Source organism: Rattus rattus, chromosome 5 (assembly GCF_011064425.1).
Source record: "Rattus rattus isolate New Zealand chromosome 5, Rrattus_CSIRO_v1, whole genome shotgun sequence".
Lineage (NCBI taxonomy): Eukaryota > Metazoa > Chordata > Mammalia > Rodentia > Muridae > Rattus > Rattus rattus.
Window position 1 is genome coordinate 78,909,755 of NC_046158.1, and position 72,089 is coordinate 78,981,843.

At 36.9% G+C, this 72,089-nt stretch overlaps 1 pseudogene and 2 gene segments (V, D, J or C); all 3 read right to left on the reverse strand.

Moving 5' to 3' along the window:
• Positions 1–17,456: 17,456 nt before the first annotated feature.
• On the reverse strand, positions 17,457–18,278 carry LOC116900920 (annotated as a pseudogene).
• A 15,162-nt stretch (positions 18,279–33,440) lies between these two features.
• Positions 33,441–33,782, reverse strand: LOC116900921. The segment is given in 1 exon segment: positions 33,441–33,782. A coding segment is annotated over 1 exon segment (342 nt).
• Positions 33,783–49,953: 16,171 nt separating this feature from the next.
• Positions 49,954–50,428, reverse strand: LOC116900922. The segment is given in 2 exon segments: positions 49,954–50,261; positions 50,374–50,428. Coding segments are annotated over 2 exon segments (363 nt in total).
• Between the last annotated feature and the right edge of the window lie 21,661 nt (positions 50,429–72,089).

The window sequence follows — 72,089 nt, forward strand, 5'->3', positions numbered from 1 at the left end:
TTTTTAAGGTTTATATTCCTCTCTGAAGGTAAAATGTTACTAACACCTAAAATATTTGTAGTCTCTTGTTCATTGATATTTAGTATTATAGAATAATATGCTGTGAGGCTTTAGAAGATGTTCAGATTATGAAGAAATACATTGACTATACTGTGAGAAACAAGAATGGGAAAAACATAGCCATGGTCTTACAATCTGAGTTGCTGTACATTCCAGTTGGAATGTATCTATATGAAGAACTGAATTGTACTGTACTAACTGACCAATTATATATATGGATGATGCACATCTCATAATTATCAATATTTAATGAAATATTCAGGAAACAGAGCTATAGTGTATACAAAGAAGGGCCAAGTACCCTGTTCTCTTGACAGTCTTGGTACATCAAACAATATTAAATCAGTATCACTTGCGTAGATTTTCCTTTATCTGATGCATTTGCCTCTTGGAAAACTTTAAGAATAGTCTCTTCTGTTCTTGCCATGATCAGCATACATGATGGAAATAAAATAGGAAGATGCTGTTCCCATCTGTCATTGGTTTTTTTCTGGATTTCAGGTAAGGTGACTGAACAAATTAAAAAGGTAGAGTATTACATTTCAATGTCCAGTTTTCATTTTGTATGATCTTGAGTCAAAAAGGAATTTTATTATTTATACCTGAAATTTCCACAAGAATATTTCCCCTTTTATCCTGCAAATGCTTCAGATGTTGCTTTAGACTCAAGGATTGATATTGTGATGACCCTGTCTCCAGCAGTCCTTTCTGTGTCTCCAATGGAAAGAGTGACCCTTAACTACAGAGCCATCCAGGGCATTGGCACAAACTTGTACTGGTACCAAATTCAAACAAGCAAACAAATAGGAACCGAACATCCATACGCTTCCTAAACTATCTCTAGGGCTCCTCTAGGTTAGTGTCAGTGGATCAGTACAAACTTACATTCAATTGGAAAAAGTTCTTTGATCCTGCACAGTTATGTTTCTTCTGCTTTAGATATTTTTCAACAAGTGGCATTTGTATGTCCATCACTTTGAATTAATCAACAGTGATTTTTAAGTAAAAGTAGAAAAGAAGTTCAAATCCATAACATGGTTTTGTTGCCTTTGATATTTATTCTTGTATTTACGTTCAAGGTTGTTTCATTGTGTTTATTTTAGTTAGCATGGCATTACATTTGAAGCACAGACACTTCTTATTTCATTGCACAGTTAGAATTATACAAAATTGTAAAATACTCCATCTTGTATATGAACATGTTTTCAATTTTCACTTCCTCATGCATCAATTTATCTCTGAATTTAGTAGTTAATATATTTTAATAAGTAAATAGCATTATATTTATTAAAAACTTCAGGGGTTGGGGATTTAGCTCAGTGGTAGAGCGCTTGCCTAGGAAGCGCAAGGCCCTGGGTTCGGTCCCCAGCTCCGAAAACAAAACAAAACAAAATAAAACAAAACAAAACAAAACAAAACAAAACAAAAAAAACTTCAATGAAGACTGTTAAAATATTTAGTTTGATAATGTATATTCCTTATAATATAATATGTAATATGATATTTTTAATATTGAATATTAATTTCCACAGATTTACCCATGACTTTGAATTTTTATATTTAGCTTTTAAATTTTATATTTTAAGAAATAAGTAAGCCGATAAACAATTTGCACATTAACACTTAAATTTTTAGCTGCTGAAAAAAATTTAGTATCCAGTAACAGTCATAGGATTTCTTTAGTAGGTAGACACAACTATGTTTAATTCTTTTTCTCCATTTAAAGACAAAGCAACAGGTTTTCTTGGGGTATTTTCACACATATTTATCTTTGTTTATATCAGTCTTAAACATTCAACCACAACTTTCTGGCCTGTGTCTTTAATTTTACCCTATGTCCCCCAATATCCATTGTTCCTTATTGCTCTGCTGGGTATTCTTCTCCATCTACCATCAGTAGAACAGAACCATAACTTTTGCAGGACTTCACTTAATAAATTTGTCAAAGAAAACTAGGATGTCTGCTCAGGATTTTGTCTTCCTTTTAACATGGAGTGAGTAAGGGTGATTTTATGGGCACTTAAGTGACCTAAAGCAAATATATGCACTCATTATCATTGAATTCTAAATTTAAAATAAAGAAAGATGATTACTCTCATTTTACTAAACATATTTCAAATAATAATATATCAAAACTTACATTTTAGGTAACAATACATTCAGTAATAAATGTGAAATTCTATGCATTTCCCTAAGCAGAACTTGAAAGCTGTGTTCTCTCATCAAGAAGAGATTTCTTGGTTTTAGATATGCAATTTTAATTAGCACATTGGCTTCAAAAGAGTAAATTACTCCTTGGTAAGAGGAAGTAACACCTCAACTTGAAATACCATGGTTAGAGTTAAGGGAAAGTGAAAAGAATCCAATACCACAAAGCAGCCAGAGAACATTATGTTGGTACAGATATGTGTAACTAAAATCAGAGCTAGCACGGCAGCTCACATGCTTCATAACAGAAGGCAGAACAAATCCTAACTTTAGGTACATATAGTTCAATGTATTTAAAACCCCACGACATTCTAATACAGGTCCACATGGTAGAAATGAGGCTATTTCTGAATAGACAAGTTACATAAAGACAACAGCTTAGGAACCAAAGATTCTGTCTTTCTTTATAAACCATGTTGCTTGTGACAGATTTGTTCTTCAGGTTCACCCTAAGACTTCGAAGTACTGGGTGATAGGTGATGGTTTTTTGTTTGTTTGCTTGTTTGTTTGTTTTTTAATGGTCTGTTAAACAGTTTAGTAGGAGGTTGCCAGGAAAAGTAGATTCCATTTTTCTTTCATTATTTAATTTTGCTATTTCAACTCATCATAAGTTACTATTTTAAGTGGTTTTGCTTTAGCTCTAATTTTAACTGTAACGTTAGATTTTTTTTTAGTTTGTACCCAATTGGCCATATGTGTAGATAGTGACATAGCTGTACATGTTAATGTTCATTGTCAAATTTTTTTACATAGACGTAAATTTCCCTACATTTTAGAGATGTTTTGAAAATCCAAAGATGCAGCATTTCTAAGTGTTTATTACATGCCTATGCCTTAAAGAAATTTTGTGCAGATGTGTGCCACAGAACTCCAGCACAGGTGGCAGAACCAATCTGGGTCTTTTTATCCTTGGATTTTTAGAAGGTCCAGAGAAAATAGTATAGTATTGGTTCAGAGTCGCAGTATCCAGGTTAGCATCCAGTTAGCATCCTGGATTTGACTCACATTCCCTTTTGCCTGTCGTATCTTGCAGTTTGTCACAAATGGATGTTCCTTCTCCATTTTATGTCTTGTTCAGGCAACAATGGAGTGCTTTTATCATAAAAGCAAAGTTCAATTACAAAATCTCTATTGTATTTCTGTTTATATTTCATGAGCCAGTGCTTTCTCTGTGGCCTCCCCAACTGTAAGGGAACTTGAGAGGGTAAATATTTTGATTGTGTATTTGGGCTTCCTAAGCGGGACCAGAACCAGTAATCCATATACTGAAACACAATGCTTGGCAGCTGATATTGCTATGGAAAAGAACTCAAAGCTTTATACTAAAATGAATTGAATCTTTTCCAAGCTGCTATTATTCTGATTGAAGTCACTATTATACTTTCTTACTTCAAAGAGCACTTCCTCATTGGCCCCTCTGCTACAATCTGTACTGTGAAGTTTTTAAAAATGTAAATTGACTTAAGTGTAAAAGCAAAAACTATCATATTTCCACAAATGTACATGGGGAAGGGGTAAGGGAATGTTTCAGTTGATAAAGTGTGTAGGCATAATATTTTGTACACTATACATAGTGTACACTTGGGTTTACACTTGGGTTGTTCAAATTATGATTTCTCTGCTCTCACATTAACACAGTATTGTAATTATAATTGTAATTACACTATGAATCTCCCCTCTCAACTTTGTGTAAACAATTTTTACCATTAATTCTCTGTCTTTTCATTAAATGCTGATTACCCAATGAGTAGGCCGAACAGTGAATAATTTTGGATATTTGCAAGCAAGAGAAAGGAAGAAAGAGAGTCAGAGGAGGAGAGAGGATGGAGGAATCAGTCTGGAAGAAAGTGTCAAAAGAATGAACATAATAATAATGTCAATTATCATGAGATGGGACTGGGAGTCAGATTCTCATAGAAGTTCAAAGTACACCACTTGAATGTTCAGCAATTAAGGTGCAGTTGTAAGTAAATTTTGGTTTCTCTGTGAAGTAATTAGGTATTAGTATAAGGTAAATAAATGCAGCTTATGGATTAATTTCTGTTTACATTTATATTAAGAATAATTCATATGCAAAAGTACTTGCCACATGAATGTGAGGAACTAAGTTAGGCTCTAAAGCACCCATGAGAAAGTTAGGATTGGTGGTATTCTCTGTGAATCATACTAGACATGTTTTTTTCCTGAATTCATAGACTACTTTACCTGAGTAGTCAGGAAATGTTGAACCACAAGTGGCTGGAAAAAATAGAGCATCGGTGGGTGCTGACACAGGTTTTGGCATCAAGCTCCATGAATTTTGTTCCTGCTATTTCCTATATATGTGATCTCAACCAACTCAATCTGTTTCTTTCTAATACCAAAACAACACCCCTTTAACTAAAAATTATGATACATTGATAGAGAATAAATTTAATATCATGAACAAGAAGGGAGAAAGAAAAGGAGAAAGACATGGAAGAAGAGGAGGAAAATGAGAAGGGGAAAGGGAAGTGGAGTGGAAGGGGAAGAGGAAGAGAAGGAAAGTTAGCTATTTATACCCAAAAGGAACTTTCTATGATTCCAGCAATATTACATTTTACCAATGGTAAGACATTGAAAACTTGGTTGTAGTTTCTTGTAGTATAAAAATGTGTGTAAAGAAAGTATTCTGGAAAAGATCAACATATTCCACAGCCAGTAGAAATAACATGTTCTTAGGCCTAAAGTAAGAACATACTGTGTTGCTGTAGTAGGAATGAGGAGGAATGAGCTTTCACAGAGTAAGCTATTTCAGTTCCTGGGCTCAGATCTACCCAACCGCAGATTTCCACTTAACCAGAGCACAGACCCCTGCCTTCAGTACATTTTAAAGAGTTGTTCATATCCTCCAGAGGGGTCATTTCTAACACAGCATGAAGGACTTTGATCAGTTCTGGCTCCAAAGCAAGGAAGTTTTGCCTAGGGAAATTTCTTAAAACTATGATTAATGTTTCTTGATTTGAAGGTAATATTGACATTATATTATTAATTTCATAGTTCTTGATTTTTATTTTCCAAATTCCAGATGTGTTATACAATTTACTCAGTCTCCATCTTCCATGTCTGCATTTCGGGAGACAGAGTCACCCTCACTTGTAGAAAAAGTCAGGATATTAGCACTAAGATGGCTTGTGGTATACACTCACTGATAAGTGAATATTAGCCCAAAAGTTTGGAATACTCAAGGTACAATTTACAGATCACATGAAGCTCAGGAAGAAGGAAGACCAAAGTGTGGATGCTCTAATCCTTCTTAGAAGGGAGAACAAAATGCTCATAGGAGGAAATATGGAGACAAAATGTGGAGCAGAGACTGAAGGAAAAGTTATCCAGAGACTGTCCTCACACTGCGGATCCATCCCATATACAGTCACCAAACCTGGACACTTTTGCTGATGACAAGAAGTGCATGCTGACCGGACCCTGATATAACTATCCCCTGAGAGGCTCGGCCAAAACCTGACAAATACAGAGTTGGATACCCACAGCCAACCATTGCATTGAGAATGGGGTCCCCAATGTAAAATTAAGAGAAATGTCTGAAGAAGCTGAAGGGGTTTGCGACCCCCATAAGAAGAACAATAATATAAACCAACCAGACCTCCTCAGAGCTCTCAGGAACTAAAGCATCAACCAAAGTATACAATGGAGCATCCCATGCCTCCAGCTTTAAATATAGCAGAAAATGGACTTGTTGGGCATCACTGGGAGAAGAGGCTCTTTGTCCTGTGAAGGTTCTATGCCCCAATATAGGAGAATGGCAGGGCACGGTGGTTTGAGGAAGTGGGAGCATGGGTAGGGGAGCACTGTCATAGAAGCAAAGGAAGGGGAATAGGATAGGAAGTTTCCGCAGGGGAAAACATAAATGAATATCATATTTGAAATGTAAATAAAGACAATATCTAATAAAAGAAAAGAAAAAATGTATTGATACCAACAGAGAACAGAGAAAGTTTCAAAGCTCTTGATATATTTTGCATCCACTGTGCAACTGGGATTGTTCTCTATGTTCAGTGGCATTGAATCACTTTATGCTAAAAATATAACACAAATTTCCATTAATAGATGACAAATTGCCAAAAGACAATTCATCTCTTTCTGAGGCCTCTGGTTAAAATGTGAAATAGTAGTCTATAATTTACAAAACTCAATAATAATCATCTACATTATAACAAGACATCTATGCTAGATTCACATGTTCTTCTTAATAGATTGTATAATTACTCCAAGTGCTATTCATATTTAACATTTAGGAATTTCATCAATCTAGATATTCCAAGAAAAGCAGTTCTCATGTGAGTACTTTAAAATATTTCTTAAAACATTGGACACACAACAATGAGAGTTGTCAAGTTCATGTTGTAGACAATTTATTTTCTTCATTGACCTCTTGACAAACTTTCTTGAGAAAAATGGCCTAAAATGGGAAGTAGAGTTGGTTAGTTCTTGGGCAAGTGGGCAAGAATTTCTGTGCTAAAGCTAAGGGACTCAGAGCCCTGAAAGTGTCTAGTGATAATTTGAAATTATAGATAATAATGGGGGGTCTGTTATTACCTTTTCATACATGTTCTCTGTGTACATAGTTCAAAGCATTGTACATGAATGCATGAAATTCTTAAAAAATAATTTGTTCCTTTTGTCCTTTGTCTTCTCACAGGACAGATCATGAACTTTTCTGCCACTCCAAAGACCCCATGGTCTGAGCAGCTCCCAGGAGATTTACTGCACCCAGTATAACAGGTAAGAGATCCTTCCAAATAACAACAGCTGCTAGGAATGCCAAAGAATCCAGGATACTCTTGGGCCCATCTCCTCTCTTAAAACTCCATCTCCCTTCCATCCAGGGTAGATCATCAGTCTTTTCTGTCCCTTGAAGAATCCACAGTCTGAGGCAATCCAGGATATCCACTGCAGCCAGGGCAATAGATCCTCTGCCAGCCTGCCTTGCTGAAGACCCTACATTGTAAAGACCTCCCAGAAGTTCTACTATAGACAGGTCATCAGAACTCAGTGGATACCTGCAGCAACCTAGGGACACAGGAGGCAGGCTCCAGAAAGAGACATCCAAGACAGTTAACAGAAGAGATAGACAGATGGAGAGAGGGAAGTGCAAGAAGATAAGCAACAGAAAACAATGTACTTTGGCATCATCTGAATGAAATTCTCCACCTACAGCAAGACCTGAATACAATAACACACTTGAAAGCAAGGATACTGACATAAAATCCTAACTCATGAAGACAATAGAGTCCATTAAGAAGAATCTAAAAAAAAATCACTGAAAGAATCTCAGGTAAACAACGGCAAAGAGGTAGAATCCCTTAAAATGGAAGCAAAAAAATACCTTAAATAAATCAATCAGGGGAAGGAATTGAACAAAATGATCCAAAGTCTAATAATGAAAGTTGAAACAATAAAGACAACACAAATGGAGGCAATTCTGGTTATGGAAAACCTGAGAAGTAGGTCAGGAACTAGAAATGCAATAGAATACACCACCAGAATACAACAGATAGAAAAGAGAAGCTCAGGTGTAGAAGATACTTTCGAATATATTTATACAACAGTCAAAGAAAATTTAAACAGTAAAAACAAAAAACAAACAAATGAAAAGCTTATAACCCAAAATATTCAGGAAATCCAGGACACAATAAAAAGACTATACATAGAAATGATAGTAATAAAAGAGAAAAAAAGATTCTCAAATCAAAGAACCAGAAAATGTATTCAACAAAATTATGGGAAGAAACTTCCCTAACTTAAGGAAAGAGGTGGACATAAATGAATAAGAAGCATATAGATGATTAATAGAATAGATCAGAAAAGTTAATCCTCTCAACTCATAATAATCAATACATTAAATACACAGAACAAAGAAAAATATTAAAATTGTAAGGGCAAAAGGCCAAGTAACATATGAAGGCAGACGTATCAAAATTACACCAGTCTTCTCAACAGAGACCATAAAGCCAGAAGAGCCTGGACAGATTACATGCAGTCCTTAAGTGAGCATAAATGCCAGGTCATACCACTATATCATGCAAAAATCTCAATCATCATATATGGAGAAGCTAAAATATTCCATGACCAAACCAAATTTAGGCAATCTTTATATCAATGGAGCTATACAGTGAATTCGAAAAGGAAAACTCCAACATCAGGAGGGGACTTACACCAAAGATAAAACAAGAAATTAATCATCTCATCACAAAACCAAAAGGAGAGAATCACATACACATAATGCCACCTACAACAACATAACAGGATTAGCAATTGTTAGTTTTTATAATCTCTCAATATCAACAGACTCAACTCCTCAATAAAAAGACATAAGCTAACAAACTGTATATGCAAGCAGTATTGTGTCCAACATTTTATGAAGATAGTTCCCACCTAAATGTAAAAGGCTGGAAAATATCTTCCAAATGGTTCCAGATGGTTCAAAGACACAACCTGGAGTTGTTTTCATAATATACAATAAAATAGACTTTCATGTAAAAGTTATCAAGTGAGATGAGAAAGGACACTTCATATTCAAAAAAAAAAAAAGGAAAAATCTATCAAGACAAAATTTCAATTCTAAACATCTATGACCCAAATGAAGGATGAAGGGAAACCACACACTAAGGTGGTGTTCATTTAGTGTTAAGACAGGACAACCCTTCAAATCTTTACCAAAGGAGGCAAGAGATATGGTAGATATAAAATTCACATTCAATTTGCTTCATAGCCAATTTTATATTGTCTCAAATACAGAGATGATATGGTCTAGTGTCTTAATAGTTAATTTGCATAAAGTCATATCCTGGATTGATATATTCAGGATAAAAAATAAGAATCATAAGAGACTTCTGAATAGCCAACGAAATGTCACACTTTGCTGATCTTTTTACTGTCTGTAATGATCCTTTGAGATCAAGCTGGATATTTTGGGTATCAGGTTATGCAAGCCAGCAGTTGTATTTGCTCTGAATTGGAGAACAACAGGTGATTAGGAAAGGAACCATGTGTCACACTGATCCTGAAGGGAATAGAAGAATTGGATGTCTAGTGCATCAGAAACTCGAATCTCCTTTCTAGTCCCTAGTGCTGCATTGATTGGCAGTTAAATGTCAAATGATATAGAAGTGTTATTGACTCCCACTGCTGGAGACTTTTTATGCTTCAGTATTTTTTAATTGCATAATTTATTTGGTTATACTTGAAATGTTATCCCCTTTCCCGATTTCCCGTCCACAATACCCGTATCCCATCCTGCTTCTCCCTGCTTTTATATGGGTGTTCCACCACTCACCCACGTGCCCACCCATCCACTCCCACCACACCACCCTGGTATTTCCCTACAGCATCAAACTTTCCCAGGTCCAAGGGCCTCTCCTTAGTTGGATGTCAGTTAAGGACATCCTCTGTTACATATGCTACATATGCAGCTGGAGCCATGCAAACCCCTACTAAAAAGGACTGAAACATCGACAATTTGTTCTTCCTTCTTCTTAAGCTTCATATGGTCTGTCAGTTGTATCATGAGCATTACAAGTTTTTTGCCTATTATCCACTTATCAGTGAGAATATAGCTGACCTGTACTCCATTGTGTAAATGCACCACGTTTTCTGCTTCCATTACTCTGTTGAAGACCATCTGTGTTCATTCCAGCTTTCTTCTAGTATAAATGAGGCTGCTATGAACATAATGCAGCATGTGTCCTTGTTATATGTTGGAGCAGATTTGGGTATATCCCCAGGAGTGGAATAGCTGTGTCCACAGGTACTATTACGTCCAGTTTTCTGAGGAAACTCCAGACTGATTCCAGAGTGGTTGGGATACAGGGCTGATTTGGTTGTCATTTAACTATAGACTTAAAGTGTTTCCCATGCTATCATACTCACACGGTATAGGTAGATCTGTACAATGGAACACAACTCAGCTATCAAAAACAATGACTTCATGAAATTCATAGACAAATGGATTAAACTAGAAACTATCATCCTGAGTGAGGTAGCCAAATTACAGGAAAAAAAAAAAAAACTCACACACGATATGCCCTCACAGATAAGTGGATATTAGCCCAAAAGCTCGAATTACCCAAAATACAATTGACAGATCACATGAAGCTCTAGAAGAAGGATGACCAAAGTGGAGATGCTTCACTCATTTTCCAATGGAGGAACAAAAATATTCATAGGAGGGGTCATGGAGATAAAGTTTGGAGCAGAGACTGAAGAAATGGCTATCCAGAGCCTGTCCCACATGCATATATATCCCATATGCAGCCACCAAAGCTAGATAATATTGATGAAACTAAGAAGTGCATGCTGACAGGAACCTGATATAGCTCTCTCTTGAGATGCACAGCCAAAGCATGACAAATACAAATGTGAATGCTAGCAGCAAACCATCGAACTGAGAATGGTGTTCCAGTTGGCATAAGTAGAGAAAGGATTGAAGGAGCTGAAGGGTCTTGCCTCCACTATAAACAATACCAATCAACCAGAGATTCCAGGAACTAAACTACTACCCAAAGAGTAAGCATGGACAGACCCATGCCTCCAACTGTGTATGTAGTAAAGGATGGTCTTGTTGGGCACCAATGGAAGGAGTAGCCCTTGGTCCTGTCAAGGCTATACCCCCCAGTGTAAGGGAAAGTGAAGGGGGGTAGAAAGGGGGGAAGAGAACATCTTTATGTATGAAAGGGAGGGGGTATACGATAGGGGGAGTTTGTCCACGAAACTGGGAAAGGGAATAACATTTGAAATATAAATTAAAAAAAATCCAGTAAAAAATGTTTCCTAACATGTAAAAAAAATTCTTGGGATAGAGGATTTTATAGCAGAAGTGTAATTTTTAAATAGGTGTTAAAAATATTCCTCAAATTATTCAACATAATACAAACACAGGGAACATTGCTAAAATCATTTTGTGAAGTTACAATCACCTGGATATACAAACCATGCAAAGACTAAACAAAAAAATTGCTGATCCCAGAGTACTTAATAAAATACTCACAAACTGAATCCAATAACACATCAATACAATCATCTGCCATGAACAAGTAGGTGTTATACAGAAATGCAAGGATTTTTTTAACATGGGAAAATCTGGCAATGTATACTACAATATAAACAAACTGAAAGAAAAACATTATAGTGTCATTAGATGCTAAAAGACTTTCAGAAAATCTAAAACACTTTCCTGATGAAAGTACAGTAAAGATCAGGAACAAGTGATATACTTCAACATAATAAAGACAATGTACAGCAAACCTATAACCAATTTCAAATTAAATGGAAAGAAACTCAAATTTTACTCAAACCAGAAACACAAGGCTGTTCATTTTTCCTAATACCTATTAAGCATAGTATATGAAATCTTAGCCAGCGCAATTGAACAACTAATGACATCAAAGTTATATAAGGTAGAAAGGAGGAACAGAAAACTCTAGTCACAGATGATATGATAGTATACAATAAGACCTTCATCAGGATAGGGGGATTGCAGGGTCATAGAAAGGAGAAGAGATAAGTAGAAACTCTTGGATCTGGAAAAGTATAATTCATGTAATATAAGTATGGATACACAGCATTAAGAAATTTTAACATCTGGGTTGACAGTGCTCCATTGAAGAGACATCACTTAACAAAACCCCTAATAGCTGATATGAGAAGCCCACTTTGATTTTTAGCCAGAGTGTCATAGAAACTCCCAGAATGTCCAACCTATACCTGTTGCCCTCATTGCTTTCAAGAGTTGGAATTTCAGAAAGAGGACTAAGACACACCTAAGTTGAAGCAGTGAAATAAACTGCTTCCAGAAATGCAGGGGGGTTTTTTGGTATTAGTATGTTCCATGTGAGCTTCAAAAGGAAAGAGAGAATATACTCACCCAGATACGACACCTATGAATTACAGCAAACAAAGATACAATAACTCTATAGGTGCTGCAGTGTCACGCGTTCTTTTGCATTACCCAATAAGTTTATAAGTGGACATATGTCCTTCTCAATAAGAAGAGTTCCATACCTAATACTAGAGACCCATCTATTCAATCAGTCCTTATGAAATTATGGTTACTGGAGGAGAATCTACAAGCACTAAATAAGCATAATCATTAACACAAATACAAAATAATTTTCCATATGACCAAAGTAAATGTAATCTTCACCTTTCTCCAGGAAAACTTTTCTTTGCTACTGGGAGATACCACTAATTAAACCATAACCAATCAAAATATAGAGATTTGAAACACAGTGCCAAGAGATACCTCTAGAAAACTTGCGAAAACCAAGTGTATATGGAGAAACAAAAAAGCAAGATTAGTAAAACAATTAGCAGTAAAAGATCGATTTTGAAAACCACCATCCTTGATCTCAAGCAATACTACAGTGCAATAGAGATAAAAACTGCATGGTATTGGTACAGAGACAGACAGGTTGATAGACAGAATTAAAATGAAGACTCAGAATTCAAACCACAAACTTACAGACACTTGACCTTTAACAAAGAAGTAAAAAATATACAATGAGACAGCCATACCTGGCTCCATTCTGCTTGCACTTCTTGGCATCTGGCTGTATATGGGCTATATGGGTTAGATCCCCAGGTGGGGCTCCTGAGAGGCTCTGCAAAACTGGACATATACAGAAGAGGATGCTTGCAGCCAACCAATGAATTGTGAACAGGGTTCACAATGGAGGAGTTGGAGGAAGGAGGCTGAAGGGGTTTGCAAACCCAAAAGAAGAACATTTTTAACCAACCAGAGCTTTCTGGGACTATACTATCCTCCAAAGTGTTCACATGGACATCCCATGGCTCCAGCTGCATATATAGCAGAGGATGGCCTTATTGGCCACAAAGGGGAGAACAAGCCAAGGCTGGAAGCTCCAGTATAGGGGAATATCAGAGCACAGAGGAAGGAAGGGGGAGGGGGAATGGCATAGGAGATTTTTAGGAAGGAAATCAGAACAGGGGATAACATTTGAAGTGTAAATAAAAAATCCAATACTAAATCCAATAAAAAAGTTAAAATTAAATTATGAATTTCAAAATATATATGCAATGGACAAGAGAAAGTATCTTCAATAAATTATGCTGGTATACCTGGCAGTTAGTATGTAGAGAAATGAAAAAAATGCATATATATATATATATATATATATATATATATATATATATATACATATATATAACTTTGCAGAAAGCTTAAGTCCAATGGATCAAAGACCTCAATATAAAAGAAGATACACTGAATCTCATAGAAGACAAAGCAAGAAAGAGCTTCCAACTCATTGGTAAAGGGAGAAATTTTCTAAACAGACCTCCAGTGGGTCAGGCTCAAAGTCAAGAATTGATGATTGAGACCTCATGAAACTGAAAAGCTTCTGTAAACAAAGGAAATAGTCAATAGGATAAGTCTGCAACCTACAGATTGAGAAAAAAAAATCTTCACTTACCACACATCTGATAGAGGGTTAATATTCAAAATAATAAAAAAAAAAAGAACTCAAGAAGCCAAACTCCAGAAAACCAAACAACCCAATCACAGCATGCTCTATAGAACTAAACAGAGAATTCACAACAGAAGAATTAAGAATGGCTAAGAAGCACTTAAAGAAATTTCAAAGCCCTTAGCAATCAGGAAAATGCAAATCAAAACAATTCTGAGGTACTACCTTACTTCAATCAGAATGGTGAAGTTCAAAACCTCAGTGACAGCACAAATTGTCAAGAATGTGGGATTGCAAACTGGTACAACCACTTTCGAAATCAATCCTGATATTCCTCAGAAAATTGGAAATAGATCTACATGAAGACCCAGCTATACCACTCATGGGCATAGACTCAAAAGATGCAATACCATGCCACAGGAGCATGTGTTTCACTATGTTCATAGCAGCCTTATTGGTGATACCAAGAAGCTGGAAACAAGTCAGATGTCCCACATGGAAGAATAGATACAAAAAACTGATTCACTTACACAATGGAATTGTGTTCAGCTAGTAAGAACAAGGATATTATGAAATTTGAAGGCAAATGAATAGAATTAAAAATTATTCTGAGTGAGATAACACAGACCCAAAATACATGAATGGTGTGTACTCATTAATGAGTAGATATTAGCCCAAAATAAAGAATGCCCATGATATAATTCACAGAACTCAAGAAGTTTAATAAGCAGAAGGGTCCAAGTTAGGCTGACTCAATCCCACTTAGGAGGGAGAAGAAAGCAATCACAGGAGGAAGAGGGAAGGATGGACCTGAATGGGAGGGGAGTAGGCATGGGCAAAGAGGAACATTACAAGGTATTGAAGGGGGATGGGGGGGAGCAATGTCCTGAGGACCAACAGAAAGAATGGAAACAGGCAACCTTTGGAGGTAGGAGGTGGGAGGACCCTCTAGAATGCACCAGAGACCTTGGTGGTAAGAGACTATCAGAACTCAGAAAGAGGGACCTTAAATGAAATGGCCACCAGTGGTGAGAGGGAGCTTGTAGAGTCCACCTCTAGTAGAAAGTCAGGGCAACAATTGGAAGAATGGGTTGCCATCCCCCAGTCAAAAAATCTGAGCCAGAATTGTCCCTGTTTTAAAGAAGTGCAGAGACAAAAATGAAAAAGAGACTGATTGACAGGAGATCAGGCCCAAATTAGGAACCCATTCAAGGAGAAGATCCAAGGCCTGACATTATTACTGATGGTATGCTCTGCTTACAGACAGGACCTGGGCATGGCTACCCTCAGAGAGCCCGAAGAAGCAGATGAAAGTATCAGAAGCAGATACTTATACCCAAGTAATGGTCAGAGGGCAGTAACCCCTGTACTTGATTTAGGAAAAGGCTTGAAGAAACTGAGGGGAAGGATGACCCCATAAGGTGATCACCATTTTCATGTAACCTGGACCTCCAAGATCTCTCAGACAATGAACGACCAACTAGGCACCATATACCAGTTGATATGACACCCAGAACTCATATGTAGCAGAGAACTACCTCGTCTGGTCTCACTGAGAAAAGAGGCATCTAACCTTAATGAGACTTGAGGCCCCGGGGATTGGGGAGGTCTGGTGTGGCAGGTGTGGAGAGACATCTTCTTGGATATAGGGGAGGAGAAATTCCAATAAAAGTGCTCCCAGAAAACTGTCTTTTCTGTCAATCCAAATGCAGTCAAATTGAGGAGATTAATTATCATGCCAGATATATACATAAAGGCAAAATCAATGTAGCACACTTTTTGACAGATAATGTTTTCCTACAAGCCACAGGTTACTAAACAAAGAACCTAGCATCATGAATAAGAATCCTAATTTTAAGAAAGTACTTGAAGCCACAATATCAATACAAATATTGTCAGTTTTCTTGAATGGCCTGCAGAACTAGATCATAAACCAGTATTCCTAAAGAAATCATACATTTAGGTTGCAAAATATAGAGAAATGATTGTGGAATTCAACTGAGAGTATTTTGGCTGGCTTCCCGTCATAACTCTGCATGTTCTTCAGAAAAAATCTCATGGATCAAATGTGCTATTAAGTTGTGCTTAACTATGGACTGGACTCTCAATCTACTATGATGTCCATCTGCTTTATAAGGATGCTTACTGGTACAATATACCCAATTAAATGGCTTACCTTGATATTTCTGCTCATATCTGAGAACAATTCTCTGGCATAGAACTAGTGTCTGGTATTACAAAGATAGCCAAGGGTACATATGTTAGGAAGTCCTACATCCTATGAGGTAACTTATAACTGATGATTTCCTCATTTATCATAATGTCAAATTGGCCTTTGCATAGTTGTTTTTATATTTATAGATTAGTGGTAATATCAATCTAATTAGAGAAACTTTTTATAGTGGATAGTATTTAATATAGAGACTCAGATGAGTCAAAGTGCTAAGAATAACTGCAACATACTCATACTTATCCTTAATGGCATATTGAGGGTAAAATCTCCCCACATGCCTAAGGAATATCTCACTACATGATGAAGAATAAAGAACCAGTGGACAGCAACGAATTTGGGAAATAGTGAATTCTGGACATGATCATTGAACTTGCCAATCATCCCTGTTGCTAACTGTACAAGACAGGTATACAAGTAGATATGTCACTATTTCTTTATACTTTAGGGAGAGGCTGCTGTCTCCCTAATCCTCACTGACATGGGATTAGCAGGTAATGGTTGCTGGGAAATAAAGTGACATTCTCTAAACTCCTTTACACATTGGTAAGCTGCCATGTTTCAGGAAACACTGTGTGATTCACTATCACGGAAGAAAAGGAAAATTAACTCACTGAGTTAAAAAGAAAAGATAACAAAAAGCAAAAGAATATGGAAAAGGATTTGCAGATGGAGGGGAATTGTTGGAAACAAAATATACAATTACCATACATTTTTCAGAAATAAAGGAAAAGCAGCATTCTCTGGAAACAAAGGAATGGTAATGTAATCTGAAATGATGTTTACATTACGTTTTTGAAAACTCTCAAAAGTGAAGGTGAAAATAAAAGAAATTTTATCATAATTTAAAAAACACAAAAACCCCAAAAATTATGGACATAGGAAAGAAAACACTTAAAACAAGCAGATTATACTAGCATAAATACATCCTTACCCATTGCATATATACTTGGAAGAAAATCTTGAATCAATACAGGTAATAAAGCTGGAGGAAGAAGAAAGCACGGATTTATCGGAAAAGAAATAGTTCACGAGTATAGACATTTCCTGGAAACTAGGGAGTTTGTGAATAGAATTAATTAAAATAGAAAAAATGAGAGTAAGATATGGAAAAATTATACTAATAAAATGGAATTGAAGACAAAATGCATAAAATGTGGCAAGTGAATTAAGCATAGAGTAAAGTAAATAGTTTAACCAAGAGAGACATCTCAGTCTCCTGTCTGTTTTACTAGATAATGTTAAATGAGAAACCACATAAAAGTGATGTTGGATTAGAATGGGATTTCATTCAGTTTTACCATCTTCATTGCTTCTTGCTCAGATGGCAGTCATCTACCCTTCTCCTGAGGAAGATCCAATATCGTAATTGCAACTGAGGAGGTCAGAACTTCATCACTCATAACATGTTATGAAGGCAGTCATGCTCAAGGACCACAGCTGCAAACAATGACCTGGAGTTGTTTTGCATGTCTTTAACAAAGATGAGTATCATCTTAGCAGCTGGGCCACTCTAAGCAAGTAGATTTTTGTTGGGTATAAATCACTGTGGGAGGTAAATGTGTATGTTGGAAGCAGTAATAAACTCCCAAATCCTCAGGCTCTACTCTGCTGATCTTGAGGGTGAAATCCATCCCTGACCCACTGCCACTGAACCTGTCTGGGACCCCAGAAAATCGGTTGGAAGCCAGGTAGATGAGGAGCTGTGGAGACTGGCCTGGCTTCTGCAGGTACCATGATAAATATGTGTTTCCATTACTATGTAACAAGGCTCTGACTAGACCTGCAAGAGATAGAGGCTTGATTTCCAAGGCTTACAGGCAGGGAGACTGGAGTTTGTGTCATCACAACATCACCTGTGGAAGCTGAAATAATGAAAGAGAAGTATGAGACTTATGAACATATTCTAGAACACTCTGTAATTTCTTTCTCCTTTTTTGATATTTAGTTCAATAGAGGTTTATTTTACCATATATTAATTTACGCACTATAATTTTCTCTTTAACAAAATAAGTTAATTGAAACTTCTAATAAGTTTTTAGACATAATTTATATCACTTCAATCCATCTATTTCACAGTTTGTTTCTATAACTTGCGTTCACTCACATCTGGATCCTCCCTCTCACAGTCGTGCAACAAATAGGCCACACCTTTGTGTATAAGACCTGTCTGTCTTTTCATACATGTGCAGAACACAAGTTATCATTAGTGCCACCCAGGGCTCAAACTCCCTACCAATTCTCCTTACTTAATTTTCTCTGTCCTTACCAGGAATCCCCAACAACAACAGCACCAAGAGGTGAACAGGAAACTTCATCTTCAGGACACAGTCTGAGGAGACTGATCAGGCAGAACATAACTACTGAGCTTTTATCTGATGTGATCAAGCGTGGGTCCTCCCTAGGGGGCAATATGCAAAGGAGCAAGTAAGTGTTGCAGTATAAATAAAGGGAAGAATTACACAGAATTCTCATGACTGCAAAAATCAAATGAAATACCATCCACATCTGGGGTGATGATAGGAAAAAATAATGTTTGATGGGAAAGAACATGCTAAAAATGGTCAATCTGAACATCATAGATACTTAATAAGTACTATATTACAAAAATGCACAAGGGGGTGGAGGAAAATGAAGGGATCCCTTTTTGATTATTCCGCATGTGCTGAGTAACTATGCTTTTGTCATCTTCATCAATGTCGTGGAAAAATGTTTAATTTTCAGAATAAAAAATATAGACGTTAGAAACTGCAATTGCTATGTTTTGTTGAATCTAACAGATTGATGTCCACAGTGTTTGTACAAATTCATACTACTACCATAAATAGAGGAGTGTTCCCCTTGTGGCAAAACCTCTCCCGCATGAACTATCTCATCAGTTTTAATCTGAACTATGCTTTGGAGTATAAGCAGGAAACCTGAGCAGATTAGGTCCATGAACATGTGAGATCTTTTCATCTTCTGACATCATTTTTAAGTTCTTCCTTCAGAGACTTGAAGTTCTTGCTATACAGGTCTTTCACTTGCTTGGTTGGAGTTGCACAAAGATATTTTATATTTATTTTGGCTGCTTCAAAGGGTGTTATTTCCCTGATTTCTTTCTTTCCTTCTTTCTTTCTTTCTTTCCTTCTTTCTTTCTTTCTTTCTTTCTTTCTTTCTTTTCTTTCTTTTCTTTCTTTCTTTTTTTTTTATTAACTTGAGTATTTCTTATATACATTTGGTGTTATTCCTTTTCCGGTTTCAAGAAACATCCCCCCCCCTCCCTTCCTTATGGGTGTTCCTCCCAACCCTCCCCCATTGCCGCCCTCCCCCACAGTCTAGTTCACTGGGGGTTCAGTCTCTTGGGACCCAAGGCTTCCCCTTCCACTGGTGCTCTTACTAGGATATTCATTGCTACCTATGAGGTCAGAGTCCAGGGTCAGTCCATGTATAGTCTTTAGGTAGTGGCTTAGTCCCTGGAAGCTCTGGTTGCTTGGCATTGTTGTACATATGGGGTCTCGAGCCCCTTCAAGATCTTCCAGTTCTTTCTCTGATTCCTTCAACGGGGGTCCTATTCTCAGTTCAGTGGTTTGCTGCTGACATTCGCCTCTGCATTTGCTGTATTCTGGCTGTGTCTCTCAGGAGCGATCTACATCCGGCTCCTGTCGGTCTGCACTTCTTTGCTTCATCCATCCTGTCCAATTGGGTGGCTGTATATGCATGGGTCACATGCAGGGCAGACTCCGAATGGGTGCTCCCTCAGTCCCTGTTTTAATCTTTGTCTCTCTCTTCCCTGCCAAGGGTATTCTTGTTCCCCCTTTAAAGAAGGAGTGAAGCATCCACACCCTGATCATCCGTCCTGAGTTTCACTTGCCCTAGCATCTAGGGTAATTCAAGCATTGGGGCTAATAGCCACTTATCAATGAGTGCATACCATGTATGTCTTTCTGTGATTGGGTTAGCTCACTCAGGATGATATTTTCCAGTTCCAACCATTTGCCTCTGAATTTCATAAAGTCGTTGTTTTTGATAACTGAGTAATATTCCATTGTGTAGATGTACCACATTTTCTGTGTCCATTCCTCTTTTGAAGGGCATCAGGGTTCTTTCCAGCTTCTGGCTATTATAAATAAGGCTGGGATGAACATAGTGGAGCACATGTCTTTTTTATATGTTGGGGCATCTTTTGGGTATATGCCCAAGAGAGTTATAGCTGGATCCTCAGGCAGTTCAATGTCCAATTTTCTGAGGAACCTCCAGACTGATTTCCAGAATGGTTGTACCAGTCTGTAATCCCACCAACAATGGAGGAGTGTTCCTCTTTCTCCGCATCCTGCCAGCATTTGCTGTCATCTGAGTTTTGATCTTAGCCATTCTCACTGGTGTGAGGTGAAATCTCAGGGTTGTTTTGATTTGCATTTCCTTATGACTAAAGATGTTGAATATTTCTTTAGGTACTTCTCAGCCATTCGGCATTCCTCAGCTGTGAATTCTTTGTTTAGCTCTGAACCCCATTTTTTAATAGGGTTATTTGCTTCCCTGCAGTCTAACTTCTTGAGTTCTTTATTTCCCTGATTTGTAGTCCAGCTCATTTATCGTTTGTATAAAGATGGCTTGTTAATGTTGTGTCCAAACAGCTGAAGCTGTCTATCTGGTGGGAGCGGTCTCTGATAGAGTGTTGTCGTAACCTATATATACTTTCATGTCATCTATAAGTCACAATAATTTGGATCTTTCTTTTCCACTTTTTATCCCCTATATCTACTATAGTTATTTAATTCCTTTAGCTACAGCTTCAAGTACTATGTTGAAGAAAGTGAAAATGGAAGCCTTGTCTTGTGTCTAATTTTAATGGGATTATTATAAACTTTTCTCCATTTAATTGAACATTGGTTATCAAGTTGCTTCATATTGCACTTATTGTGTTTCAGCATATGCTTTGTTTCCCTGATCTTTCCAAGATTATAGCATGAAAGAGTGTTTTTTTGTGTCAAAGTATTTTTTGAACATTCAATTAGATGATTATGTATTTTCTTTTTTGCAGTTTGTTTATATGGTAATTTACATTGATGAATTTTCATATACTAAATCATTCCTGATTCCCTAGCATGAAGCCTACTTAACCATGGTGTATATTTTTAATGTGTCCTTGGATTCCATTTTTAAGTAATTTACTAAGTATTTTTTTCACCAATGTTCAAAACAGACATTTGTCTGAAATTCTCTTTCATTGTTGAGCTTTTGTACTTTAGGCATGAGAGCGACTGTAGCCTCGCATAATGAGATTGGAAATGCTCTGTATGTTTCTATTTTGTAGAGTAATTTGAGCAGGGTTGGTATTAGCTCTTCTCTGAAAGTCTGATAGAATTCCATGCTAAGAGTATCTGTCCCTGGGCTTTAATTTTTCGTTTCTTCCTCTTTTTTTTTTTTTCCTTTTTGGGTTCAGAGTCGTTAAGTGGCTATTTATATTTCTTTAGTGGTTAAAAGACTATTTAGAATGTTTAGCTTAGCTTGATGTAACTTTGATAATGGGAATCTATACAGAAAATTGTCAGTTTCATTTAGGTTTTCCTATTTTGCGAATACATGTTTTTGAAGTAAGATTTAATGATCCTTGGATTTCCTTAGTGTCTGTTTTTAAGTTCCTCTTTTTATTTCCTAGTTTATTAATTTGGATATTGTCTCTCTCCATCTTTTAGCTAATTTAGCTAACCTTTCTCCCTCACATTAATTTTCTTAAAGATCCAAATCTTTTTTTTGAATTCGTTAATTCCTTGTATTATCTTTCTTCCTAATCTATCAATGCTAGACTTCAGTTGAATTATTTTGTATTATCTTCTCCACTTGGCTTTGATTGCTTCTTTTTCTGAAACCTGTTCAGCTGTGCTCTTAAGTCGTCACCAAGAGAACTCTCTAAGTTCTTTATGAAGGCATCTAATTCTGTGAATATCCCCCTAATAGCTGCTCTTCTTGTGTCCAGTAAGTTTTTGTATGTTTTGACATTGTTTTCTTTGAAGTATAGACAGTATATTTTAATTTCTCTTTATATCTTCATTAACCCAGTGATTGCCGTGTAGGGAATTGTTCAGTTTCCGTGAGATTGTAAACTTTCTCTTCTTTCTCTTGTTGAAATCCAGCATTACTCCATGATGATTTGGTAAAATAAAAGTGTTTATTTCAGTCTTCTTCTGTCTTTTGAGTCTTGCTTTCTGACCAAGTATTTGATTAACTTTGAAGACATTTCATGTGGTGTTAAGAAGATGGTATATTTATTTGTGTTTCACAAGAATGCTCTGTATATATTTGTTAGGTCCATTTGATTCAGAACATTTGCTGCTTTCAGTATTTCTCTATTTTCAGTTTTTATGGTCGTTCATTGGTGAGCCTAGGGTGAGAAGTCTGTCACATTTAATGTATAAGATTCTTTAAGCTTTAATAATGTTTGTTTTACTAATGCTGGTGCCCTTGCATTGACACCTAGATGTTCAGAATTGTGATTTCATCTTGGTGGATTTTCTTTTGATGAGTATGAAGTGTACTTACTATCCACCTCTTTGGATTATTTTTGGTTGAGAGTATATTTTATAAGATGTTAGAATGGCTATTCCAGCTTGCTTCTTGGGTCCCTTAGAAAACCCGTTTCCTACACATCATTCTGTGTTAATGCCTTTCTTTTTAGCTAAGGTATATTTCTTATATGCAGCAGAATGATGGATCCTATTTATGTACCCATTCTGTCAGCTTATGTCTTTTTATTGATGAAGTGAGTCCATCAGCATTTTGAGATATTAATAACTAATGATCACTGATTAATTATTTTTAACTCCTGTGGTTTTGATATTTATAGAGATAATATGTATGTGTGTTTACTCTTAAGGAGGGTGTTTCTCTTAATTTGGATTTGCTGGTATGAATGTACTAATTTCTTGTAGTTTTGTGGCTGTTGGTTGGGGGATTAAATATGGTTTCTTTGTTCTGAACATTTAGTGCTTTGATTATGTTGTTGTAGGTACTTTTTCTGGTGAAATATATTAAATGTTCTTTAAGGATATTTTACATTTATAGGCATTGCTTTCTTAAAGAAAATTAAAGAAATTTTTTTCTACGAATTTTGTAGATATTTTCTGATCCTTGAAGCTGAGACTCCTGACAAGCTCTATTCCTGTTATTTTCCAACTATGTCATTTTATAGTATATTAGATTTCCTGAATGTTCTGTGTTAGAAACTTTTTAAATTTAGCATTTTTTGACCATGTATTTCATCGATTGTATTTTCAATGTCTGGAATTCTGTCTTGCTTCTCTTACATTCTCTACATGATGCTTGTGTTTGTAGTTCCTATTGTCTTTCCTAGTTTTTTTCAATTCCTTTCTTACTTATTTGTAGTTTCCTCTACTTCTTTATAGTTATTCATTTCCTCTTTTAGTCTTCTACTTCTTTAGTTGTATTTCTTGTATTTCTTTTTTTTTTTTTTTTTTTTTTTTTTTTTTTTGAGCTGGGGAAACTCAGGGCCTTTGCGCTCGCTAGGCAAGCTACTGCTGAGCTAAATCCTCAACCCCGTATTTCTTGTATTTCTTTAAGGGATTTATTTGTTTGTCTTTAGAGGCCTCTATTATCTTCATAAGAGAAGATTTACTACCATTTTGTGGAGCTTCAGGGGTGTTAGTATATCATGGGCTTGCTGTAGTAGGATATCTCTGTTCCATTAGTCCCATGTTACCCTGTTTTTTGATGATTGTGTTTGTAAGCTGGCCTTTAAGCATCTAATTGTTTCTTCTGTTGGCAGGTCTTGCAATCCCTGATGGCAGCAGTATTTTGAGACTGCAGGCAGAGCCTATAGTCCCTGATGGCAGGAGCCCACCAGGATTGCAGGTAGAGCTTGTTATGTCAGGTGATAGCAGTCCTCCAGGGTTGCATGGAGAGTTGTGTCTCGGAAATTCACTATAGCGCAGACAAGGTAGAACTCACTCTCACTGCTTCTGGGTTGCCTAGGTGTGCCAAGACAAGCAGATATTTGTGTTAAGCTTCTCATTTGCTGATTACTGGTGGCTGCAGTCTCTGGGATTACAGTTATAGGTGCAGACCCGAAGATTTATCTTAAAGGAAGGAAGGAACTATTTATATTTGCTGGGATTGCCATAGGACCCATTGGGAAGTGGATTGTGTTGTTATCAGGAATTGCCTTTACCTCCAACAGGGACACCATTTGGTCACAGTTGATGTGGCAAGGGCCATACATTCATAGTAAACCTTTTGCCTCAATTCCCAACACCACCTGGGAGTAATTCAGTCATATTCCAAAAGAAATGCAGACATCTTTAACCATCTTTCTCTTTCTTTTCTTTCTTTAATCCCTTCCCCTTGTCTCATTCTCCCATTAAATCTCTCCACTGGAACTGTGTTAGCTTTGTGTGCACAGGCCAAGGCTTAAACAAAACTGTTGCCCCATGTGAGGATTTTGATCTCCCTGTGCCCATGGGATGATATTTAAACAACAACATTGGTGGCTCGCACAGGTTTTCTGATTTCCCATAACTACAGCTTCCCCCACAACCCCCCAACACCCTCACTGTTTGATCTACTGCTGTATCCACCACCTCAGGGCACACTGCTCAAAATTGAATATCCAGCATTTTCTAAAACTCCACTGCCACCTCCTGGCTGCTGTGAGACTCAAGACTTCAACCTGAGTGACTGCTTCACCTGGCTGGAAAGCTGAGTTCTGCATGATCTGCTGTTGCCCTCTGTGACACTGTTTGCTAGTTTTACTGCCTAGACAGGCCTTGCTACAGGGTTCTGCACTCCTGCTACCAGATTTAGGGCACAGTTTCCACACAAACACCAACCTATTGTTAGGCCACACAAACACTGACATATTGTTAGGCTTTTTCCAGTTGGCAGAGGGGACCCAGCTTTCCCAGACAAAACCTGACCAGTTTTTTTCTTGGGTTCTGGGAGGGAAACTCCTTAGCTAACATATGCAAAATAGGGTCTCAATTATTGGGCAGAACTTCCCTTGAAAATGGTCCATCATGCCTCCCCTCTCATTCTGGGTTCTCACAGACTACAGAAAATCCCAGGCCTGGGTGGGAATGCTTTCTGGCCTTCTCAGCCTCCAGGAATCTGAGTGACAACCCAAATACCTGGCCTTTTCAAAATTCTTCTGTTGCCATTATTTTTTCCTGGGATGCTGCTGGAAATTAATTGGTAACTTCCCCCAGTGGAAAATTCACTCCCACATATACTGATAGGTTGTCTTTTGGAAATTTTCAAAACTTTAAAATTAACACCTCACTTGAGGACATCAGAATTGATATATCTATTTGATAATGTCTGGAGCCAGTATTCCAAACAGGATAGTGTTTCAAAATGGACACAAAATGGCACTCACAATTCCTCAATTTTATGGAATCTTCACAATCACTGCCAGCATTCTGCTAAATGGAAAGAGATTTTTTTATGTCCAAGCATTCATTTATTTTCACTCCAACCCCTCTCTGTGTTCCTTTTTGTAACCCAGCGGGACCCCTCTTAGCTGTAAAACAGTCAATTTACATAACTCTGATGCAACCAATCAATATAGCCCTCAATCTTGTCAGACGTCTTCTAATTATGAATATGTTTAAGTTTATGACAGACAGAATTTCCCAAAGCCCTTAACAGTTTGCCCCACAAGATCTCAGAAGACATGTACACTTTTTCATCAGTCTGCCTGGATTGTGCTATGATAACCATGGAGAAACACAGTGGACAAAACTGGATACCCTCAGAGTGCAATGATTTGTGTAAATCAATGTAAGTCATTTCTCATGTCACATGTATCCATTCCACAGGTTAAAAAAGCTTTGCATCTTCTTGAATTGAAAGACAGACTGACTCTGCCCAAGTTGCCATAAAGACTACAGAGGCCACAGGGATGGTTGGCTCATGAAGTCTGTCATTTTTTAAATAATACACAAATTCTAGATTATAGTTCTTCTTCCCCATATTTCTAATTACATTGACAGCTAAGATAACTTTAACTTGACAACTAAGAAACTGATGTCTGAACTCAATTTCTAGAAACTAGTTCAGATATAAGCTTTCAAAGATTTAACTGTCACTTCCTTATCTAAACTCAGTTTTCATTGACTAAATACTTTATATTTCCTCTTCTTGCTATACCACTGTCTTACTTGAGTTCTTATAAATTTTCCTACCTAATGAAACTTCCTACTATATTATCCAACTGTAATCACAAATTCTTGTTCTTTCTGCTCCAAAAAAAGCTTATCTTAAAGAATAGTCAGGTTGTTAACTCATGTTATTATCTCTTAGTAAACTTACAAGCTGCAGGAAACCCACTGTGATCTACTTCTCATGGACCAAATAGACTCCACCCAGATAAGTATATCTGCCTACAGTTCCCACTTACTAACTATTCCCAAGGGTAGGATTCCTCTGGGTTTCAAATGAACATCTAAGAAAAAAAATTCCTTTTTCTCAAACATGATTAATCTTAATCTTTCTCTGCCTATAATATATATAAGGAGTATACCAGCTCCTTAACGTCATCCACCTGGTCCCTTCAAAGATTGCTGGCTATGCATAACCCCAGAAACTAACTCACACCTGCCACTTATGGCTTCTCCAGTGATGCAACCCAGTAACCTTACTTTACCCTTTGTCAGCTGCCCTGACTCTGATGTCGCCATGACTCCATACCTTTCCTCTATTTCTTTTTTTGGTATGGCAAACTGTTTAAAAACCTCTGGGATACATTCTTTAGGAACACTTGGCTCCCTAGACTGCAACAAAACCACAACCCTTGATACCCCATCACTGCCATAACGCCCTGTAATCCAAAACATGTCAATCCTCTGTGGCACCCAGGTATATCATCATTTGCCTGCCAGGTGGTCAGGAGTTTGTATGTTGGTACTCCTTCTCTCTGAACTAGGGGTAATCCTGAGAACATTATTGAATAAGTAGAGAGAGTGGACAGCCTTGCTTAGTCCCGGATTTTAGTGGGATCATTCAACTTTCTCTGTATTTAGTTTAATGTTAGCTTGGTTTGCTAAATATTGCTTTTATTATTTTAATATATGGGCCTTGAATTCTTGATCTTTCCAGGACTTTTACCATGAAGGGGTGTTAAAATTTGTCAAGTGCTTCTTTAGGTTCTAATGAAAGGTTCATGTTATTTTTTTTCTTTCAGTTTGTTTGTATAGTATTTTACTTTGATGGATTTCTGTACATTGAACCATCCCTATATCCCCAGGACAAATCCTACTCAATCATGGTGGATGATCGCTTAGGTGTTTGATTGTATTTGGTTTGCAAGAATTTTATTGAGTATTTTTGTGTTGATATTGATAAGGGAAATTGGTCTGAAGTTCTCCTACTTTGTTGAGGCTTGTAGGCTTTAGGTATATGAGTAATTGTGGCTTCATAGAAGGAATTTGGTACTGCTCCATCTATTTCTATCTTGTAGAATAGTTTGGACAGTATTGGCATGATGTCTTCTATGAAGGTCTAATAGAATTCTGCAACTATACCCATCTGTTCCTAGGCTCTTTTTGGTTGGAAGGCTTTTAACAATTGCTTCAATTTCTTTAGGAGTTATAGGTTTGTTAAGATGGTTTGTCTGATCCTATTTTAAATTTGGCACCTGGTATTTGTCTAGAAAATTGTCCATTTCCTCCCGAGTTTCCAGGTTTGTTGTGTATAGGATTTTGTAGTAAAATCTGATGATTTTTTTTGAATTTCTTCAGACTCTGCCTTTATGTCTATCTTTTCATTTCTGATTTTGTTAGTTTGGATACATTCTCTGTGCCATCTGGTTACACTGGTTAAGGGTTTATCTATCTTGTTGATTTTCTCAAAGAACCAGCTCCTGGTTTTGTTAATTCTTTGTGTGGTCCTGTTTGTTTCTATTTGGTTGATTTCAGGCTTGAGTTTTATTATTTCCTGCCATTTACTCCTCTTCGGTGTATTTACTTCATTTTGTCCTAGAGCTATCAGGTGTTCTGTCAAGCTGCTAATATGTGTTCTTTCTTGCTTCTTTTTGCAGGAACTTAGAGCTATGATCTTTCCTCTTATCACTGCTTTCATTTTGTCCAATAAGTTTGGGTATGTTGTGACTTCATTTTCATTAAATTCTAAACAGTCTTAATTTCTTTCTTTATTTCTTCCTTGTCCATGTTATCATTGCATAGAGCATTGTCCAACTACCATGTATACCTGGGCTTTCCGTCATTTTTGTTGTTATTGAGAACCAGACTAAGTCTTTGTTGATCTGATAGGATGCATGTGATTATGTTAATCTTGTTATATCTGTGGAAGTCTGTTTTGTGACTGACTATGTGATAAATTTTGGAGAAGGTACTATGAGGTGCAGAGAAGAAGGTATATTCTTTTGTTTTAGGATGAAATGTTCTTTAAATATCTGTTAAGTCCATTTGGTTCACAACTTCTGTTAGTTTTTCTATGCCTCTGTTAAATTTCTGTTGCCATTATCTTTCCATTGCTGAGAGTGGGGTGTTGAAATCTCTTTCTATTATTTTCTGAGGCACAATGTGCTGTTTGAGATTCAGTATGAATGAAGGTGCTGTTGTATATGGAGCATAGATGTTTATGATTGAGAGTTCATGTTGGTGGATTTTTCCTTTGATGAGTATGAAGGGTCCTTCCTTATCTTTTTTGATAACTTTTGGTTGAACGTCGATTTTATTCCATAATAGAATAGCTACGCCAGCTTGTTTCTTTGGACCATTTGCTTGAAAAGTTGGTTTACAGGCTTTTACTTTCAGGTAGTGTTTGTCTTTGTCTGTGAAGTGTGTTTACTGTATGCAGAAAAGTGCTGGGTCCTCTTCACATATTGAGTCTGTTTGTCTATGATTTTTTTCTTTTTTTTTTTTTTTTTTGAGCTGGGGATAAACCTAGGACCTTACGCTTGCTAGGCAAGCACTCTACCTCTGAGTTAAATCCTCAACCCCTAGTCTACGAATTATTATTAAGGAATTTAGCCCATTGATGTTAAGAGATATTGAGAATCAGTGATTGTTGTTTCCTGTTATTTTTGTTGTTAGAGGTGCAAAGATGTTTGTGTGTCTTGCTCTTTTAGTGGTGTTGCAAGGAGATTATTTTCCTACTTTACCTAGGGTGTAGTTTCCCTCTCTCTGTGGGCTTTGCCATCTCTTATTCTTTGTAGGACTCTATTTGTAGAAATATATTGTGTAAATTTGGTTTTGTCTTGGAATATCTTGGTTTCTTCCTCTATGTTAATTGAGAGTATTGCTGGATATAGTAGCCTGGACTGGCATTTGTGTTCTCTTATGGTCTGTATTACATCTGCCCAGGATCTTCTGGTTTTCGTAGTCTCGGGTGAGAATTCTGGTGTAAATCTTTATATCCTACTTGACATTTTTCTCTTTTTGCTTTTAAAATTCTTTTTTTGTTTTGTGCATTTGATGTTCTGACTATTATGTAAAGGGAGCAATTTCTTCTCTTGTCTACTGAATTTGGAGTTCTTTAAGCTTCTTTTATGTTTATTGGCATCTTTTCTTAGGTTAGCAAAGTTTTCTTCTATAATCTTTTGAAGATATTTACTGGCTCTTTAAATTAGGAGTCTTCACTCTCTTCTATATATATTATCCTTAGGTTTGATTTTTCTCATTGTGTTCTCAATTTCCTAGATTTTTTGTGCTAGGAACTTTTTGAATTTTACAGTAACTTGGATGGCTGTATCTACATTGTCTACAGCATCTTCTGCCCCTAAAATTCTCTCTTCTATCTCTTCTATTCTGTTGGTAATGCTTGCGTATATGAGTCCTGATCTCTTCCCCAGGTTTTCTGAATCCAAGGATGTCTCCTTTTGTGCGTTCTTTATTGTTTCTATTTCCATTTTTAAATCCTTGTTGGTTTTGTCCATTTCCTTCACCTTTTGGTTGAATTTTCCTGTAATTCTTTAAAGGATACTTTAAGATATTTTTGCTTTTCCTATCTAAGGACTTCTAATTGTTTACTTGTGTTGTCCTGTATTTCTTTAAGGGAGTTATATATGTCCTTCTTAAAGTTTTCAATCATCATTGTCAAATGTGATTTTAAATCCAAATCTTTCTTTCCTGATGTGTTTGGAATCGAGTATTTGCTTTGGTGAGAGATCTTGGCTATAATCAAGCTATATATTCTTGGTTTCCGTTGTCTATGTACTTGTGCTTTGCTCCCATCATCAGGTTGTTTTTGCTGTTGGCTTGTCTTGCTGACTCTGAAAGTGTCTTGGTTCTCCTGTAGGTCAGTGTGTCTGCAGTCCTGTACATGTGTTTTCTTTCAGCTGGATCTGGGAAAAAGAGCTCTCGATCCATGCTTATCACCTGGTCAAGTGGATAAAGGACCTCCCATCAAACCAGATACCTCAAACTAATAGAAGAAAAAACTAGGGAAGCATCTACGAACACCTGGAAAAAATTTCTGAACAAAACACCAACTAAGGCAAATGGGATCTTAAAAAACTCAACTCAAAAAGGACAGGTTGACAAAGCGGCAACCAACAGATTGGGAAAAAACCATTACAACAGGGTCCTGAGGAAACAAATAACCCCCTATTAAAAAAATGGGGTTCAGAGCTAAACAAAGAATTCACAGCTGAGGAATGCGAATTGAGAAACACCTAAAGAAATGTTCAACATCTAGATGAGATTTCCACCTCACCAGTGAGAATGGCTAAGATCAAAAACTCAGGTGACCAGATGCTGGCAGGATGTGGGGACTCCTCCATTGTTGGTGGGATTGCAGACTGGTAAAACCATTCTGGAAATCAGTCTGGAGGTTCCTCAGAAAATTGGACATTGAACTGCCTGAGGATCCAGCTATACCTCTCTTGGGCATATACCCAAAAGATGCCCTAACATATAAAAAACCGTGCTCCACTATGTTTCGCAGCCTTATTTAAATAGCCAAGCTGGCCAGATGCCCTTCAACAGAGGAATGGATACAGAAAAACATCTACACACAATGGAATATTTGCTATCGAGGTTTATGAAATTTAAGGCAAATGGTTGGAACTGGCTTCAATCAAGAAAGACAGCCATGGTATGCACTCATTGATAAGTGGCTATTCCAAACCTAGAACAAGCGAAACTCAAGGCAGGATGATCAAAATTGTCTTCACTCCTTCTTTAAAGGGAACAAAGAATACCCCCATATTGAGATTTCAGAGCCTGCCCCACATGTGGCCCATACATATACAGCCACCCCAATTAGACAAGATGGGCGAAGTGCAGACCCGGATGTAGATACAGGTTCAGTTCTGTTCCAGCAACAAACCACTGAACTCAGGACCCCAGAAATCAGAGAAAGAACAACTTGAAGGAACAAAAGACCCCATATGTACTGCAATGCCAACTAAAGACTATCCTACCCTGGACTCTGACCTCATAGGTGCAATGAATTCTAGTAAGAGGTATTACTGAACCCCCCAGTGAACTAGACTCAATGGGGAGGGTTGGGGGAACACCCATAAGGAAGGGTAGGGGGGAGGGGATGTTGGACAGAATAACAGAAATGTATATGCAAGCTCTGTGGTATAATCACTCTAGCTAGAAGTGCAGGACAGAAGTGCCTTGGGGGCAACAGATGGGATGTCCTTTGGTCTCAGGACTTCCTCTGGCTTCTGGGAGTTCAGGTCTCTTTTCCATTTGGAAGGCTGGCTGTGATACAGGTTTCAGTTCTGTTCACAGGAACTGGTTTGGGATTCCTGTATGAGTTCACTTTACTCTTGGGCTTGAATGTGGTCACAGTGTGCAACAGTGGACAAACTGGACAAAGTGGCAGGTGTCCTTTGGTCCCAGACTATCCACACTTCTGGGAGTTCAGGTCTCTTTTCCATGGAATTCGGTACAGGGAACTTTGGGATTGGTTGAGTTCATCTCTGGGCACAGCCAGAAACTGAAAGTGTGCCTTCCCAGAGGACTTCTGCCTTTGTGTTTCCTGAGGTCACCAGGCAGGTTGCTTGGCTTTACCTCTGCTCTCATGTTTGTAGGCACACCTGATGACTGGCTCATCTCTTGGTGCAGGCAGAAATCTCAAGGGTTCCACCCCTGACTGCTCCTAGCTACCCGTACCCTGGGGGCACAGATGGCACTAGGCGATTTCCTCTTGGGTTAGAAATGGGGGCAGAAAGTATTTTTTCTGCTCTGGGTTCTAGGTACTTCTGTATCTTTGATTGCTTGTTGGGATAGTTGCTATAGCTCTCAACATTCTAATAATTTTCTCTTAATAAATAAATGCTCCACGTTGAGTTTTTTCTTTTGATCTGTATTGCAATGTTAAACTTAAGCCTGATTGACCCCCAAATGAGAGAACATGCACATACACAAGTGATACTGTGTATCATTTCCCCTAAATTGTACCTAATTGGATAATAAAGAAGCCTACAGTCTATAGCTGGGAAAAAGAGGGACATTTGGGATTTGGCTTTTTAGACTTGGGTATGATCTGAGAGATTATGGGAAAGAAGAGAGAAATGGTAAGAGGACAAGTCTACTGGTATAGGAATCATGAAATGACCATGAGTGCTCGGCAATTGGAATTAAGAGTTGCCCAGAGGTACCCTTGAAGGTTATTGCGTAGGATATGATGGAGGAGTAAATTTTAATGACTTAGAAGGTAGATATTGCTCCAGTTATAGTGATATGTATGTTAATTATAACTGTTAAAGTTGTGCTCTTTTTTCCTGGGGACTGAATAACTAAAGGCAGGAAAGAAATCCAATCTAAGATTAAATACTTACTACAACACCCCCAGGATTTCAATCATGTGCATTCTGAAGTATTATGTCTTTATTTATTGTCAAAAATCTGCCTTCAGAAAGGGAAATGCAATATCGTTCTCTTGTTTTATACACTATTCACTCATCTTTTTAGAACTAACCACTTTGCCAGTGTTTACACAATGGCTCCTTTTAATAAAATATCATATGAGTGTATTTTAATAATGTTTGATTCTTATAGCAAAGCATTGGACACAGGAGCCAGAATAATCATGAAATGCTGCAGAAAGCTGAGACTATCAACATCCACTGCTGGAATTTTAAGACAACAGAGCATCATGATTAGAAAGTTTTCTTTTTCTATGACACAAGTGTCTTATATGGGACAAACAATGGATCCTTTCCTTTATCATCTTCTAAAAATCTTTGTCTGCATTTGAATAATGTTTAGTGGAATGTGTACAGTCAGATCCACTGTCCTGTATGAGTTCCAACTGGTGATAAAACTCAGAGCCCTCAACAGAAACAACTGTAGGGTATAAAAGAAATTGGCACTCTATGTTACTGAAGAGGAAGAGGACGAAAGTATGGGTACAGAGAGGACTGCTCAGTCTCTTCTACCAAAACAACAGTTTCCACATGAACTTTGATAAAAGTCCTTGGCATCTGAGAAACAGTTTCAGTGGCTGATTTATGAGCTATAGGGTAGCCAAAGGTCTCAGTTCTGCTTTCATGGAGTTTATGTTATGACTTATATCACTGTGTGAGGATAAGTAGCATACTGTAGACAGTAATACATTGCAAAATCTTCAGACTCAAGACTGCTGATGGAGAGAGAATAATCTGTCCCAGACCCACTGCCACTGAACCTTGATGGGACACCAGATTCTAAAGTGGATGTGGAGTAGATCAGGCGTTTAACAGTTCCATCTGGTTTCTGCTGATACCAGTTTAAACTATTGCTAATACTCTGACTTGCCCTGCAACTGATGGTGACTCTCTCTCCCAGAGATGCAGGCAATGTGGATGGAGACTGGATCAACTGGATGTCACACCGGGCACCTAGGAGTGGAGACAAAATCAATATCCCCATGGTTAATCTTGTCAAGAAAGGACTTCACCTAACTTCCAGTCAAAACTAATCATAGAGTACCAGTGAATTTCCCAATTTAGACCATTTTTACCTGGAAACCAGAGCAACAGAAGCCCAAGGTGTCGTCATTTTCATGCTGAGTTCTGACTGCAATGACAAAGGTACTGAGTTGACTGATATATGAAGAAGTGTCTATGTCTCTTCATTAAGAGCATGCAAATTATTTAGTACCACTTAGAGTTGGGCACAGCTGCAAGGCTCATTCATCTCAGCACTTTGCATAAGCACAGGGTCCCCAGATGTCTGAGATCAAGCTACACATATGGCTCCATTGAATGCATTTCATTGTTAATTTTTAAAGTTATAGATGGCATTTTGAAGGTTATTTGAAAACTTCTATTATAATGATATCTAAGTTAAGTAATACATTCCCAAAAGGTTTTGGGCATGCCATAGAACAATATCTGACTTTTTGGGAATATACATCAAAGAAGAGATTAAGGGTTAACTGACTCATAATTCTTATTGGTTAAAAAAACACTATGTCTTCTTATAAATTTTTTTTTGTGAATTTATGTACTTATTTCTTTAAATGAAAAGTATAATTTTCAGGGATATTTTTAGTGAGTTACAAAGTAAAAGTAAACAATATTAGCAAAGCTTTCTAAATTATAAATGAGTAAATACAGAGTAGGTGAAAATAACTTTATTCCAGTAATTATCTTTAGTGATTTGACCTGTAACACTAAACATTCTAACTTCATATAGAGATGGAGGTAGATTCATTCCCATGGGCTAAATAGGTTCTTCCTTTGTGCAGTTTGGAATCCTTCAGTTTGTCATTTTTCTGCCATTACCTATTGTTTACCACAATTCGTGGCATGAAGGGTTGGTTAATGAAGATAGACTTGAATACTATAATAGAAAACACTGCTACTTAGTCTTCTGGATATCACATCTGACATCAGGGTTTGGAAAAATACAATTTTCAACAAAATTAAGAACAGGGAACAAGGATAGTCCAAGTTCCCCACGCAACAGCTGTCAAAGTATCCTGTTTATATTTGCATTGCAGTCCTTGGTTGCTTAACAGAATCCCTCGTGATCATGTCCTGTTCTGCCTCAAGAGACTGTTACACACTGTGCGACCAGCCAATTAACAAGTTATTGGAGCAGTGGACTCTGCTTTGGCCACATTCTAAACAGCAGAAAATAAAAAGGTCTAGGTACAACTGCAGAATTGCTTGTCTCAGTAACTCAGCTTGTGCTTATGTGCCGAGTCTCTCCCAGGTTATAGCAGAACAACTCATATTTGTCGGAAGAGAAGATCTTCTCCTATAAAGATCCTGCACTATGAAGAAAGAATAGCATATTTCATGAAAAGGAAAATCATGAGGCTACTACAATCTTTAACTCATACTTCTACAAATTTGATTGGAAAAAAATTGTGTTCTCAGTGCAAAGTATTTCTGAGTTCAGGGTAATTTATTTGCCTCTAATTGAAAAAAAAAACAGTTTATCTTTACCATTGTAATTAATTGCAAAGTATATTCTGATAGTTCTAGAACTCTCTTTCCAGAAGTGGAAATAAAACATCCTGTTGGAACATATATAATATGTACTCTCAAAAGGATCCATCTCAAGGGTAGACTTCAAGGTCTGACATTATGATCGATGTTATGGTATGTTTACAGACAGGAGCATGGCTGCCCTCCAAGCACCTGATGGAGATCAATGCAGATATTTTACACCTAACTAATGGACTGAAGTCAGTGACCCCTGTGGTTGAATGAGGGAAAGGCTGGAGGAATTTGAAGAGGAAGGCAACCCCATATTAAGACCAGAAATCTGAATTAACTTGGAGCCCCTAGATTTCTCAAACACCGAGTCACCAACCAGGCAGCAAACACTAGCTGGTACTAGTTCCAAGACACATATACAGCAGAGGACTGCCTAGTCTGGCCTTGGTGAGAGAAGAGTCACTTAATCATGGAGAGACTTAAGGACCCAGGAAGTGGGGAGGCCTGATCAGGTAGGGTGGGAGTGTGGAGACATCCTCTTGGAGAAGGGGAAGAGGAATGGAAGGAGGAACTCTCAGAGGAATGAAAGGAGGGGAATAATGACAGGATTTTAAAAAATGATTTAAGATAATTTAAAAAAAATGTGTCACTCACAAATTTACTCATTTGAAAGTAAGACTTTCATAGCCAGAGACTAAATGGGCTATATATTCTTCAGGTTGAGAACACCTACATTTAGACATTTTCGAGTCTTGTGATAAAATTTCCCACAGTATAAGAGCATTAATGGTCAATGAGTTCCACTAGAACACATTACTTTAACCAAAATTACTATTTCTCATTATTTGACCATGTCATGTGCTATGAATGTAGCGTTATTATTTTTGATTTAGTAAAGGGGAAAATCCTATACATGGCAAGATATTTAAGGCATATCCAGACACAAAGCCTCTGTCTTGTAGTGAGGACAAATATCTCAGAAAAATTTAGAAGCACATATTATTTGATTGCAAAATATTTCATGTCTCTATGTGTGTGTGTATGTGTGTGTATACATATATATATATATATATATATATATGTGTGTGTGTATATATATATACATATTATTTTTATCATCAAAGAAATTGAATCAGACATGTCTTTGAAATTATTAGAACCTTGAGATTATGGGAGTCTTCCATCTTTTATCAGTTGGAGGGTGGATAAATAGTAGCTGAAGCCTAGACATGATGACACTCATTTTTCACATCCATTCATTCAATCATATTTGCTACAAATATCCTCTCTTTCTCCTATGATTAAATTGAGAATAATACACACTCTTAACACTCTTAGTAATAATGTTATGCAACAATAAATAATTATTTGATATAATAATTTAATAATTGCCTGTAAAACAGAAAAAAATTTCATTTCTATTGGTTCCTCAATTGCCATGCTGCCACTTATTCTGGCATAGTACCATTTGCGGAACTTCTTTTGCGTTAGACCATGAGGATCAGTAAGAACAAAGGTCTTAAGGAGATAGCACCAGGAACAACATTGAGGTACACATATCTTAGATTGTGACAATAGCTATAGGATCTGACTGGTTAAGGATCTGACCAGTTCAACACACCTTAATAGTGAGGACATAAGTTCTTGAATCCTCTTATGAAAAGTAATCTATTACATTTTCACACATGTTAACAGAATGGCACAGGACAGAAAGGCCTTCCTGTGTATCTCAGTTGTAATCTAGCATTAGAGGCTGAACCTTAGTTTATTTAAACTTGTTTCCTAAATTCTATCCCATGTACACCTGTGCCTTAATATTTGTGCTGGATTTAAACATAATTCTTATTCATGATTCCACTATTGCTGTAGGCGGTCCTGTATCTTAAATAATGAGATTTTGAATTAACAGTTTATCCTCAGATGTTTATCTGTTTTTATTTTTCAGATGTTAAAATCATAACATTCTTAGAAAGGAGCATCCACATGATACACTTAAATACCATAAAAATTTAAGGTGGAGGAAGTCTTTATTATCTAACTACTCAATAATTAGCTTCCTCTTCTTGCTAACTAAAATTCAATACTGTTTTGCTGTAATCATGTACTTTTTATGTGTAGAATCTATAAATAAATTTGCCCAGCACATTGAGCCTTTCAAAAGATAGCTGTCAGGAATGTTAATTTTATTAGTTTATATAATTAAATAACATGATTAATTTTTATTATTTGAAGCATCTGACAATGTGTTTTACTTAAAATATAAATAGTTTAAAGCTTCTCATCTGTGGTAAAATGAATACTGTTTCCAAACACAATCATCCAAATGTAACTAAAATCCAAAGCCAACTCCCTGGTAGATTTATCTTGTTCACAGGAATATTAATTTATCAGAACCAAGAAAACCGTGATGTGTCCCTATACTATGTATGACTCTTTCAAATTCTGAAAACATTCTGAAAAATAATTTCTTTAGATTTTTGAATTGCATGTAAACCTGACAGAGGCAGCAATATTTGTGTTGCCATCTTGGGACCTGTGAGACCTGAGGATAGCAAGCCTCTGGATTACTATGATGTCAGCCTTACTTGTAAAATACATGTATTGTAACCGTGCTTTCTCAAAATTGTTGGGGTGTGTGTAAATAATTGCCCTTTCTCTTTCATCTCAAGTTTTTAGATACAGTGAGAGCAATTGATTGAATTTTTTTTAATAATTAATATACCTGCCTTTCACAGATTACTATCTATTTAATGACAAATAGGCGGTCAAGATATTTGGATCTCTCTAATGACAGGTTCTATGATCTGTATGATTTATTTACAAGAACACAGTGACAGGAAATAGAAACAGTAAAGAAATCAATATGGAGACATCCATAGAGAAAGCAAACCTAGGACAGAATATATAATTTCCCTCAAAATCAAGAAATAAATATTAGTTAATTATCTTCCATGAACATTTCTTGATTTATAATTGTCCACACATTTTTGTTTGTAATTGCACTGTCTTGATGGCTGTGTGTATCTTGGATCTCCATTCTGGAGCCATTCTAAAGCCTTTTGTAGACATTAAACTTCTTGTCAGTTTTACGCAGTGAATAGAAGTTAGTTTATAAAAAGACATTGCTTTGTAACTTTTTTCTTCACGATTAAATTCAATAAATTGTCATTGATACTGTATTATATTTTCAAGTATTTCACAATGAAGTACAACTGAATCAGTACCTTAAATATCAGACAATTTTTTTTCATTTTGAGAATATAATCTTGATATCTGGTATCAGGAGGATTATTCTCCAATAAGGTCTCTTGTTGACAGAGAGGACTTTTACTGTAGCCTTAATGATCTTTTTAATGGTATTTCTAAATCTTTATTTCCTCTCCTCATTTATACACTATTTTACAAATAATATAATACTTTTGTCAATTTGTATAAAAGCTCATACAATGTATATGTATTAAATTTATCCTCAGTTTTTGGTTGCAGATTCCCTATGTTCTCCACCACAGGTGCAGACAGGAACTTTAGATTATTGTTGTTTTGTTTCATATTCTATTTTGTTTTTGATAATTATAATGAGAAAAGATGGTGAAAGGTTTATATTTTGTGTGTCGTGTTTTATTTATACAGCAGAATTTCTGTTTTCTAGGAGGTGATATTAAACTCTCTGCAAAAGAAATATGCCTGTCTCAATTTCTCAATTACATGGAATATAAACACAATCCTGAGACTATAAGAGAATGGAAGAAATCCAATTGCATGAAGCAGCCAGAGAATGCTATGTACGGGTATAGGTAACGAAAATCAGAGCTAGGATGTTATCTCATGTTACTCCTGCTTATTAAATTGGAATATTTTTGTCTCTGTAGATCTTGAAATTTCTCTTTACTGTCTATTCTGTTGTTGATAAAGTAGATAAAGTTCCGGCAGAATATATCTAGCTTTAGGTCTCAACAGTAGAAGGGAATGTGACTAAATAATCCTGAACAGAAAAAGTGATGCTTAAAAATGACCGCTTAGGAGTCACCGGTTTTTATTCTGCTCATCACTGCTTTGCACTTGAAATTCACACTAAAGTGTGCAATAACTGTGCCAAAGTCATATTCTTTGTAATCCTAGTAATACTAAACTGTACCAAATAGAAGTAACTTAAAAATTTGGTAGAAATTTCTTAGATAATATCATGAGGACAAGGAAACATGTTGAATCTGAAAGAGATCAAAGAAAGTAAAAAGATAATATTCTTCAACCATAAGGAAGAATGCTTTCTTTTCTACTGAGGTTGGAATGAGGACACTTAGTGACCAAGTTTGTACAAAGATGAGCTACTTTTGTACTCAGGTCAGCCCTGCTCAGTTTCTTTTGATTGGCCTATGCACAGCTCACTGCCTTGAGTACTTTTAAATGAACTGCTCAAATTTTACAGAAAGGTCAGTCCTAATAACAACAAAGCATGAAAATGAGAGTCTCTCCTCATTTCCTGGGGCTGATGATGCTCTTGCTTCCAAGTAAGTAGAAACTGTCTTGTGAAATTTTTAAAAATATTATAACTACTGTAGTTTGCTTTTTAAGGCAGTCTTGTCATACTATTATTAATTGAATGGGTGCTTGCTTTTTATTTTCCAAAATCAGGTGCCACATATGCCATCCAGGTTATCCAGTCTCCTTCCTCCCTATCTGCATCTCTGGGAGACAGTCACACTCAATTGTAGAGCAAGTCACACATTAGCAATGTTGTGGCTTGGTACCAGCAGAAATCAGGGGAAGTTGCAAAGGTCCTGTTCTATTATTCATCCACTTTGCAATCAGGAGCTCCCTCCAGGTTTAGTGGCAGTGGGTCAGGGACCGATTTTTCTTTTAACATCTGTCACTTGCACTTGCAACTTACTACTGTCAACAAGGATATAGCTGGTAACACAATGATACACATAATGACAAAAACTGTTCCTAGAAACAGAAGCGAGAGTGAACATTGTCCCCTATTATTGTTTCTTCTCTAATATTATGGTAAATTTTGTCAGATTCACCAAGTCTTTGAAGTTTACCTGGAGACTTTTGTGAATTTCACAAGGTGATTATTCATCCAACTCTCAAGCTTATCACTACAATTTTGTAGGTATGAAATTACTTCTAATGATTCCTTAATAACAGATGTCTACATACCTGACACATCTAGATATAGGTAGCAATGCATAAACTAAACCAGAAGCCACAACAAATATTGAAATAAGTGATTATTTTAATACAAGAAGATAGAATATTAATGGTAGGTATTAACTTTAACTTGAATTCACAGAAGTAGATACTAACTAGTATTCTCAGTTTTTCTCTCAGAATACAGAGCTCTCTACCTGAAATATCCAGGCTGTCCAATCATGCTGTGTTCAGACCTGTTCAAAAGTCTATGGCAGCCACTCAGTGTTGACAACAGAGTACAGTATGTTTGCTATTACTTAAGTTTTGGATAGGTAGAGATTAAGTGTAGACATACAATATGTTATTGTGGTTTTTTACCACTCTCACATGCTTCATAATCAGCACCTTATGACTGCCTTTTTACACACTGGTTTTCTGGCAGAAGTGAAAGACCAGATCAGTGTTTGGAAAACATTATAATCATTGTCATAATCTTTTTAAAGACATGTGCCTTTTGTGTGGGTTAGTCTATTTATTAGTCTACTTGTTTACTTTCATTTTGTATACTTCTTTGATTTTTTATCACTTTTGCTGCTTTGTTTGCCTAAACAGACAAAAATCTCATCTCTTTATTAAAAATAACATCAATTTCAAGGTCGTGGTGATGTATTTGTATATTGTACTCAGAAGCATCATAGTGTTAGACTGCGGTAATTGGAGGAATATTTTAAAACAAAATTTCTGCATTCTACAAATTCTTTACCAAAATGAGACAGGGGCTGGATAGATTGCTCAGGAGGCTGAAGCCTTTCTTATCCTTGTCAGAAAACTGAGCTAGCTTCTCAGCTCCTACATGACAGCACACCCTAGTGTATTTTCAGTTCTAGGGGATTTAATTCCCACTTCTGGTCTGCAAAGGTACCATGATGTACATACATATATGCAAATAAAACATTCATACACAAAAATGTTTAAAAAGGTCCAAATTTGCCACTGTGAATTAGCCCTAGAAAAGCATACATCTAAGGTGTCATTATAATGTTCCAGTTTACAGTTCTGATTGTTTTTTAAGAGGAGTCTTACATTTTCCTTTTGTGACCTCCTCAACATGTATAGGCTAAGCAGACCTTGAACATTTGCTACAATAGGCCTGAACAGAAACATCTGCCTCAGTTGCAGCTGGGAGCTTCCACATACTGGAATTAACGAGCTTCCATGAAATGGAAACTTATCAGATTGGCTGCTGTGCTGTTGCTACCCTGTGTTATTGTTCTAGATGGGTTTCGTGGGTTTCCTTTCATATACACTGATCTGAATATTTAACTTTGAGCCTTGATCAGAACACAGTCTTGGCTCCATGTTCCCCTAGCCCTCCGGACTTTTCATTTCCAGCCCTCCTTTCAGTTGAACCCTGCTCTATCTTAAGCCGGTGCATTGCTGCACTCTTTCCTTTGTTATTAAATTTGCTTTGTTTAATAAGGCAACTCCATCCACATATATTCATATGAAATATGAATAGAAATATCTCAGGAAGTAAAATTTCCTATTATACTTTGATCCTTCTCACATATATAGTGAGTCATAGCCTACACACAGGAAACTCTTGTCCAGCACATTTCATTCTCCATGACTTGGTACTGGTAAAGCATCCTTTGGGAGTCTTTTTCTGTCAGAATGTGCACAGAGAGTACATTATCCTTTGGGAATCTTTTTCTACTGGGATGTACACATCTTCAGGTTTTGTGTTGCCACACAGTCCATTAATTTTCTTAATTTCAATCTCAATAGCTGAAATCCCTACTTTACCTCATGAACCCTTAATCCAGAATAGATGATCCAATGAAATTCATCGTTACTCCTTTATTCACATGAGGCTGGTAAGTATATACCATTTTCAATAACCACCAACATAATTTTTCCCTCCATCAGCTAACATGATAGTCGTTTTAATGTATTAGTAGAATTGGCTGATTTTGTTAGTAACAGAACATGACATATACCTATACAGCACTTCTCTGAACATTAATTTGTTTGACACAATCCATTTCCTTAGTACGCTGCATTTGTATTAGTCTTTTTTGACACAACATGAAAATGGGAGAGTAATTATATTTTGTACTACTATACTCAGGTATAGTTTATTATGTATTTGTGCTTGAAAATAAGACATAAATTGTATCTTCTAAGGCTAAATAATAAACGATCACTTCCAGCTTAAGGATAACCACTGTTAAGTACCAAAACCACAAACTCTGACAAGTCTAGAACACCCAGTTTAGGCAATATTCACAGTTAATTAAGTATAGTTTCATAAGAATTCCTGGCCTCGAGCAAAGGGTAGTTTGTATTTTTTGATAATTTTGTGGTGTTAAACTAGAATCTTAATAATTAAATCTTTATTAAGGAATTTCACAAATCTCAATGCTTGTCATTATTATAAAAATATACTGTATTTCATTACATGACCCTATTCAATGGTTTCTTGCTTTACATTATTAACCCATTCAAGTAACCTATCTGGATTGAAAATTCCTCACATTACTATTCTTTTAGATAGCATGAGATATTAATCACTGTTCTCTCTTGTGTATTGATCAATTACCAAGGACTCTTCATCACAGATAAGATATGGGAGATGTAATGATTTGTTTTAATCTGGAATGAGAAAACATGCATTTAATGTTCAGAACTCTGTGTTTAAACTAAGATTTTTCAGCTTTACATTCCACTTTGGTTGGGAAATGTCTTACTAACACCTCAAATCTTTGTGGTCTTTTGTTCATTGATATTAAGTATTATAGCATTCTATGCTGTGAGGCTTTAGATGATGTTCAGATTTTGAAAACATACACTGTCTATACAGTGAGAAACAATAAGGGAAAAATATAGTCATGGAACTACGACTTGAGTTGCTGTACATTCCAGTCGTCTCTAGCTATATGAAGAACCGAATTATATTGTACTCACTAGCCAATTCTATATGTGGAGGATACACATATCATAACTTCTCAATATTTAATGAAATATTCAGGAAACAGTGCTATAATGCACACAAAGAAGGGCCAAGTAGCCTTATCCATTGACAGTCTTGGTACATAAAATAATGCAAAGTCATCATCACTTGCATAGATTTTTCTTTTACTGGTGCCTCTGCCTCTTAGAATACTTTAAGAATATTATTCTCTCTGCTGGGTCATGATCAGTATACATGAGGAAAATAAAGTAGAAAGATGCTGTTCCCATCTGTCATTGGACTTCTTGTGGATATCAGGTAAGGTGACTGAACAAATTAAAAAGGTAGAGTATTGCATTTAAACATCCAGTTTTCATTCTATATATGGATATCCTGATCCATAAAGAAATTTATTTTGTTTATAGCTGAAATTTACAAAAAGAAATTCCCCCCTTTATCCTACTAATGCTTCAGATGTTGCTTTAGACTCGAGGGGTGACGTTGTGATGATCCGGTCTCCAGCAGTCCTTTCTCTGTCTACAGAGAAAAGAGTGAGCATTAACTGAAGATCCATTCAGGACATTGGCACAAGCTTGTACTGGTAGCAAATCAAACAAGCAAACAAATAGGAACCAAAGGTCCATATGCTTCCCAAACTATCTCTAGACCTCCTCTAGGTTCAGGGTCAGTGGACCAGTACCACTTTAGATTCAATGGTACAAAGCTCTTTGATCCTGCACAGTTTTGTTTCTTCTGCTTTAGATCCTTTGTAACAAATAGCATTTGTATTCCCATCACTTTGTAATTAATCACCATTGATTTTTAATTCAAAGGAGAAAAGAAGTTTAAATCCATAACATGGTTTTGTTGTCTTTGATATTTATTTTAGTATTTACCTTTTCCCTCTTGTCTCTTTGTATATGGCATTACATTTCAAGCACAGACTCTCCTTATTACCTTTCACAGTAAGAGTAACACAAAAAAGTGTAAAAGAGTCCCTCTTGTATAGGAACATGCTTTAATTTTTTATTTATTTATATATCAGCTCATTTATCTCTGCACTTATGAGTTAATTAATTTTAATAATTAGTTAGCATTATATTTATTAAACTCCTATATAATCTGTTAAAATATTTAGTTTGATAATGTATATTTATTATAATATGCAATATAATATTTTAATATAAAGTACTAATTTCCACAGACCTTCCCATGATTTATTAATTTCTAAATTTTATACTTAAAGAAATAAGCAAACTGATAAGTAATCTGCAAATTATTGTTCAACTTTTTCAGCTGCTGAAAAAAATTTAATGTCCAGTAATACTCGTAGGTTTTCTGTAGTAGGCATACACAAGTAAGTTTAACAGTTTTTCACCATTTAAATTCAAAGCAACAGGTTTTGTTGGGACATTTTCACATATTTTTGTTTTCATTTATATCTATCTTAAATGTTCAACCATATCTATCTGGCCTGTATCTATAATTTTACCCTATGTCCCCCATTATCCCTTGTTCCTTATTGCTCTGGTGGGTGTTCTTCACCATCTACCATCAGTAGAACAGAACCATAATTTCTGCAGGATTACACTTAATAAACTTGTCACAGAACACTAGGATGTCTGCTTAGGATTCTGTCTTACTTCAGCATGGTTTGAAAAGGGTGATTTTATGGGTAATTAAGTGTCCTAAAACAAATATATGCACTCATAACCATGGAATTCTAAATTTAAAATAAAGCAAACATTACTACTCTCATTTTATTAAATATATTCCAAATAATAATATATATAAAAGACTTAAATCTTAGGTAAAAATTCATTGGATAATAAATGTGAAATCTATGCACTTCCATAAGCAGATATTGATAGCTGTGATCTCTCTTCAAGACGAGATTTCTTGGTTTCAGATATGCATCTTTAATTAGCACATTGGCTTCAAAAGAGTAAATTACTCCTTGGTAAGACAAAGTTCTCAACTTAAAACCCAATGGCTAGAGTTAAGAGAAAGTGAAAAGAATCCAATACCACAAAGTAGCGAGAGAACACTATGTTGGTAGAGAGATGTGTAACTAAAATCAGAGCTAGTTTGCCAGCTCACTTGCTTCAGAAAGGAAGGCAGAACACACCCGACTTCAAGTAACTGTAGTTAAAAGCATTTAAAACCTCATTGCATTCTAATACAGGTACCCATGGTAGAAAGGAATGGGATTAATTCTGAATAGAAGTGTTACTTATAGATAATGCTTAGGGAATATAGGTTCTATTCTTTCTTATAAACCATGCTGCTCATGACTGCTTTTTTCTTCAGCTTCACACTAAAACTGCAAAGTACTGGGTGATGGGTAATGGGGTTTTCTTTTGTTTGTTTGTTTTGTTTTGTTTTGTTTTTTAGGTGGGGTTAACAATTTAGTGGGATGTTGCTAGGAAAAGAAGATTCCATTTTGCTTTCCTTATTAAATTTTGTAATTCAACTCATTATAAGTTGGGATTTTATATTATTTTGCTTTAACACTTAGATTTTTTTGTCTTGTACCCAATTAACTGCATGTGGAGAATAGTGGCATAGGTGTACATGTTAGTGTTCAGTGTCACCATTTTTTAACATGGCGGTAAATTTCCCTAGATTATAGAGATATTTTGAAAATCCAAAGATACAGCATTGCTAAGTATTTATTTCATGCCTATGTCTTAAAAAAATTATATGCAGATGTGTGCCATACAACCCTATCAGAGGTGTTGGAACTAATCTGGGTTTTATTATCCTTGAATTTTAGAAGGTCCAGAGAAAATATTATGGAGTTCAGAGTTCCAGTGTTGAGATTAGCTTCCTGGATTTGGCTCACTTTCCCCTTTGCCTATAATATTCTGCAGTTTGTCACAAATGTATGTCCTATCTCCATTTTATGTCTTGTTCAGGCAACAAAGGAGTGCTTTTATCATAAAAGCAAAAATCAATTTCAATATCTCTATTGTATTTCTGTTTATATTTCATGAGCCAGTGCTTTCTATGTGGCCTCCCCAAACTGTACGGGAACTTGGGAGGGTAAATATTTTGGTTAGTTATTTGGGTATCCTAAACAGGAACAGAAACAAGTAATCTATACACTGACACACAATACTTGGCATGTGATGTTGCTATGGAAATGAACTCAAAGTTTTATACTAAGATGAATTGAATAATTTCCATGCTACTATTGTTCAGATTGAAGTCACTATTATACTTTCTTACTACAAACAGATCTTCCTCAGGGGCCTCCCTCTCTACAATCTGTTTTCCAGCAGTAGAAAATGTAAAATGGAGATCTCCCACATTCCAGACACTGCCCAAACCTGAAGCAAACTGATCAACAATTCTCTGCACACAAATCCTGTGGGAGGGAGAACTAAACCTTCAGAGGGGCAGACATGCCTGGGAAGCCAGAAGAGTCTACACTCTTCCCTCATTTCTGACTCTAGAGGAACAAACCTAATGCCATCTGGGACACTGGTACACAGGGGCCCCAGGAAAAGTTAGCGCAGTTTCTCCTGGTTGCCGCCCTCAACTAGAGTTCAAAAGCAGCACCCCACGAGCAACTTGAGCCTCAGAACCACAGGTAAGACCAACTTTTCTGCTTCAGGTGACCTGCCTGGTGGACTCAGGACACAGGCCCACTGGAACAGCTGAAGACCAGTAGACAGGAAAGACGAAACCCCCAAAAGCAGAACATTCTGTTCCCATAACTGGCAGAAAGAAAACAGGAAAACAGATCTACAGCACTCCTGACACACAAGCCATTAGGATGGTCTAGCCACTGTCAGAAATAGCAGAACAAGGTAACACCAGAGACAACCTGATGGCTAGAGGCAAGCACAGGAAACCAAGCAAAAGAAACCAAGAATAAACAGCATCATCTGAGCCCAATTATCCCACCAAAGCCAACACTGAATATCCAAACACATCAGAAAAGTAAGATCTAGATTTAAAATCACATTTGATCATGATGCTGGAGGACTTCAAGAAAGACATAAAGAACTCCCTTAGAGAGAAGCAGGAAAACATAAACAAACAAGTAGAAGCCTATAGAGAGGAATCAAAAAAAAAATCCCTAAAAGAATTCCAGGAAAACACAATCAAACAGGTGAAGGAATTAAAAATGGAAATAGAAGCAAAGAAGAAAGCACAAAGGGAAACAACCCGGGATATAGAAAACTAAAGGAAGAGACAAGGAGCCATAGATACAAGAATCACCAAGAGAATACAAGAGATAGAAGAGAGAATCTCAGGAGCAGAAGATTCCATAGAAGTCGTGGACACAATTGTCAAAGATAATGTAAAACGGAAAAAGCTACTGGCCCAAAACATACAGGAAATCCAGGACTCAAGGAGAAGATCAAACCTAAGGATAATAGGTATAGAAGAGAGTGAAGACTCCCAGCTCAAAGGACCAGTGAATATCTTCAACAAAATAATAGAAAAAAAAACTTCCCTAACCTAAAGAAAGAGATGCCCATAAACATACAAGAAGCCTACAGAACTGCAAATAGATTGGACCAGAAAAGAAACTCCTCCCGTCACATAATAGTCAAAACACCAATATGTTTTTCAAAAATACTGAACACGAAGAAGAAGGAAGGTAGGTACAAAAAGGACTGTTTAGCCTCTCCTACCAAAACAAGTGATTTGTCCTGAGACTAGCTAAATCTCATATGACATCTGAAATACAGTTTCAGAGGATGACTCACCATGAGGAACATATAGGGCAGTCAACCTGGATACTTCTGCTTTCATGAAGCTTTACGTTATAGGTTGCATGATTGTGGGAGGATGATTACTATCTTGTTGACAATAATAAGTAGTAATATATTCAGGCTCTAGGTAGCTGATTATGAAAAAATAATCTTTTTCAGACCCACTGTCACTTAACTTTGATGGGACTCCTGAGTGTAAATTCTACGTGTAGTAGATCAGGAGCTTAACTGTTCTATCTGGTGTCTGCGGATACCAGATTAAATAATTCCTAATGCCCTGACTTGTCCTACAATTGATCTTGATTCTGTCTTCCTGGGAGGCAGACAGGGAGGATAGAGACCAGTTCATCTGGATGTCACATAGGGCACCTTGGAGTGGAGACATAATAAATACCCACATTGTTAAGCCTGAAAAGAGAGGATCCCTCCTAAATGACAGTCAACAGAAATCACTGTGCAACAGCTAAATTCCCAGGTTAGACTATTTTCCTTTTAAACCAGAGCAACAGGAAAACAAGGAACTTAGCATTGGCCCTCATTTCTATGATGGGTCTTGAATACAATGACAATGGCTTAGGATGTGACTGCTGTGTTAAGAAGTTGGGGAATGAGCTAATGCAAATCATTATTTAAAGATCAACAATTGCTCTTAACCAGGTGACATTCTTTCCAGCTCAATGAACCACTTTTAAATATATGTTTTTCATATGGATGCATGAACTCAATGTAATGCAAATAATATTCATGTAGAAACTTTAATAGTTCACAAAGACATTCAAGAAATTATGTTAATTAATAAAATAACTAAGGTTTTAGAAGTGTGGTACTATAATTTCTGATTTCATTGTTCCCTTTTCATAAAACTAAAATAATTAATTTCATATATATTGTACATACATTAAAAAATAAATGAATGGGACATCATGTAGGTACATAAATAAATAGATGAATGGGATATCATGAAAATACAAAAACTCACAAACACACAAAAAAAGAAAGAAAATACAAAAACTGATATATCAACAAATAATAGACTAAGTTTCTAAGACAGAGAGAGGGAGGAGAGGAAGAAGGGAAGCAAGATTGAGAATATAGATCAGTTTTGTTCTATATTTTTTTATTTTTCATTAATACTTCTTCTGGAAGCATTTTAAAAACAACCCTTCATTATCAGTGATTTCACTTATAAAAATCTGTATTTCATACCACAGAGTGTGATTAACAGTTTTATTAGTGTGGTTCAATATTGTTTGATTCTAATAAACAAAATAGTGAACTTTGGATCCAGAAGAATTCTGTGTAAAGTGCTGAAGACCAGCAAAGGAATCAAAATCCTTTTGATACAATTTCAAGACGAGCAGGGAGTTCTGGTTAGGCCACCTTCCTTTTCTCAGACACATGTGATGTACCTGTTGTAAGAAAACTAGAAATCCTATGTACTGTCACTTTTTACATTAATAAATCTCTGCCTTTAAATACTGGTGTTTTTAGGCTAATTTTCTACATTGAAATAATGTGTGCTGGAATTTTCCATTCTAGTCGCATCCATACTTCTGTATGCATCTCCACTGTTGATACAACTCAAGACTCCTCAAAGGAAGCAAATGTGTCCTCTGTTAAGGCACAAAGACATTGGTACTCTGTATTGCTGAACATGAAGAGGAAGGAAGATAGGCACAGAGAGGACTGTTTTAGCCTCACTTACCAAAACAAATGACTCTTCATGAACTTAGATAAAACTCCTCTGACATCTGAGGTACAGTTTCAGTGGGTTACTCACCATGAGGAACATTTTGGGAAGGCAAACTGCAAATTTCTGCCTCCAGGGAGGTTTATGTTATGAGTTCTATCATTGTGGTAGGATGTTTATTAAACTGTTGGCAATAATAAGCGGCAATATCTTCAGACTCCAGGTTGCTGATGGTGAGAGAATAATCTGTCCCAAACCCACTGCCACTGAACCTTGATGGAACTCCTGCATGTAAATTCGATGTGTAATAGATCAGGAGTTTAGTAGTTCCATCTGGTTTCAACTGGTACCAGGCCAAATCACTTGCGCTGCAACTGATGGTGAATTTGTCTCCCAGAGATGCAGGCAGGGAGGATGGAGACTGGGTCATCTGGATGTCACATCTGGCACCTAGGAGTAGAGATATAATAAATGCCCACATAATTAAGCATTAAAAAATAGGACACCTCCAAAATACCAGTCAACAGGATACATTGTGTAATAGTGCAATTCTCATTTTTACCTTGAAACGAGAGCAACAGGAGCCCATGGAACAGAACAGTGTCCCTCCTGTCCATGATGATCTTGACTGCAGTGATAATGGCTCAAGATGTGACGGCTATATGAAGAGTTCACAAAGATGGGTTGTGAATGTATGCAAATCATTGGAAACCAGTTAGGGCTGAGTACAGCTGAAAGGCTCATTTCACTCAGTATTTAGTACAAGCACAATGACCCCCAAATACCCAAGGTCAGACCTTAGAGATGGCACTTTTTTTAAGCTTTTGAAATTACAGACATCATTTTGAAGCTCATTTGAAAATTTGTACTATACATGAGTTCTAATTTTAATACTATATCTGAAATATACATTGGATGTAATATTGAATATCTTCTTTTATAGAAATATTCATTAAAGAAGAGATTATTAATCCAATTAATAATTCAAATTGGTTTAAAAATAATATATATATTATCATTGAAGATATACTTGAATACTATAACAGAAGACACTACTATTGGGTCCTCTGTATGTGACATTTGGTTCCTGAGATTGGATACATAATAAATCACAATAAACTTAAGCAGAGTAAACAAAGACATCTCCAGTGTACCAGGTAAGACTGACTACTGTGTGAAGGTTATAATCCCATTGACGTTTTTGTTTGCTGTGAGGAAGGTCTCATGATCATCACCTGTCCTGGCTGTGACTGACTATTATCCATTTGTGACCAGCCAATTAATAAGTCCGTGGAAAGTGGATTCCTTTTGGTCACATGCGAATCAGCATGAAACGGATAGCTCAAGGTACGACTGAGGGACCAATTATCTTAGTAACTCATCACAAGTTTGTCCCGGGATTCCAGACCAGAACAGGACAACACATATTTGTCTGCTTAGAAGCATCTCTTCTATAATGATCCTGCATTACTAGAGGCATTTTTGAAACTATTTACTAAATGCACAGGCAACATAACACTATTTGACATACAATTTAATTTTTAGAAAGTGGAAGTACTAGAGACTACCATATTCACTAAAAATACAGAAAATCATGGGGCTACTAAAATATTTTACTCAATCTTTCATAAATTTTATTATCTTTTCAATTCCAATATTTTCAGTGTAAATCAAGAAAAAAATCTCTGTCTCAAACAGTAAGTACGTATATTCTTAAAGATTCTTGAAAGCTTATATTATTTGAAAAAAAATGTGTGATAATGAAATACCCTATATAAATGTCTTTAGCTTCCATGTGCCAGCCTCATTAATCATCAAAGAATTTGAATTATTCAGGTCTTTTATACTCTTATATTAGGTCCTAGAGATTGTGGGAGTCTTCTATCTTTTGTCAATTGGAAATTAGAGAGTGGTGGTGTAGCCTAGACTAGAGACTGATTTCCAGGAGACATTCATTCAATTATATTGGCTAGCAAACTGTCTATCCCCCTCACATGAATAGATTGATCATATCATACATATTCTTTGGGCTGGATTAGGAGTGCATTGTGATATCCTCCACCATTTCTATGCTTTGCTGAGATCTATGCGGTATAGACATGTTTCTGCCTACTCACTGGACAGTCCAAATAAGCTGTAGTGATCATTCTTCAGGACACTCTTTACAGAAAAGGGATGTTTTCATAAGTTAGCTGAAACAATCAAGAGACATTTTGTTATTGGAGACCAATGTCTGGATAAGTGCAGATTTTAAAAGACTGACATAAGCACATAGTAACTTGATTTGTAAAGAAACACGGAAATTTGAATGTTGGTACATATCACGAAGAAGGGAAGAGTATCAGAGTTTCATGTTTGAGGCAGAGCATTCATGGACCCAATTATTTTTTCAAGCTTTCTTTTGTGAAGCTCAAGGGAAAAGAGGTGAATTGTTATGGGGTGCTGTTTGTGTGCTTTTCTGATTTAATTTAGAGATTACATTATGATATGTGGAAGTTAAGATAGGGGAAGCTTTGAAGAAACTGAAGAAAATGGCAACCACATAGGATGATCAATGTTGTCAACTAATCTGGACCTCTGAGAGCTCCCAAATACCAAGGCACCAGGCAAAGAGTATGGACAGCATGTTCCCAAGCCCATGGAACATTTGTGGCACAAGGTTGAGTTGTCTGGCCTCAGTGGGTTTGGATGTGAATAATCTGGTAAAGACTTGCTATCCAAGGTGGAAGGATTCTGACAGGTACCCTGCCAAAAGTTACAGTATAAGGAAATAATTCTGTAAGTGGGTAGTGGGAAGGAGCACACAATTTGGGTAAATAAACTAAATAGTTAATTAATTGGAAACACACACAAACACACACACACACACACACACACACACACAAAATGGAAATATCCTCATATAAGTAAATTAACAGCATCTCTGAAAGCTGTAGAACAAAGAGAAGCAAAGATACTCAAGAAGAGTATTAACAATGAAAGAGAAAGTAGGAGAACATAAAGAATCAACTAAACAAAAAATTGGTTCTTTCCGTATCAGTGAGATGGACCACACCTGATCTAAACTAACTAAAAGACCAACAAATACTATTCAAATTAACAAAGTCTGAAATGAAAGGGGACATAGCAACAAACATCAAGGAAATCTAAAGGTCATACTTCAAATCTGTAATCCAAATAATTGGAAAACTGAAAAGAAATGGGTAAACTTCTTGATAGGCACCACTTAACAAAGCTGAATAAAGATCAGTTAAAAATATAAATGAATACATAACTCCCAAAAAATAATTCAATCATCAAAGTGTGCCTACCAGAAAAATTTCTGGGGTAGAGTGTTTTATAGCTGAATTGTAATTTTTGCAAAAAGCACTTAAATCCATATTCCTCAAATTATTTGACATAATACAAACATAGGGAACATTTTCAAAGTCATTTTATGATGTTACAGTCACCTTGATACACAAATCATGCAGACTCAACAAAAAATGAGAATTGCTGATCCCAAATTACTAAAGGAAGTACTCAAAAACTGAATCCAGTAACACATCAGTAAGATCATCTACCACAAAAGGTAGGCATTATATCAGAAATGCAAGGATGTTTCAACATGGGAAAATCTGTCAATGTAATCTATCAAAAAAAAAAAAAAACCCAGAAAGTAAAAACGTACAACATAATAATCTCATTAGATGCTAAAAAGGCTTTCAGAAAATCCAATACACTTGCCTGATGAAAGACCAGTAAAGATCAGGTACACAGGAGATATACCTAAACGTAATAAAGCAACATACAGCAAACCTTTAACCGATATCAAATTAAATGGAAAGAAACTCCAAACAATTATATTAAAATCAGGAACATGACAAGGCTTTTCATTCTCCCCATACCTATTAAACTTAGTATATGAAACTTTAGCCACAGCAATTGTACAACTAAAGAGATAAAAAGGATATAAGATGGAATAAAGGAACTCAAATACTACTCACAGATGATATGATAGTATGTAATAATACCTTCATCAGGATAGGGGGATTGCATGAACATAGAGAGGAGAGAAAGGGGTAGAAGTTCTTGGTTCTGAAAAAGTGTAAAATGTTGGTCCTTAAAGAGGGAAAAGAAGAGAAATACAAAGAAGGTTGAAAGGCTGTGAAAGGGAATCACAGGATGCAGATTATCTGAGAGTGGATGTAAGAAAATGGAGGCTACATGGGGAATTGATAAGGTAAATTCAGAAGAAAGAGGTAAATGGATGAATACCTAATAGATATTTGAAAAGCTAGACAAATAGTAGTACTAACTATTTACCTCAAAATTGTAATTCATGTAATTTAAGTATGGGTATATAGCATTAAGAAACAGCTGAACTGATAGTGCTCCCATGAAGAGCCAAAGATAACTTAATAAACCTGTAATAACAGATATGAGAAGCCCACTTTTAACTTGATAGCCAGGACTATCATAGAAACTCCCAAAACTTTCAACCTATACCTGTTGCCCCGATTGATTCTGAGGGTTGGAACTTCTGAAACAGACTGAGACACACCTAAGGTGAAGCAATAAAATAAACTACTTCCTGAAAACCAGCTTTTTTTTGGTATTAGGTATGTAAGCTTCAAAACAAGAAAGAGAGGGAACAATCTTACCCAGATATGATAAGTGTGAAATACAGCAAGCAAAAATGCAATACAGTAGTTCTACAGGTGCTGCAGTGGTACACATACTTTTGCAGGTCCCATTATTTTCTAAGGGGAAAAATGTCCTTCCCAATAAGAGGATTGCAAAACTTAATAGTAGAGACCTATATATCTAATCAGTCCTTTTGAAATTATGCTTACTGGAGGAGAATCTGTAAACACTAAATGAGTATAATCATTAACACAAATACAAAAATATTTTTCCATGTTCCCAAAGATAATTATCATCTTCACCTTTCTCCAGGGAAGTTTTTTGTTGTTACAGACAGATTCAACTAACAAAAACCATAGCCAATCAAAATGCAAAGGTATGGAGTACAGTGCCAAGAGATATATCTAGGAAACTTACCAACATGAATTTCATATGGAGAAAAAAAACCCAGAATAGAAAAATCATTAACAATAAGATATGAACAATAAGTATGTTCATACTGGGAAGTAACCGTCCCTGACCTCAAGCTATACTACAGTGCAATAGCTATAAATATCACATGGTATTTTTACAGAGACAGACAGGGCAATCAACGGATTAGGAGTAAAAGTAATAACAATTGAAATGTAAATAAGAAATAACCAATTTAATAAAGATGAATGGAAAAGGGGTTGGGGATTTGGCTCAGTGGTAGAGCACTTGCCTAGCAAACCATAAGAAGGCCCTGGGTTCGGGTCCCCAACTCCGAAAAAAAAAAAAAAAAAAAAAGATGAATGGAAAAAAAAAGTAAAGACCCAGAATTCAAAACATAAACATACAGACACTTGATCTTTGACAAAGAAGTCAAAAATATACAATGGAGACAGCTATGTCAGGCTCCTGTCAGCTTAAACTTCTTGTCATCAGCTATATTGACTGGATTTGGTGGCTGTATATGGGATGGATCCCCAGTTGGGGATTCTGAGTCTCTGCCAGTACAGGACAAATTCAGAAACAGATGCTCATAGTCTACCATTGAATTGAAATGGGGTCCACAATGGAGGAGTTAGAGGAAGAATTGAAAGAGCCTGAAGAGCTTTGCAACCACATAAGAACAATGCAAATCAATCAGAGCTCCCAGGGACTATAACACCATCCATGAGTACACATGGACATACCCATGGTGCCAGCTGCATTTGTAGCAGAGCATGGCCTTGTTGGCTATCAGTGGGAGGAGAAGCCCTTTGCCTTGCCAAAGCTGGAAGCCCCAGTATAGGGTAATATCAGAGCAGGGAAGTAGGAAGAGGAAGAAAGGGTTGGGGAACAACCTCACAGGAGTAGCGGGATAGGGATTTCATTGAAAGGAAAATATGAAATGGGATAACATTTGAAATGTAAATTAAAAATCCAATTAAAAATTCCAAGAAAATGTTAAAATATAATTATGATTTTCAAAAAATAAATACAATGAAGAAGAGAAAGTTTCTTCAATAAATGGTGTTGGTATAACTGGCAGTCAGTAGGTATAGAAATGAAAGTAGATCCATATATATTGCCTTTCATGAAGCTCAAGTTTAGGGATAAAAGACTTTAACATAATACAAGATACAATGAATCTAATAGAAGGAAAAGTGGGAAAGAGCCTCAAACTAATTAACACACGGAGAAATTTTGTAAACAGAGCTCTAATGGCTCAGTCTCTAAGATCAAAATTGATAAATGCAAACTAATGAAACTAAAAAGCTTTGGCAAGGCAAAACCATAGTCAATGGGACAAATTGGCAATCTACAGATTGAGAAAAAAAATCTTCACTAACCCCACATCCGATAGAGGACTAGTTTCAAAATATATAAAGAACTAACAAATCTATCCTCCAGAAAACCAAACAGCCCAATGAAATATAGTGTATAGAACTGAACAGAGAATTCACAACAGAAGGATTAAGAATGGCTGAGAAGCACATAAAGAAATGTTCAAAGTCCTTAGTGATCAGAGAAATGTAAATCAAAACAACTCTGAAATACTTACTACCTTACAGCAATCAGAATGGTGAAGATCAAAACCTCAGGTAAAAACCACACATTGGCAAGAATGTGGAAAAAGAGAAACAATCTTCTGTTGCTGGTAGAATTGCAAACTGGAACAACCACTCTGGAAATCAATCCTGATATTCCTCAGAAAATTGGAAATAGATCAACCTAAAGGCGCAGCTATACCACTCACGGGCATATACTCAAAAGATGCCCCACCATGCCACAGGGACACGTGTTCCCATTTGTCCATAACAGCCTGATTGGTGATACCAAGAATCTGGAAACAACCCAGATTTCCATGTGGAAGAATAAATAAAAAAAATGTGGTACATTTACACAATGAAATAGTATTCACCTACTAAGAACAAGGACATCATGATTTTTCAGGCAAACGAATAGAACTAGAAAATATCATTCTGAGTGAGTTAACTGAGACCCAAATGTACATGCATTGTATATATTCACTAATGAGTGGATATTAGCCAAGAATATGCAGGATATAATCCATGAAACTCAAGAAAATTGATAGGCAGAAGGGTCCAAGTTTGGATACCTCAATCTAACTAGGGAGGGAGAAGAAAGCAATCATTTGGGGCAGAGGAAGGGAGGAATCTGCCTAGGAGGGGTAAATGGATGGGAAAAGAGGAACATAATAAGGTGTTGGGGAGGCAGGAGTGAAGTCCTAAAGGCCAGCAAAAAGAATGAAAACAGGCAACCTTGGGGGGTATGAGGTGGGAGGACCCTCTAGAATGCAACAGCAACATAGGAGGTGAGAGACTCTCAGAGAAAAAGGGGCCTGTTATGAACAAATGGGAACCCCTGTCCCTGTGGCATGGTGGAACATCTTTTGAGTACATGCCCATGAGTGGTGTAGCTGGTTAGATGAAATGGCCAACAGTGGAGAAAAGGAACTTGTAGAGTCCACCTTAAATATAAAGTCAGGGCATCAAGTGGACACATGGGTTGCCATCCCATAGTCAAAAGCTCTGAGCCAGAATTGTCCCTGTTTAAAAGAACTGGAAGTACAAAAATGGAGAAGAGACTAAGTGACAGGAGATCAGGCCGAAATTGGGATCCAGCTCAAGGGGAGGCTCCGAGGCCTGACATTATTACTGATGGTATGTTGTGCTTAGAATCAGGATCCAAGCATGGCTGCCCTCTGAGAGGCCCAAGAAGCAGCTAAAAGTATCCGAAGCAGATACTTAAACCAAAGTGATGGACAGAAACCAGGGACCCTTGTGGTTGAAGAAAGAAAAAGCTGGAAGGAGCTTAGCAGAAGGGTGACCCAATAGGATGATCAGCATTTTCATCTAATCTGCACCTCCAAGGTCTCTCAAACAGTGAGCAACCAACTCGGCAGCATATACCAGTTGGTGTGAACCCAGGACACATATACAGCAGAGGACTCTCTGGTCTGGCCTCAGTGAGAGAAGAGGCACCTAATCCTAGCGAGGCCTGAAACCCCAGGGAATGGGGCGGTCTGGTAAGGTGGGTGTGGAGAGACACCTTCTTACAGACTGGGGAGGAGAAATGGGATAAGGACGTGTTGGAGGGTACTCTGGGAAGGAGGATTACAACTTTTCTCTAAAACAACAAACAAACAAACAAACAAACACACAAACAAAACACTAAATGGAACATTGTGAAAAAGGGCCAAAAAGATTTTAAGAGCCAGAGGATGGGAAACTTTGCTTTGAGATTGTATTTTCCAGTGACCATGGATTGTATAACCATAAAGTCTAAACATCATAAGTAGCAAAATGAGAACAGAAGAAAGAGCACATTAATGTACATGTCAAAATGCATGTAGGAATCCCAGAGAAACAACCCAACATAAGAAATTGCATGCAACAGTGTAAGTGAAGGAGCAGGAGATGTGGTCTTCCCAATCATAAAACAAAGTTATTAGTTGTTCACTGACAAAACGTCAGCCATGAAAATATACAAATATGTAATATATAAAGAGTTTGTATTTAGGAATAAATATGCATATACACATGTTTACATATACAGATATATTCAAATATATGAGTGTTGGGAGGGATGCCCTTGAATCCCCCATTATTGATGTTATTATTATGGTTAGCATTAAGTATGGCTAGGTTCATGGAAAATATTTAGCCAGCCACAGAAGACTAATACAAATGTGGTGGTCAAGATGAATAATCATATGATAACATCTGACGTTAAGATTCCCAATGTGATAACTTGTAACCTTTCTGAAAAACCAAAATCCTGCTGACTAATAGATATGACAAACCTGTGACCTTTCTCACATCCTCTTAACATCAGCTGATTCCCTGACCACACGAACACTGTCCTTGTCCTGCGTAAATGTTTCTTACTTCCCCCCTCCCTCTGTTACCGCTGTTATGGTATAAATTCAGTCGTGAGAAAAAATAAAATTGTCGCCTTGATCAGATTCTTGTCTTGGCGTCCATCTTCACGTCTCTTGTCCCCCATTCTCTTCCAGGTACTCTGCACCATCATTGACAAATGGCGCTCAGCATGCGGCTGTTTAGAGGTTTCCTGGAGGAGAATGTCGTCCCCTGTGAATAGGCAGGCCTGTCTTCCTTGTTTGTCAGAGCCTTTGCTCCCCCCTCGGAGCATTTGCTCTCCCAATTCTGGCAACCATGGACTGCCCGACCTTGGTTCAGAGGCTTGGTGTGTGTTTCTCCCCAGATGACGCAGATCTCAGTGGTGAGTGATGGGACAAGAATTCTACAGTCACCTTTTGTGACAGGACTCAGGGAGTCACTCAGGACATGAAGAATAGGGTTAAGAAAAAAGATTTAAAGAAATTCTTAGATTTTGTAGGAAATATTTGTCCATAGTTCCCCCAGGAAGGAACAATTGATACAAAAGATAGTCCAGAGTTAGTGAATATTTTATAGGCCAGCTAATCCTGTTGCTGAAGTCTGCCATCTGTAATGAATAAAAATTGTGTGCTTTTTGAGTTTGAGGTTGCTCTCCCTGCATGGATGAGCAACCCCACGTATGTGGATTAAAAACTTTATACCCTCATGCTATTGCAGTGGTCACTTTGTCAATATGTGCTCTGTGGTTGGCACTCCTGAGGTAAGGTCACTCTGGGGTCTTACGACATTTTGGTGCATTGGCCAGGAATTGCACTCCCCCCGGACCACAATTGGCGAAGAGTTCGGAGGTAAGCTCGAGCAAATCTGTGTTTTGTGTTCTGTGTTACTTTCTGTTTTGTCTCTGTGTCATGTCTTGTCTTTGTTTCATGTTTTCTTGTGTTGTCTGTGTCTGCCGTCTGAGGGTTTCAGTTTGCTTCAGAGGAGGGTTTTGAGTCCCCCTCTGGAGAAGTGTTAGAGTCCCCTCAGTGGTTGCTGTGGGTCCTGTGAAGTTTTGCGACAGGCAGAAGTGCTAATTGTCACAGGCCACAGGCCCGAAAGGATGCTCTAGGAGGAGAAAGTATTCTAGAGTACACTCTGGTATCCCATTGGGAGGTGAGAACAGAGAGTCTGCCTCATCCTGGAAGCAGCTAAGGTTAAGTTGCAGTTTGGGCCAGGTACTGAAGGTATCAGGCATCTGTGGAAATTGATTATAGGACTCCTTTTCTTAGTCTTGTTTTTCTAGTTTGTTTTCTGTGGTATTGTCCAGTGTCCTTTTTGGCTTTTGTTTTATTTTTGGACTTGGACTGACGACTGTGTTTGAAATCATGGAACTGTTTGTTTTGTTTGTCAAAGAGGTTTACTTGGTCCTCTTGGCGCTTAACTTGGAAGTTGGAAATGATTTGCTTGAGAGAAATTGTTTTCCACCAGGGAGTTTTGTCTTTCTCTCTTGAGTCTTCTCCCCAAGGAGAGATGCCCCTCCTTTTGATCACCTTGCCCAGTCTAGCAGCTGTTAACAGTTTATCACACATGTATATGAAGGATTCCAGGTTAGCGAGTGATCATGTCTGAAGCAGGCATTAACAAGAACCTGAAGAGCTTTGCCTTGGATCCTGAAGAAAGGATCTCCCTGTTGCTTAGACATTCACAGCAAAGAGTGAGGAAATGTGGGGCTAAGGGTGCCAGGGGAACAGGCCTGCTAGCAAGCAAGCTGCAGGCTGCCTGCAGCAGAGCAGCTCAGGCCAAATCAGGTAAGAGGAGTTTCAGGGTGATGAGGCTGGCCAAGGCTGATGATTTAACAATAAAAAAGATAGTGGAGAGTTAGTGAAAATTCCAGTTGCTGCCTTCAGTGACCAGACCTTCAACAGTTGCTCACAGAAGGAGAGTGTTCATTAAGTGAAATTCTTTGAGGGAGTCTGCATTACCTGCTGGCCCTATTCCAAGAGAGGAGACGGTCTCCAGCATTAAGTCACCTTCCCCATTAGTCATCATTGACATAAAATGCCTCTGATCCGATCCCTGCAACAGTCAGTTCCTGCCCCTGTGGTCAAAATGCCCCAGATTGCGGGGCAAGGGATCCCATAAAGTAGTTTAAGAAAGAGTCTGCAGCAGACCGTAAGTAACTTTGTTTTGCCAGACAGAATTCGGCACAGACTTTGACTATGTTTACCCTACAATGATGACAGGAGAAAGTCTTGGTATGGGCTTTTCAGCCTACTCCAACTGGAGGCTGTAGCCAAGGTCAAGATTAATGATTTCTTTTCCATGGCCCTCTAACCCAGTGAGATGGGTTGGTGAAGGACTGCTACTGAAGTCCTGGAATTCAGGGAATGTAGTTATATTAAAGGTCAGTATTCCAGTGTTAGCAGTCACTTTATTGGATCTAAGAGGCAGGAAGCCCAACTCAATTGTGACCTATGCCTCAGGAATGGCAGCAGAAAGAGTCAAAAGAACCTGGACATTCCTACTCCCCGGCTTCTGGGCACTCATCCCAAGAAGGAGCCCATGGAGGCACTGAACATGGTGCAGAGCATATGCGACTTTATCTACAGCCTTCATTCCACCTAGAGGAGCTGCTTGCTCAAAGAACTGCACTACTTCTAGTCCATTGCCATCGCACAAGAAGAATTGGAAGCTCTACCACCCACTCCAGGACAGCTGAGATATGTATTCTTCCACAATGAGATACCTTTCGTAGGGTTTGGCTTTTTGGATAATGCAATTATGATTGTTGCAGGAACCCAAATTTAATTCTCTATTGGAATTGTTTTGTGAATGTCAACAATGGCAATCAACATGTTATTTTTCCTTCTATGTATCAACATATTATTTAACTTTCAGTCATTGATACTGTACTGTACTGAGTTGGGGTTTGCTTATTTCTTATATTACATGCACGGGATATCTATGTATGTCTTTATTTTTTTCCTGATGGTTAAAATTCAATGCTGAGGTTTCTTCAAATTATTTAAGACGTTTAATATCAGGTAAAATTGTAATTCTCTGACTGGTGGCATCCCTTCTATGATATTTCATGGTAAACATTTATAATCATGTAAATTCATTCAATTTTTAAACTTCCACATCTATCCCAAATCGAGCAGTGTTTTAATTATATCTGACTATTTTAATTTTGACCCGCACTGTCTTTCAGTGTCAGAGGTTAATCAGAAAGAACAATAATTGTTTGGCACCTCTTTTATATAAACCATTCATACTAACAAGCGTATTTATTTCCGATGGCTTTTTACCTTTAATTTCTCAACTTTGAGAAATGACAGTGAATTCTAGCTTGAAAGAGAAAGGCAGTGTTTGCATACTTCCTGTGTCTTAGAATATGGCTAAAGAAAGCATGAAAAAAGTCAGAGAAGGCTTGAAAAAGAGAAAAAGAGGAAGAGGAAAAGCTGAGGGCTGATATCAAATCTGGTTCTCCAACTGCCCTTTTTGTCCACCCTGCTTCCCTCTCTGTTTGGCCCCCTAGTAGGCCTTCTTTTGGTTATATCTTTTGGTACTTGGACATTTAATCATTTAACCAGCTTTATTAAACAACAGGTAAATGATATAACAGCAAAACCTATTCAGGTATATTATCATAGGCTAGTTATAGAGGATGCCTTTGATGAGGGCCAAGCTCACATACACATCTCCTCCCAGCTCAGGCAAGGACATTTTTGTCCTTCAGCCAAATGAGGACAACTTTCTTTTCTGCCTGCAGTCCTGATGCCTTTGCTGAAAAATCAACGAATTCTCACCCCTGTGTGCTGAGCTGGACAGTCAATGACGGGTAAGAGACTGATATATTCACAAATAAAGGGTCTAAGACAGGAGAACTACCATTAGCAGCTGCCTTATCCCATGACAGACCCTGGCCACAAGATTCTCTTGGCCATGTGACAAATATCACGCCAACCTAAGACGAACACAGTTTCCAAGGGGCTCATTCCAGGACAGCATGGCCATTTGGCCACCTTTTTATTTGACAAGAAGGAAGGGGGAGATGTTAAGAATGATGCGCTTGAAGCCCCCCATTATTGATGTTATTATTATGGTTAGCGTTAAGTATGACTAGGTTCATGGAAAATCCCCTGCCAGCTGCAAAAGACCAATACAAATGTGGTGGTCAAGATGAATAATCATATGATAACCTCTGATGTTAAGATACCCAATGTGATGACTTGTAAACTTTTTTGAAAAACCAAAATCCTCCTGACTAATAGATATGACAAACCTGTGACCTTTCTGACATCCTCTCAACATCAGCAGATTCCCTGACCACATGAATATTGTGTCCTTGGCCTGCATAAATGTTTCTTACCCCCCCCCTCCCTCTGCTACTCCTGTTATGGTATAAATTCAGCCTTGGGGAAAAATAAAATTGTTGCCCTGATTAGACTCTTGTCTTGGTGTCCTTCTTCATGTTTCTTGTACCCCATTCTCTTCCATGTACTCTGGACAGTCATTGACATATAAGTATGCATTTAAAAGCAAAGGTTGGAATAATGCCATGAATTTGAAGGAGAGAGAGGATTATATGTGAGGCCTTGGAATAATAAAGAGGAAGGCAGAAACTTGGCAATTAAATTTTATTCTAAAATATAAACAAGCAAATAAGAAGTAACCCAATATGAGGCATTATTCACCTTCAGGGAGACATGAAGGAAGCATTCCTAGAATGTGTATCACATGTGCCCACATTGGTAAATAATATGTGAAGTTTTGAGTGCTATTTTCCTCGGCAGTACTTTTGTTGCTATAAAAATTTTAAGCTGTTCTATTTATCAATTTAAGACTACAAAAAGCAAGATACTTAGATAAGTGGTAGGTGCTTGCTTATCATACAAGCAATATTGGCTTTGACACTAAGCTCTCTCTCTCTCTCTCTCTCTCTCTCTCTCTCAATGTCTCAATGTACGGAATATATAAAACACTGCAAACCTTGGCATTGTATATTGCATTTGTATGCATTTGCATATATATGAATAAACCTTTTGGATAACATATGTTTAAAAGAATATATAGCCAAAATTAATATATATATATATGTACTTATAAATTTAACCCTTTTCACAAACTAAGAGAACTGGAAATGTGTAATTTATAAAATAAAAAGCCTGGAAATGGAAAAAATATATTGTGTGACAAAGACAATGTCACTTGTTCACTTTCATAAATGAATCTTGTCTTTGAACTGCTTGGTTTGAGTGGTTAACCTGGAGTCTGTAAGTTGCAAATGACTGATGAGTGCAGGATTGAGAAAGGTCTTATGGAGGGGAGAAGACAGTAGAATCTGTGTGATTTGAAGATTGACATTGATGAATCTAGGGAGCAAATACTTTCAATAGAGAAAGGGCTAGGAATACAGGAGAGGAGATCATGTTGAGTACTAATCCAAGGTAAATCTATATGACAAAACACTTCTGGAAACACATTATTTTCTAACTATTTCATTTCTTTAAAAAAAAAGGTGTTTATTTAAGTTTGGTATTTGAATCAACAAAATCCATTATATCTGAGCAAGTATGCCAAGAGTATAAAGGGAAACAAAAGATAAATATTGATACCTGGTTCATGTTTTCCCTTTCTTTGGTTTGATTTAGACCTGTACACCAGCATATAGATTGGTGGCATACTCACACTTTGTGGGACTTCATAAACTCTAAGAAAAATGTACGCAGAAATATTTCTTTTCTGTGACGTCAGAAGGAGTCAAATTGATAAGAATGAAACACACTTTTTAATGGATAATGTGTGCCTACAAGCCACATGTTACTAAACAAAGAACCTAGTATCACATACAAGAATCCCTGTTATAAAGAAGGACTGAAGCCACAATATCAATACAGATATTATGAATTTTCTTGCATAACCAGCAGAAGTAGGTCATAAATCAGCATTGCCAAAGAAGCCATATATTTTGTTTGCAGAATATGGAGAGATGGTAGTGGAATTCATTTGATAATATTCTGACTGGCCACCTGTCACAATACCCCATTTTTCTCCAAAAACATCTGGTGGATCAAATGAGTAATCAATTTGTGCTTAATCATGGACTAAACTTCATAAAATATAATGATGGCCATCTGCTTTATCTGGGTGATTACTGTTACAATATACCCTATTATTATAGGGTATACCTTGAACTTTCTGCTTATATCTGAGACTTATTGTGTGGTATAGAACTAGTGCTTTATATTACAAAGACAGTCAAGAATACATGGTTCAGGAAGTGATATGTCCTATGTCTTCACTTATAAATGATGTTTTCCTCAATAATCATGATGTCAACTTGGCTTCCACATAGCTATGTTTATATTTGTAGATTAGGGATAATATCAACCTTAATTAGAGGATCTGGTTTGAAGTGGGTGGTACTTAATGTACAGATTGACACAAATTCAAAGTTCAAAGAATAAATTCAAAGTACTATTACTTATCATCAATGGTAAATTGAAGATATTATCTCCTCTCAGTCCCAAGGAATAGCTCACTACATGATGTGGAATGAAGAACCAGAGGATAGCAAAGTATTCTGTGGAATACTGAATTCTGGACATGATCACTGTACTTGTCAACTCACTCTTTTGGCTTTCTGCATAAGATTTGTATACAATTAGATATCTCAGTATTTCTTTGTGCATTGGTGAGTCCCTAACCTCACTTACAGGGTATTCACAGGTAATGGTTGCTGGGTAATAATGTGACATTTTCTACATTCTATTAAACACTGGTAAGGTACCATGTTCCAGGAATTACTCTTTGACTCTTGATCATGCAAGTAAAGGTAAATTAACTCACTGAGTTAAAAAGAAAAGAAAAGAAAGATAAAAAGTAAGGGAAAAAGAAAAAGGGAAAGGAATTGCAGGTGAAGGAGAATTGTTAAAAACAAAAATACAATTACCAATAGTTTTCAGAAGTAAAGGAAAGCTAAGCATTTTCTAGAAATAAAGAATGGGAATATAATATGAAAAGATGTTTACATTAAGTTCTTGAAAATTCTCAAAAAGGAAAGAGAAAAAAGAAATTGTATCATAATTTAAAAAAGAAACTCAAAAACCTAAAAAAATTATGGACATATAATGTAAAACACTAAAATCAAGCAGAACATAGCAGCAGAAATACATTTTTGCCTGCTGATAACTGTACATGTAATTGGAATAAAACTTTGAGTCAAAATTGGTAGTAATGCTTGATGGCAAAAAAAAAAAAAACACTGACTTAACAGAAAAGAATCACTTCATGAGTCAAGACATTATCTGAAACCTAGAGAGTTAATGAGAATTCTTCATTAAAACAAGAGTAAGATATGGAAATTTTGCAATAGTAAAATGGACTTTAATACAAAAGCATAAGATGTGGCAAACAAAGTAAGTATATAGTAAAGTAGACAGTTTAACCAAAAGATACATCTCAGTCTCCTGTCTGTTTTACTAAAGTTAAATGAGAAACCACATAAAAGGGATGTTGGACCAGAATGGGTTTTCACTCAGCTTCAACATTGCTACTTGCTGAGATGTCAATTGTTTGTCATTCTCTTAAGGAAGATGCATAATTGTTATTGAAACTGAGGAGATCAGAAATGCATAACGCTCCAGGTATATCGAAGGCGGTCATGCTCAAGGCCCACAGCTGCAAACAACAATCTAGAATTCTTCTGCATCTCTTTCACAAAGTATAGTAACATATTAGCAGCTGGGCCACTCTAAGCAAGGACATTTTTGTTGGAGTATAAATCACTGTGGGAGGTAAATATTTACCTTGTGAACAGTAATACACTCCCAAATTCTCAGACTCTACTCTATTGATCTTGAGTGGGAAATCTGTCTCTGTCCCACTGCCACTGAACCTGTCTGGGACCCAAGAAAATCAGTTGGAAACCTTGTAGATGAGGAGCTGAAGTGGCTGGCCTGGCTTCTGCAGGTACCATGCTAAATAGGTGTTTCCATCATTATGTAAAAGGCTCTCACTGACCCTGCAAGAGATAGAGACTAGACCTCCAACACTGACAGTCAGGGAGATTTGAGTTTGTGTCATCACAGCATAACCTATGGAAGCTGAAATAATGAAAGATAACAAAAGTTCTGAACAAACTCATGAATATTCTTATTTCTCTTTTTGATATTTAGTTGAACATTTATTTGCATACATTATTTTATGCACTTTAATTTTCACTTAAACAAAATAATTTAACTGAAAGTCTTAATGAGCTTCTATATATAATTTATATCATTGCAATCTATCTGTGTCACAATTTGTTTTTATAACACATGTTCACTCACATCTGGAACCTCCCTTTCACAGTTGTCAAACATATAGGCCCCATCTTTGAGGATAAGACATTTTGTGTTCTCAAATGTGGGCAGAATACATGTGATCAGTAGTGTCACCCTGGACTCAAGTGCTCTACCAACTCTCTTTCTTAATTCCCTCGGTCCTTACCAGGAATCCACGAAAAGCAGATCCAAGAGATGAGCAGGAAACTTCATTTTGAGGAGGCAGCCTGAGGAGACTGATCAGTCACAACATGACTACTAAGCTTTTATGTGAGACGAGCAAGGGTGCCAAGTAAGTGTTACAGTATAAATAAGAGGAAGAATTACACAGAATTCTCATGACTGCAAAAATCAAATGAAATACCATCCATATCTGGTCTAGTGATAGGAAATAGTTAACTTTTGATGGAAAAGAACCTGCTAAAAACTGTTCAATCTGAACATCATAGACACTTAGTAAGTACTATATTACAAAAATGCACAGGGAGGTGGAGAAAAAATGAAGGGATCTCTATTTGACCATTCTGAATATGTTGTATAACTATGCTTTGGTCATCTGTCATCAATGTCATTGAAAAATATGCTATTTTCAGAATAATAAATATAGACATTAAGAACTATCATTGCTATGTTTTGTTGAATTATTCTCTATGGGAGCAGAAAGATAAATATAAACACTACTCAGATACATATATTTTATTTATTTATTTATTTATTTATTCAATTTATATTTCAACTGTAGCCCCACCCTACTTTCAACCCTCTTCGAATCATTCTTTTCCCTATCCTCTTACCCCTTTGCCTCTAATAAGGAAGAGCCCCCAGAGGTTCTAACCTACCATGACACATCAAGTCACTACAGGAATCAGCATATCCTCTCCCACTGAGGCTAGAAAAGACAGCCCAATTACAGAAATAGGATCCACATGATGGCAACAGAATAACAAACAGCATGTACTTCATTTGTTGTGGGACTTGCATGAAGACCAACATGTGTATCTACTACATAAATGTGAAGGGCCTAAGTTGAGGTCATTCTTGATCTTTGGTTGGTCCATCAGACTCTCAACTCCCCCATGGTTCGTTTTAATTGATACTCTTGGTTTTCTTGTGGATCCCTCGACTCCCTCAATCATTCTCCTAACTCTTCCACAATACTTCCTGGGCTTCCTCTGATGTTTGAGGGTCTCCTTTTATGTTTCAGTCTTCTGCTGGATAGAGCCTATCAGAGAACAGATCCTCTCTGTGCTCCTGACTGCAAGCACAACAGAGTATCATTAACAGTGTCAGGAATTGGTTCTTTCCCATGGGATAGGTATCAATTTGGGACATTGACTGGCCTTTCCTTCTTATTCTGCTGTATCTTTGTCCCTGCACTTCACATACACAGAACAAATTTTGACTGTTTTTGTATTGGTTTCTGTCCCCATACCTTCATTGGGAGGTTGCCACTTCAGAATCTATATGTCCCGAGGCTAGGAGTCTCATCAACAGTCACCCTCATAGACTCAGTGGAACGTTCCCCATCCCACGTTTCAGGAACATTCTACAAATGCCCCAGGACAATCCAGATTCCCATACAATCTTCATGGCATTTCACCCAGGATGATATGATACCACCTATTTATGATACCACATGATACCACCTATTTCTCTCACCATCCTCTCTCACAACAAGTTACTCCCTCTATCTTGCTAAATATCGACTTAATTTCTCCTTTGGAGAGGCATTGCCCCATCTTCCTTTGGGCCTTCCTTGAGATTTAGCTTCTTTGGGTCTGTGGATTATAGAGTGGGTATCCTAATTTTATAGCCTATCTCCACTCAAAAATGAATACCAACCATATGTATCGTTTTAGGTCTGTGTTACCTCAGTCAGAATGATGTTTTCTAGTTCCATTCATTTGCCTGAAAATTTCATGATGCCTCTGTTTGTACTAGCTGTGTATTATTCCATTGTGTAAATGAATTACATTTTCTTTAACTGTTCTTTGGTGAAGGAGCATCTTGGTTGTTTCCAGTTTCTGTCTATTATAAATGAAACTGCTTTGAACATATTTGAATAAGGGTCCTTTTTTAGTATTATAAATAATCTTTCAGATATATTGTCAGGAGTGGCACATCTGAGTCTTGAAATTGAAATATTCTCAATTTTCTGAGATTCTCACAAAATGATTTCCAGAGTGGGTGTAAAATTTGTACTACCTCCACAAATAGAGGAGTGTTCCCCTTATGGCAAAAGCTCTCCCTCATGAAATATCTCATCAGTCTTTTTCATCTAAGCTATTCTCATAGATATAAGGAGGATCCTTGAGCAAATTAGATCCATGTGCATGTGAGATCTTTTTATCTTCTGACATCATCTTCAATTTTTTTCTTCAGGGACTTGAACTTCTTGCCATACAGGTCTTTTACTTGCTTGGTTAGATATGTACCAAGATATTTTTAAGTAATTCTGGCTAATGTAGACAATAAAACATTGAAAAGTCTTCAGGCTCCAGGCTGCACATAGAGAATGATGTGTTTCAGACCCACTGCTACTGAACCTTGAAGGCACTCCTGAATGTACATTCTAAGTATAATAAGTAGATCAGCTGTTTAACATTTCCATCTGGTTTGTGCTGATACCGGGCCAAATTATTGTTAATGCTCTCACTTATCCTGCAACTTATGGTGAATCTGTCTCCAAGAGAGGCATGGAGGGCAGATGGAGACTGGGTCATCCAGATGTCACATATGGCACCTAGGAGTAGAGATAATATAAAAGGCCACATAATTAAACATTAAAGGAGAGGATACCTCTCAAATACCAGCCAACAGATACATTGAGGAACAGTGAAATTCCCATTTTAGACCATTTTTACCTTGAAACCAGAGCAACAGGCGCCAAAGGAAAAGAAAAGGGTCCTCATGTCCATTATAGTCTTGTCTGCAATGACAATAGCTCAAGATGTGACTACTATAAGAGAAATTCCCCAAAATGGAAGTGAATGCATGCAAATCATTGGAAAACAGTTAGGGCTGAGCACAGCTTCAAGGCTCACTCCTCTCAGTGTTTAGCAGAAGCACAGTGAGCTCAGATTCCCAAGGTCAGACAGTGCATATGCCCCTGGAGATTGCACTTCATTTTTAAGGCTTTGAAATTACAGATGTCATTTTGAAGGTCATTTGAAAATTTCTACTATACATTAGCTCTAATTATAATACTATATCTCAAATATACATTGGATGAAATATTGAAGAATATCGTCCTTTTAGACATAGTCATCAAAGAAGAGATTACAGTCAGGTTAATAATTCAAATTGGTTTAAAGATACTCTATCTTAATCTAGTGAAATATTTATGATTTGAGTAATAATCTCTTTAAATTTAAAGTATAATATATCAGGACTGTTTCTGGTGAAATAAAATGTAAGATTTAACAGAATTAGCCATGATTAATACAATATAAATGAGTAAAAGCACAATATGTGAACATCTACCACCTGATCCCAGCAAACTATATCACTAGGAATTCATAGTCCATATGAATATGTAGGTATTTTTATTCTCGTGGGAATAAAATCTAAATGGGATGCATTTTTGTTGAGTTTGGGATCTTCCACCTAAACTCTTTTCTAGAATTTACTATTATTTACCACAATTCTTCAGCATGCAGATTTAACAAGTGAAGATATTTTTGAACACTACAAGAGAAAACACTGCCACTGGATACTCAGTATGTTACAGTTGGTTCCTAAGTTTGTATAAATAATAAATCTGAACAAAATTAAGCAAAGTAAAAAGGACAACCCCAGTATACCAGTCAACACTGATCACCGTGTGAAGGCTATATTCCCATTGAAGTTTTTATTTACTAAGGGGAAGCCCTCATGATCATCAACTGTCCTGGTTGTGACTGACTATGACCTTCTTTGTGACCAGCCAGTCAATAAGTCTGTGTAGACTGGATTTTGTTTCAGTGACATGGCAATCAGCAGGAAATGCATTTCTATGGTTTAGAACATGGTTCTGCCTGCTCTCATGACAGTCCACATAAGATATAATGATTGTTTTTTTATTAACAGAAGAGGGATGTTTCTACAAATCACATGTAACAATCAAGAGATAATTTTTTACTCTAGACAAATTGAGTGTTTGCAGATTTGATGAGTCTGATATAAACACATACTGACTTGATTTGTAAAGAGAGAGGGAAACGTGAATGATAGTACATATCACAAAGAAATGAAGAGAGTCAGAGTTTCATGTTTGAGGCAGGGGATTCTAGGACATGTTATTGTTTCAAGATTACTTTTAAGAAGCTCAAGAAAAAAAGGAGTTGAATTGTTATGGGGTGTTTTTTCTATGCTTCATTGCTTTAATTTGTAAGTTAAGTTTTGGTGTGGGAAAGCTAAATTAGAGGAAGGGTTGGAGAAATTGCAGAAAACAGCAATCACATAGGATGACCAATGTTGTCAACTAATCTGGACCTCTGGCAGCTCCCTAATACTAAGATACCAGTCAAAGGGAATATACAGGATGTTCCCAGGCCCCTGAAACAGGAATGTCTTGTTTGGCCTCAGTGGGTCTTGATGCAGGTAATCCTGTAAAGACATGATACCCCAAGTTCTGGGGAGACGGATACTGAGGGGGACCCTTTCACAGGTAATGAGGAGGTTGCATAAGGGAAGAATTTTCTGAGTGTGTATAGTGAAGGAGGGCAAATATTGGGTAAATAAACAAAATAATTAAGTAATTTGATAAACACACAGACAAAATGGAAACACCTCATATTAATAACTTAATAGCATCTGTGAAAGCTCTAGAACAAAAAGAATCAAAGATACCCAAAAAAAGAGTATAAACAATGAAAGACAAAGGAGAGAACACAAAGAATCAACAAAACAAAGAAATGGTTCTTTGAGGATATCAACAAGATGGACAAACCCTGATCTAAACTAACTAAAATTGAAGAAATACTATCCAAATTAGCAAACTCAGAAAGAAAGGGGGGCATAGCAACAAACACCAA